Source organism: Lathamus discolor, chromosome Z (assembly GCF_037157495.1).
Source record: "Lathamus discolor isolate bLatDis1 chromosome Z, bLatDis1.hap1, whole genome shotgun sequence".
NCBI lineage: Eukaryota > Metazoa > Chordata > Aves > Psittaciformes > Psittacidae > Lathamus > Lathamus discolor.
The window spans coordinates 71,628,211-71,700,299 of record NC_088909.1 but is presented as its reverse complement, the minus strand read 5'-3'; the positions used below and the strand labels follow the sequence as shown (position 1 = coordinate 71,700,299).

At 39.2% G+C, this 72,089-nt stretch overlaps 1 protein-coding gene across 3 annotated transcripts; it reads right to left on the bottom strand.

The window, feature by feature from the left end:
* Positions 1-14,861: 14,861 nt before the first annotated feature.
* Positions 14,862-68,497, bottom strand: PRUNE2 (prune homolog 2 with BCH domain). Of its 3 annotated transcripts, none has more exons than XM_065661352.1 (11): positions 66,323-68,497; positions 65,041-65,872; positions 41,376-41,455; positions 40,267-40,467; positions 37,048-37,224; positions 31,608-31,710; positions 27,236-27,367; positions 26,994-27,080; positions 23,145-23,243; positions 19,716-19,763; positions 14,862-17,768 (listed from the first exon to the last, which is right to left on the bottom strand). In XM_065661352.1, the coding sequence occupies exons 1-11, from the start codon at positions 68,484-68,486 to the stop codon at positions 17,747-17,749; spliced, it is 3,945 nt and encodes a 1,314-aa protein (XP_065517424.1). In that variant the 5' UTR covers positions 68,487-68,497; the 3' UTR covers positions 14,862-17,746. The 3 variants fall into 3 exon arrangements, with proteins under 3 accessions (XP_065517424.1, XP_065517426.1, XP_065517425.1); XM_065661354.1 differs by lacking the exons at positions 65,041-65,872; positions 66,323-68,497 and adding exons at positions 21,908-21,943; positions 55,752-55,870; XM_065661353.1 differs by lacking the exon at positions 19,716-19,763.
* Between the last annotated feature and the right edge of the window lie 3,592 nt (positions 68,498-72,089).

Genomic DNA, 72,089 nt, shown 5'->3' with positions numbered 1-72,089 from the left:
TCTACCAGTACCAGAAGGGTCACTCACTGTATTTACTTAACTTTCCTGTCTTTAAAAAGGATGTAGTAGCTTTTTACCTTTACCAACCAACATTTATACTTAACCGTCTTAAGAGCAATGGGGAAATGTTAAGGAAATGTGTATACATTCTTAAGCATTTTATTGATCTAATTTCTGATGGAACACTGTCTTTCTCGAATATTTGTCAGTCCAAAATTACTCATATGTATTTTTATTTACAGTGGATTTGCTTTACTGATAAACTCAACCTTCCTGCTGGCTAGTTGTTAACAGGTCATTTCTCACCTTAGTCACTTCAGTCAGTGCTTTTGAATGCAGCTAAACTGCTGATGCAGAATAATAACAGGATATGTGGGTTTGGCCAGGTCTTAAATTTCAAACCATTATCACTTACTTTATTGTTCTGATTACAAGCTGGCTCTTTTTCTGTACACAAATGGGGAAAAAAACAACTCCCACCCTGAATGGTCACCCAACAATAACAACAGTGTAAACTGTCACTTCAGCAGACAGCCACAAATCCATCAAATGAGCCCTGGTTATCTAATCTTCAGTTGCCTGGAAGGTTGCAGGACCGTGGCCCAAACCTGCCTACTTTGAGGCTTATCCTGACACTCCTGGCTGCTGGCACTGCTGTCATTACCATGTCTCTTCCTGGTCTATCTGTGGCAGAAACAGCAACACCAGGAGGAGTAGCAAAAGCAGCATCTCTGGTGACACCAGCCACAGCAGGAAGATCATGAACACCAGCACTGCTAAGGATGAGAACAGCAGTAGGGGTGCCCAGAAAGGAATAAAACTGAACCTAGGTGTGAAATCAAATGACGCAGGTACCATCCAGCAAGCTGCAAATGGGCTTTAAAATTAATTTTGCACACAACAGAACATATTACATTACTGGTTTAAAATATGCTTGTTTATAGCAAAAGGCAATTACTTCTGCCACAATTATAGCAAGCAAGAGGAAGCATTGTGATTTTCAAGGATGGGGATGTACCATGAACCATCCCAGTTCTCTGAGTTACTAGCTGACACCATGGAGTCACTGGACTTTTTTGTATCTAGATTTGAAACTTTCTTGCCTAGATTTCTTAACTGAACCTCTGTCTTTGCAGATGCTTTCTTGGGTATCTTAATTTATTTGTAGGTCTGAGCCCTAGGCTGACCATTATTTTATCAGGTCCAGTCTCAATGAACTGTAACTCCCCAGAGGAAAACTATGGCTTTATTATGGACTATTTTCCCATAAGTGATTAGTGAAAGAAAAGATGGGTAGCAGCTGTATCCTTTTCAATCATTTTGTAAATCCCTCAGAGTCATCCGGCTGTATTTATTTCCAGCACACTGTCATGCTAGGCCATTCTGGGCACAGCATCACCAACACTTGCCACATAGTAAGATTGAGAACCATTCAAGAAAACAGATAAGCCATGTAGGGACTACTGTCTGGATGGAGGAAATACCATTTATTCAACTTTCTTTTTCTTCTTCTGTCTTTGATAGAACACAAGTTGTCCATGCCCCATCACCTCAGGGTGCAAACACACTTTATCTTGGAATCACAGAATCACAGAATCACAGAATCACAGAATCCCAAGGGTTGGAAGGGACCTAAAAAGATCATCTAGTCCAACCCCCCTGCAAAAGCAGGGTAACCTACAGTACATCACACAGGAACTTGTCCAGGCGGGCCTTGAATATCTCCAGTGTAGGAGACTCCACAACCCCCCTGGGCAACCTGTTCCAGTGCTCTGTCACTCTTACAGTAAAGAAGTTCTTCCTGATGTTAACGTGGAACTTCCTATGTTCCAGTTTACACCCATTGCCCCTTGTCCTATCACTGGATATCACTGAAAAAAGCCTAGCTCCATCATCCTGACACCTACCCTTTACATATTTGTAAACATTGATGAGGTCACCCCTCAGTCTCCTCTTCTCCAAGCTAAAGAGACCCAGCTCCCTCAGCCTCTCCTCATAAGGGAGATGTTCCACTCCCTTAATCATCTTTGTGGCTCTGCGCTGGACTCCTTCAAGCAATTCCCTGTCCTTCTTGAACAGAGGGGCCCAGAACTGGACACAATATTCCAGATGCGGCCTCACCAAGGCTGAGTAGAGGGGGAGGAGAACCTCTCTTGACCTACTAACCACTCCCTTTCTAATGCACCCTAAGATGCCATTTGCCTTCTTGGCCACAAGAGCACATTGCTGGCTCATGGTCATCCTCCTATCCACCAGGACCCCCAGGTCCCTTTCCCCTTCGCTACTTTCCAGCAGGTCAACCCCCAACCTGTACTGGTACATGGGGTTGTTCTTCCCCAGATGCAAGACTCTACACTTGCCCTTGTTAAATTTCATCAAGTTTCTCCCCGCCCAACTCTCCAGCCTGTCCAGGTCTCGCTGAATGGCAGCACAGTCCTCTGGTGTGTCAGCCACTCCTCCCAGTTTTGTGTCATCAGCAAACTTGCTGAGGGTGCACTCAGTTCCCTCATCCAGGTCATTGATGAAAATATTAAACAGCACCGGTCCCAGCACCGACCCCACAGCAGCTCAACATAGGGGTATGCTGAGTGCACCCTCAGCAAGTTTGCCAACACCACCAAGCTGTGTGGTATGGTTGACACACTGGAGGGAACGGATGTCGTCCAACGGGACCTTGACAGGCACAAGAGGTTGGCCAAAGCGAATCTCATGAATCATAGAATGGTTGGGGTTGGAAAGGACCTTGAGATCATCTAGTTCCAACCTCCCTACCATGGGCAGGGAGTCCTCACACTAGACCATGTCTCCCAAGGCTCTGTCCAGCCTGGCCTTGAACACTGCCAGGGATGGAGCATCCACAACTTCCCTGGGCAACCCATTCCAGTGCCTCACCACCCTAACAGTAAAGAACTTCTTCCTTATATCCAATCTGAACTTCCCCTGTTTAAGTTTAAATCCATCACCCCTTGTCCTGTCACTACAGTCCCTGATGAAGAGTCCCTCTCCCGTGCCCTTGTGGGCCCACCTCAGCTATTGGAAGGCTGCTATGAGGTCACCACACAGAACAAAGGCAAGTGCAAGGTCCTGCACCTGGGTTGGGGCAACCCCAGGCACTGCTATGGGTTGGGTGGAAAATGGATTAAGAGCAACCCTGCAGAGAAGGACTTTCAGATGTTGATTGATGAGAAGCTCAACGTGACTTAGCAATGTGGCCCCAGAGTCAACTATATGCTGGGCTGCGTCATAAGAAATGTGGCCAGCAGGCTGACGGAGGTGATTCTCCCACTTACTCTGCTCAGTGAGACTCCACCTGCAGTACTGTGTGCAGTTCTGGCCTCCAACTCAAGAGGGTCATGGACCTGTTGAAGCAAGTCCAGAGCAGGGTCATGAAGATGATCAGAGGGCTGGAGCACCCCTCCTATGGAGCTATGCTGAGAGAGTTGGGCTTTTTTAGCCTGGGGAAGAGAAGGCCCCAGGGAGACCTTAGAGCAGTTTCCAGTATCTAAAGGGGACCTACAAGAGATTTGGAGAGGGATTTTTTTAAAAGGGCATGTAGTGACAGGACAAGGGGAGTGGCTTTAAACTGGCAGAGAGGAGAATTAAATAGGATATTAGGAAGAAATTCTTCCCTGTGAGGGTGATGAGGCACTGGCACAGGTAGCCTAGAGAAGTTGTGGATGCCCCATCCCTGGCAGTGTTCAAGCCAGGTTGGATGGGGCTTTGAGCAGCCTGCTCTAGTGGAAGGTGTCCGTACTCATAGGAGGGGGGTGGAACTAGATGATCTGAAAGGTGCCTTCCAGCCCAAATCATTCTGGGATTATGTGATATGTGATTGAGCAGATAACTCTCGGGAAATGCTTATCACATTCGGCAGGGAATTCTCATTACTGTTTGGCTTATACATCTCTCCTTTTAAATGTGTTCAACATTTGTAAATACACTGGCTCTTCCATGCTAGAGACACCAGTCAGCTCAATTCTGTATCCATACAAAGGGAATTTACTAAATGTAAACAGTGTCCCAATTGACTATCATTTGGTCCTAAAGTCACTTCTGTTCACTTCAATCGGGTTATGAGAATTCAAAGCAAAATAGTTATATAGATAGGCCCGACTACAATGACACAGACTTTCCTCCTCTCTAAATTAATGTGAACAGAAGTAAAACAGGAGAATAATAATAGTTCTGTTGAAAAGTCCTGAGCACACACTCATGGAAACTTTTAAGAGCCTAGTAAATAGGACTATTTGAGTCAATGAAGCTTTTCTTCTCAGCTTGAGACTGCAACGGCTGAAACTGATATGCAGCCAAACTAATATTAGACGCTCTCAGCAGAGTTGAACTCTCTTATTAAGCAGTAGTTACTGCTATTCGGAAATAAAAGCTTTAGCTAGTCTGTGATTAATGTTGTGTATTGTTTTGACGTAAGGACAAGAGGATTTCAAAAGTAATTGTATTGGCAGTTTGAAGAAGTGCTTTCCAGATTTGATGAACAGAACAGCAAACAGAAGACTGCATCTCTTGAACACTGGCTCATATATGTATGCTCATGTGCATACCAAGGGTGTCTGGAAGAAAGTAGTGAGATAGCTAAGCCTGCTGAGATTGCCTTGATGATAACAAGCCGCATTCAGTGGGCCCACCCTTCTGCCACAGCCTCCAAGCCAGTGCGTGTGCCTTCAAAAATATTGCTGATTTTTAAAACCAAATTTATGGCACATCATCATGTGAGAATATTAATGCCAACATATGACACCTTCTGTCAGAAAATCTGTGTAGCCCTTTTTACACTGGTTAGTACTTACAATAGAAAAGCAAACCCCAAACTGGATTGTGTAATTCTGTTTTGACATGACTGATGTTACCCATTGTTTACACCAAAGAACAAAAGCACAGACATAACTTTCTGAGACTCATACACTGAAATCCATATGGATACATTTAAATTTTCACTTGTATTCACTGGTATTTAGGAAGCAAAGTTTCATCTTAGCATTCTTACAGACAGCTTCTGCTCACCAATGTAAGTGTTCACATTTTATGAAATGGGAAAGGTTAGCTAGTTTTTTTAGCAGCACACATTTGCATTGACTCATTCTGGAAAGTTTTTGTCAAAATGAGTATCCACATATGCATTTTTATTACTTATCAGGATACTCCCCACCTACTAGTAGAAATAATAGCAAAACACTTTGGGGCACGCTAATGTTGCTAATAACAATAATAATAGATAGCTCATCCCCATCTTTGAAATGGAGGGTCAATGATAAAAATAATGAGTAAACTGTTAGGGGATTGCAGTGGGACTAGAAAGAAAACATAAAAATAATAATATTATTCTCCTTTTAGCTAAAAGAGCCTGAATGCATGGTTCCAGTTGAGCAATTCCTTCTTTAAAAGACACCAAAATAAATATTCAAATTAGGAAGCAACTTGAAATACAGTACGTTTGTTCATCCAGGCTATATTTAATCTCGTGGTACGCAGAGAGTTGTGTTACTTTATTCACTTTTGCTCCTAGTGTAAGCAATGAGTGAATTTGCTCTCAAAGTTAAAACAGTGCAGTGCTGGGGAGCACCAAAGGAAGGTACAGCCAGTACTGCTTCTTGTAAACTTAGTAAAGCACACGAATGAGCATATCACTAAGAAAGCAAAAGTGAAGGTAATGCATAGATAACCTGAAAACAATGTAGCCAGTATTGAGATGTGAGAAGTCTGAAACTCAAAATGTCTCACTGGGGAAGGGCAGAAAAATTTACAACCAGACTTTTCCTGGGGGATTTATATAGCTGTAGAAATTCAGCCAAAATTCAGCAGTGTTGCCAGTAGCTACCACAGATTTGTTACTCACTGTATATTCCCCACCTCATAATGACCTGCTTGTTCCAGACAGAAATACAGTTCAGTAAAACTGCAATCTGTGAGGAGTTTGGTTGGTTTTATTAAAACTATTTCCTGAGCTAAATACAAGAGTTGATGGATACTGGGTAATGTTTCAAATGAAGGTATGTAAGAAAGCATCATAACTAAGTATTGCAATAACACTTTGATCAGGTACCAGACTAATCCTGTACCATCCAGCCCAGCCCAGAAGTAGTTTCCATCTGGTAGCAGTTTTCTCCTTAAGGAGCATCACAGTAATAGTTTGAAACAGTCTTCCCTAGATTTCACTATAGTTACAGCAGACTACTGCATTGCTAATAGAATAGCCAGAGAATGTAGGTGTGTAAGTAAGTGTACTGGCCTTATACTGCTTTTTTACCTATGCCAATAATTACAGCCTATTACATACACTCTCAGAAATGCAAGAACACTGGGGAAGAGAAGGGCAATCCAGAAGGCTAGAGGAGATCTCAGGGAGGGCTGTGTGGTGGGACAGCAGCAGCCAGACTGTACAGCCAGAGGCAGGAGCGGATCTGGCAGCTGCTAAAGAAGGTACTCAGATAAAATGTTTACCCTGAGCAACAGCCTCTCCACAGGTTAGTGTAGAAAGCAGAAATAGCCCAAGCCTGATTTACACCAAGCAGTGGCTAGGGGCAGGCATTGTTTGCTGCGTAAAAATTGTAAGCAAAGTGAAGGGAGACTTCTGGCTCTCTGAGCCACTGTAGCATCTGAGGGCCAATTCTTCTCAAGAATATATATATATAAAAAATATCTTTAATACATGTATCTACTTTTAAACTGTGATTTGGCTTTATGTGAAGAAGCACAAAGATGTGGTCAGTTTTTCATATTTCTTTTTTAATATTTCTCCCGGAAAAACCTTAGCTGTGCAACCTGGATCACCAAATGACTCATTTATATTTTGTATTCCCCATGCACACACAGTTTTTAATATGTGAGCGAGTTTGGAACGGCTGACAGAGAAATCTCCCTGAAATGAACCTGTCTGCTGATGCCCACAGCTACATTACATTCAAACACTTGTGTTTCCCAGGCAGAGGCACTGAACAGGCACCATGTTCATGTAACTTCTCCATGTTCAAAGGAATGTGGAGTCAAATTCTGTTCAAATTCTTGGGCAGAACTTAATGAAAAATAAAAGACTCCAACCAACCAAACACTGGAGACTCACAGAAGTTCAAATTTATTCACACTGAATATTGAATTCAGGAAGGATGTTAAAATAAGCTGGAGTTTTCTAAAAGCATTAAAATGTTTTCTGCTTTCCCCCTCCTTTATCAAGCAATTAGACCTTTTATTCTCTTTCCTTGCTATCAAGTGTTGTCAGGGCTACTTGTGTTTACTTCCTTATTTGCAGTTCTTCAATGGAGACAAAATGTACAGGCACCCAACAGACTCAGCAATTTACAAAAACAAACACCTAGGTAAAATCAGCACAACCTTATTCAAGATTTGTCTCTCACACACCTTCACATTTCTGTTTTTCTTCAGCTGGCAGTTACAACCTACTGGATGAAGAGCAAATCTGTTTGGCCATAAATCTTACCAACCAGAAACCTATCAGATCAGTGGGCCAGCTCCAAAACTGAGACAGAGTTCTTCAAATCATTTAGGACTCAACTATTCTAGACAAAGAGGAATAATCTCAGAACTTGGTTTATTTATTGAGGTCCCAATAGAGAAAAAAACAAACAAACCCTTAAACAAGCTTGTGCGTTTTCTTTTCGCTATCATTAGTATATAATGAAAGTGAAAAAACATATGTAGTAGCAGAACTGTTAGTCATTATACTTTATTATTGCTATTTAAATATTCTTAATCCTTATGATTAAGAGAACATCCCTCACATACACCTTGGGTCCTCTACAATGTTAAATATAATGTATCTGATTTTGGAAAGACAGGTTGAGAATGAGTTTAGCTAAAATACACAGTTTAATAAAATGCTGCAGGGATGTGGATAATAATGACATCACGATATTCCTGCCCAGGGTGACAGGCTGCAGCTCCTACTCTGGATTAGGAGGCCACTCTTTAGAATTCAAGAGGGTGATGGCACATGGAAAGGCAGAAGAGCCTGAGCAAAAATTAGAAGCATTTTCCCTCATTTCCCCTCAGCAATAACTTTGACGGGATGTCACACATCTGCTCAGTCTGTGTGTGCCACTGGGATTAGTGGCACAAAAAGTCAAGTTGGTTGAACCAGTTGCCAATATATGAGGTAGGTTCCTTGTGGCCTTCACGAGAACAGTCGCCTGGAAATCATGGGGGGTAGCTGACCACTTGCAGAAGTTTGGGTGGCCTCCATGCTTCTCCTCCCCAAGACCAACTGGGCATCTCACAGACATCAGATCTGGATGTGTGGAAGTGCAAAGAAACCAAAACAGGCAGCCCCTCTGAAGAGTACCCCTTCATTTACAAAATCTGCCCACAATTCACACAAATTTTGAAGAAGAGAGACAGAAGTAGCAGTGAGATGTTGTGTTTCCAGATGGTGAATTACCACTGAAACAAAGTAGGAACTAAAACCACAGAACTTGCATTTCTGCGGTGTGCTCAAAGAAATAAATGGTTTTGTCCTGCTGGGTATAAGGATGGTCCAAAGTGTGCTCTTCTGGCAGACTTCAACAGAGGCAGCTCAGCTCAAGTGAGCACAGCCACAGGGCAGGTCTGTGTTTGCAGTGTACTTCACTGTCAGGGGTGTTTGGATTTCCTGTAATAAATCCCCAAATTGAAAGCTCTGCCATACACAGAGGCAGATGTTGGATCCTTTGCCAAGGCATTCTGGAAGATGTCTGCCCTTTTGGATAGCAGGGAAAAGACCTGTGGGAAGACAACTTAGACTTCGTATCACAACAATTGTCCTATCTGCAGCTGCACCTTAGAGCCATCCTGTTAGCTGGAAAATTGCGCTGACCTGATATTTAATTATCCCACTCTTGGGCCACTTGTAGAGTGGTATTACCACAAGTAAGGAGAAGGTTGCTCATATGCATAGAAATAGGTCTGCAATAACTTTAAAGTTTTAATGATTGAATAAGTTTTGTAACAAAGGCAAGCCCAAATAACTCACAGTAGGAGTCAGGAGTCAGAATTATATGCAGATCACATCTTCTTTATTTTTCCCAAGAAAATAAACACTGGAACACACTCAGGAAAATCTGAATAATGATGTCAAAATCTTGATGTTACCCAATTCTTCATTACATGATTTGACACTGTAACATCAAAGGACGAGCCTTTCAACTCACTGATGATATCTCCACACTAGAAAACAACTTGTTGTACATGAGAGCAGTTCAGACCAGTTGATCCTGTAACTGTTGTATCCCTGGAGCGCTAACTTAACATCCAGCACAGCATCAGGCAGCAGACAACAGCTGCAGATGTCTCCGTAAAGTCTGAATGCAACATAAAAGCTTGAATGCAATATAATAACTTTTCTACTCTGGCTTTACATACATGTGTGTATATATCTCTGTCTATAGCTACAGCTACAATCTTCCTGGTGCATCACACCACATCTGCCACCTAGGTGAGTTGTCACCACCCTCTGTTTCAGTGAGTCCAGGATCTTCATGTCTGTAAAGGTCCAGAGGAACCTTGTGCTGTCCTTTAAATTCCTGTTGAACCGAATTCCTTGATTGAGAGAAGGCAATTGATAAAGTCGTGCTGTTTGAATTAGAAACATGAAAAGACTAAGCCTTTCATAAGTAGTAATTATTCGTTTGAAGTTGGGGTAACATTAGGAAGCTTATCAATGAAAGAAGTGCTAGTGAATGGTAACACAGAAGTAACAATGCCTAACAGGGAGTAGTCAGAACAAACAAAAGAATTTATCAGGCTAAACAGACCACAGACTATAATCAAGAGTAAGCAATTAGGGATGAGAAGCAGAATGTCTCCTCTGGATTCTGTTCTGCATTTACAAAAAAACCCCAACTCTTGATCTCACCCTGCTCGCTTTCCTGTGCTCACAGTTTCCACTCACGAGAGAGGGGAATGGAGCACCAGCTTTGTAGAAAGCACAGCAGCTGAAATCATAGAGGAAAATTAGAAGGATGTCTAGACAGCCTCAAGAGAGCGATTCTGAGGGCACTTTACCCAGCTTTGTTCTTGTCTGATTTGGCTTTGGGGGGAAAAAATTGAGTGGGTTTTCCTTTTGTTCCCCCCCCCCCCCCCCCCCCCAGGACTCGTTAGAAGAACCCTGGCAAACGATTTCACTGAAGTAGTGATGACATTGCCTGTGTGCACTAATGTCACCAGTCTCATCTATTCCTGCAATTCAGAAAGCACTCTGCAACGGGTATTAAATCTGCCTGACAATCCTTTAATGAACTGGAGATGTCTACCAAACCAATAGCATCCAAATCTGTCTAGCTGATCACTGCTCCATGTAAGACAGAACACTCTAAAGATGCCTGAAGTTAACATCTGGTAAGCCAAAATTATGCTTATTAACAGCAGCCTGGGATTGATCCTCTGGTATACTAGTACGGCTGGCACAAAGTTAACCTACTTCATAATATCTGATATGCAGCTATGTTTTGGATTTGTGGTGGAAACCGTGCTGATAACACAGTGATATTTTAGTTACTGCTGAGCACTGCTTACACAGCCTCAAGACTTCTGCTCCTCACACCACCCCATCAGTGAGCAGCCTGGGGGTGCACAAGGAATTGAGAGGGGACACAGCCAGGACAGCCAACCCCAGCTGACCAGAGGGATATCCCAGACCATGTGGCATCCTGCTCAGCATATAAAGCTGGTGAGAAGGAGGAGAAAGTAGGGGTGTTTATGGTGATAGTGCTTGTCTTCCCAAGTAACCTTTATGTGTGAAGAAGCCCTGCTTTCTTGGGCGTGGATGAACACCTGCCTGCCCATGGGAAGCAGTGAATTAACTCCTTGTCTTGTTTCACTTACACATGCAGCTTTCGCTTTGTGAGCTAAAGTGTCTTTAGCTCATTCCATTAGTTTTCTCACTTGTACCTTCCAAACTACTTCCCCATCCTGTTGTGGGAAGTGAGCAAGCAGCTGAGGGGGTCTTAACTGTCTACAGGGTTAACCAACTGACACCTGTGAAAGAAGTAAGAAAAGCAGAAATTTCTACACCCAAGAGCAGCTGTGAATGGCAGACACTTCTCACAGATACTTCCAGACTGAGACAGATTTTCCAAATTGACAGTGACTGAAAAACAAAGGAAGTATTATTAAGAAAGATTTTTTTCCAAATAAAATGGTTTTCAGAGAAAATAGTGGCAGTCAGGACCTATGAATTTGTCCTCCTAGGAGTACAATGACCACCCGAATAGTGCTACTTTGCTGGTGAACCAGGTCTGGGAACGGTGTGTGTCCAGGAAATATGGTCATATCAGTGATGGAATTTCATAAAAAACACCTAAACCTACCCTTCCTGTTAAAGAATATCAGATCAGCTTTAGTTCATCATCAAGGTCTGACTAATTTTTGGGTTTGCTTCCAAAATCTGCAGTGTTAAATCCACTTGCTGTCCTCACACTGGTTTTCTTTCCTTTTCCATCTGTGGTGGGGTAGGAAATGGATGAATGGATAACTTGAGATATTTGGATAACTTGAGATATCTTACAACTGCATACACCTACACCACAGAGACACCTTCAGGAGGTGGCAGCTTCTCCACTGAACATTGCTATTGACCCTTTAAATAGCACAGGAATTCTCTTCTGAGGCAAGTAACATTTATTTGGGAGTTCTTTTAGATTGCATTTCTGGTCTCTGTTTATCAGCTTTGGCTTAGTTGATTTCCTACTTTGTCATCTGTCTCCTGCAATTATTCCTCTCTGTGAAACACTTTTTTCCATATGCCTCCCTATTGCATCTTGCTCTTTCTACATTTGTTTCCTTATTCACACCTATGTATCTTCCAACTATTAATCTGTGCAAGCCACTGAGAAATAAGCCTGTTTTCCTTTTTTTCTGAATTCATGCAACATTTCCCGTTTTTCCATCTTCCTCTTCTGTGCTGTCTACACAAGGGCTGACAGGACTTTACAGATTAAGGTACTTGTCTCCAAGTACCTTTAAATGAAGAAAAAGAACATTTGGAACAGAGCTGACTTGCACTTCTTTTGAGTCATGGCTCCAGGCCAGGCAAACAGGGCCTGCTGTATTTCAGCAGCTCTTCTGAAGGAGAATCAGAATTCGGAAGGAGGCTGGAGCCCCAGGCAGAAAGACGTCTGTAACATTACTTCCCCCTGGACACTTCCCTCAATTTCCCTGACCTGCCCTTCCCCTATTTTTCTTTTCCCAGGCCGATGATTTCAGCTGTGTTCCCTATTATAAAGCCCAAGTCCCACATTAATATTCTCTGTGTTCTTTACATTGACTGTTTAAGGAAATGTTACTCATACTTCAAAGGGATGAAGACAGACATGAACTTCTGCAGTCTTGATGGCTTAACACACGTTTGTCATGTAAAGCCAGCACTGCATTTCATGAGTCACTCTCTCATAGAAGGAGTCCGCTTTACATATCTGGCTTCAGGGAGCAGTGTGGGAAGGTACTCTGTGGATTATTTTCCTGCTATTGCTGTAGGCTGCTTTGCTTGCTGCCTAGTGCAGTACATAATAGAGAGGCAAGAATATGAGGTTCTGACATTTCTGATTTGAATTTTCTTTTAACTGCTTCTATTTTGTAGTAAGTTATGACTTGGATGAACAGATAATATTTGGTAGTGAGCTTATACTTTTTATTTCTTCACCTGACTTTAATTCTTTTGAACAGTGTGCCTGGACAATCCTAGATTCACCAGACTTTCTGACAGACTAGACACTGTATGAGAGACACACTGCACTGTTTTTAGTGCAGCAGCCCACTGCTGAGGTCACAGCTGGTCATCCCAGACACAAAACAAAGCTCATTGTCTGCAGCTGTCATTTACTTCCAAGACTGTTCACAGACTAGTAGCTAATGTTAGGGCGTTAGACCCAGTAATGGCTAGACTCCTGAACTGTATGAAGAACTCAAAATCATCACCCTCCAAAACTGGTTTGCTGTCTGCAGTAAAAAAGACAAGAACCACAACGAGGACATGGTAGACAGCAGCTCTTGTCCTTTATGCTGCCAGCAACTGCTCATGGTCAGGTCACCCTGGGAACACGTCCTGGTGCTTTTGACCATATGCATGTGACAGCATGAGTGAATGAAGCCTGTGAGAGGAGAGGTGTGAGCAGACGGGATCAACTTACATTGAGATGTTGTAAGTACGGCCTCCTTTCATAGTGTCTTGCATTCAGCTTGTAAAACTAGTTCTTCCACACAGAAAACAATCCAGGTAATTAATTTATGCTTTAGCTCTAAAGACCAGGCTAAGAGGAATATAAATCTTGGAGAAGCAGGAAGGCAGAAAATTAACACTGCTGGGAAATGAGTGATAATATTAACTTACTGCATAGCAATGGGTTTCCGCGTTGTTGATAGACTTTATTTTATGCCACTGAACTGTATTGAAAATTTATTTAATGACAACCCTTCACTCAAAATCTGTGAGAAAAGATCTTTTTTTTTATCCACTCCTGAAGAAACAGCAGATGAGCAGAACATAGAGTTTAAGTGCTTTTATACCTTTTTACACCTTTTTTCTTGAGAAAAATGTTAAGATGTCCCAACAAAATTGACTACTCAGAGACTATCGCAGAAGAGGAAGATGCCAACAGTCAATATACTAGAATTTTCTTTTTTGAAAATAAGGCTTCTATGTTATTCTTTATTTGCATTTTCAGCTTCTCCTTGTGTAAATAGCTGTGTCTACTGCACCAGTGTTCCCAGCTACAAAAGCCATTTATCAACACTCTGAAAAACATTAGTCACATTACTGGAAGACATAAATTGCCACGTGGTGAGGCACACAGAAGGTACGAAAGATATATGATCTCTCATTACAACAACTGCTGGCATTAAGATGACCTACAGCTCTCCCAGCTACAGTACTGTACGGCTAGTTATCAGCATAGCCATTCCAACCCCTGAGATTTAGGGTATAAATGATATTATTGCACACTAGAGATCAAATGATAACCAAACATTTAAACTGTAATCAAATGATACTGGAAGGACCTGGAGAAGATTAATAAAAATCTAAATGCAATTTAAGATTCCTGAAATCTAGCAGCACTTCTTCTGTATAACATGGCCATAATTAAGCCGGCTTCCAAGGCACAATTTAAGCCCTAAATTATCAACCCTTATGACCTGATGAATCTTCAAACCTATCAAAAGTCCAGGAGACTATCTTCAATAAGCATGAAAGGTTAGTCTAAATTCTTTGTACTGAAAAGGTCTAGGAGCATTCAAATTGTTGCTTGCAGGTGGGTGAAATTAAGAAGCCATAGGTTATCCCCTTTCGGTTCATATTTATTGTTTCACCAGCCAATGATCCAGGTTAGCTGTCCAGAAGTCAGTCAGGTTTATTCAAAGTAGTGGTAACATAAATTGCCCCATTTGATACAGATGTAGATTGGGACAGGAGTGGGCACACAGTACCAGATAGGAGACAGGACTGAACATTCACCAGTTCTGATGCCTTCCTTCACTGCAGTCAGAAAGGTGGTTTCAATCTGTTCCCGCCCCATGGCTTCTGTTTTCTACCATATCAGATGTAGCAAGACTTCCTATGCATTAGATTTTTAGATAACAGCAGAGGCACAAATTAGTGAGCAATTAAAAAAGCTACTCCCACATTCTTTTAGGAACAATATTGCTTGCTAGCACCAGCACAGCAGGGATTTGAGTACAAGGAGGTGGACACAAATACGAGACACAGAATTGACTCAGTTTCAATTTTTGGAAGGACAGATAGGGAATGGGAAGAAAAAAAATACTTGTAACTAAGCAAAGAACTGTGATTTGAAATTGTCAAGTGTTTCCATGCACCCAGGGAACAAAGCAAGCAAGTTGGAGCTGAAAGGAAATACTTCCAGTGGTGGATTGCAGTTCTTTATTTCTGATTCATATGGATATGTACGCATACAATGATATTAGATATCCTTGTATTGCTTAATCTATAAGTCAGCATGGGTCTTTTAACTAACAAACAAAAAGCACAACTATTAATTTATATTGTATCTGAGCACTGATACACAGTAGAAAAAATCCGTATATAAAAGCTTATATCTGTGCAGTTATATGTACTATATTCCTCTTCCAACTAACTACTGATTTATTGACACACTATTGTTAGTATAACATAGAATTGCCATAACATTAAAAAACTTTTCAAAATATACTAATAAGCAAAGATAACCACACCTTGACCTTGCAATCATTTTTTGCACCAATACGTTGATGCACCATTTTGTTTTAACGTGACATCTGGTTTAAACAAATTCCTTCTGTCTCAGGCTGCCACTATTAGTCCACCCATATGAATCATATTAATTCATGTATAGCTTTGCTGTTTACTAATTTCATACAAAGCCTTTAGAATTAAACTCACTTCTGAGCTGACAACCAGCACTAAGAACACAAATCTCATATACCTCACCTAGGTCTCGAAGAGTGCATGAAGATTTGTGCTGAACTTCTGCTTGTGGTGAACTTCTCTTTTAGCTAACGCTTTCTCTCACCTACAGCATAACACAAGTCATCTGGCTTGTTCTAGGTGGCTTAAACTACAGGTCTACAGAAGATGTGACTTCATGCTATTAAATGCTTTTAATTGTTTAGATCTAGGTGAAGCTTAATTAGCATCTGGAAGTTAATACAAATATTAACCTGTACATAAAACATTATCCCCAATAATACTAAGTGACAGCACTTTTATAAGGCAGACACAAGCCAAGTTTCAAATATCTGAGAAAAGGTGGGACCTGCCAGATCCTAGTTCAGGGCAAGGTTATAGAGCAGCAGCAACAGTCACAGGATTAGGCCCTTCCTCTGTGAAAAGTATCAGGAACCGATAGAAAGATGCAGTACAGCAGGTAACTACCGTGACAGAGTATACCTGTCAGTATAGAGCAAGGACTGCAGAAGTGCAGGTATTTCAGTTTTGATGTGAGCAGATAAGAAAGCATTTGGCAAGTTCTTGCCTTTCTTACAATTTTGTTAATATCTTCACTACAGCAGCTGAATAACTGTGCACACAATGATAATGACTTCATTGCCTACAGACTAGCAAATACAGTATATAAATCGACAGAGATGGAAATGTGCAAACCACAGAACAAAAATACTAATGCTTTAAATAAAGTACCAAATACAATTTTCACTCTCATTTTAGATCCTACTGAGAAAAATACAAGGCTCATGCTGTCCTGCCTTTTGCTTAAACGTTAATCCCCAAGAAAATTTTTGCTTGTCTTCTCTTTCATTAATAATTCTGGACTGGAAGCAGGACTGGAGTTAAGTGCACACATAAAAAGAAGGTGCAAATTATCTTGAATTTATATGTCTAAGGTCTTATTTACCTTAGATGTATTTACAAAGTACAGAATCCACAGATATAATTCTAGGGTATATGAGAATCTTATGAAGATAGTATTTCAGAGACTGCATAACACTATTAATTCTATTCAGACATCCCAAAAGGCAGATGAGTCACAGGTTTGGGAAGTGCATGTGTGTGTTCATTAAGGGGAAGACAAAGCATTAGCCGTATTCTTGGCTCTTGTTGTTTTAAAGCAGAGAAGAGGAATTTATTCAACACTTAATTTGCTGTCTCTTGCAAAAGAATGGTCTGAGAGACTGCAATTATTTTCCAGTGAATGTGAGGACTTACTGCAGTGTCTTTTGTGCCAGTACACAGGACAGCAGCAAACAAGAAATGCTTAGCATTTTTCTTAATTTCACGTTTTCACCGTTGTGTTCTGTGACACGACAATAAACTGCATTGTAATACGTGGTGGTTTTACGTTAGATACATTCTGAATACTACTTGGGTATCTATTCCTAACAAATGAATGTGACTCCCAATTGTAGATTTATACATTTAATCTTCAGTTGTTAGTAGAAAATACTAAGTAGTTGTTTCATATTCATAGCATTAATAGCCTTTACAATCGGAGTGATGATGCCACTCGAAGACTTGTAACTTATAAAAAGTAATTTAGAAAAACAGATTTAGAAAACAACAACTTCAAATTAATACTCCAGGGCTTTTAGAATATATGGCAATCATTTACAGGATTAGCTGCTTCTATAAAAACTAAAATAAAGATACTAAACTAAATTACTAAAATAGAATTAATTTCAGTTACTCACTTGTCCTCTGGGAAGTCTACGACTAATTATTATTTTATTTAATATATGTCTTTTCTGTGACCAAATAAAAAAGTCATTAGAGTTAAATGAACATGGAAAGACTTTCCAGACAGCAAGAAACAAAACAAAGACAGTCCTGCATCATTTCTAGAATTATTCTTAAACAACAAAGTTGCTGCTGCTCTGTGACATAACCAAGCCAGAATTTGTTGTAATAACTATTCTGTTCGGCTATGCATAAACATTAATATGCTGAAGGCAAAAATGAAACAAAAATCCATATCCTCTATTGATATGTTGATGAGGCACACTTGTTAAAATGGTATCCCTTTAAACAGAAACTGCACATACACATTGAAATCAGTGCTAGACAATACAGCTTTCCTAATGAAAACTCCATTTCTGATAACAACACAGGCCCCAAATTCTGCTGTTTCCATGGCAACAGGATTGCTCCTTTTGGTGGTCTTGAATTGCTGAATGACATGGAAAAATGATAAAACAAACAAAATCAACCGAAACTGCCTGCTGTACACCATGGTCACAGGTGTCTGGGTGAGAAAATCCAAGCAAACCCTCTTCTTCAGATGTGTGGCAATGATGCTTTTCATTTCAGGGTCATGTCAATGCTATATATTAAAGACAAAAACAAAACAAAAAAACCACAAACACAGAAGAACAACAACAAAAAAAAGAAATCAGTGCTGTGAAATACGCAGCTAGTAATTTCTCCAATCCTGAGCATTATCTCTCACTTAAATGTATTGTTGTCAAATAATTTACACACATCCCATCTACTGTATACACAAAATATACACCTTAATAAGATCTGTAACATTTTAATTGAAATTGAGTAACTACATTCCCAGTAATTTCCATCTGAAATAGACACCAGATGTGGGAAGATCCACTGGCAGAATGGCACCACAGGGTGGGAAGATATGGGTGCCCCTAAAAATGTTTGTAAAAGTATGGTTTTGCCATTTAGTGCAAAACACATGTCATCAAATACATTAGAAGCATTCTTTAAAATAAGAAGTTGTCATCACAGAATACTAGCTATTTAAAGCAAGTATCTATGAACTGTTACAGAACACACAGGGCTCTTTTACTATGAATCACTTCATAATGATTTTTCTTCTTTTTTCCAAGTCATGAGGAAGTGCAAGAACTTGAACAATGACAGTAGCATGACAATAGATAAAAGCCTTTGGAATAGGTATGAAAAAAAACAACAGAAGCAAACTAAGAGCTGGGCAGACTCCAAAGAGGTTTCTGTAGAAAGCATACAGGAGAAAAGTCTACGTATAACCGCTATTATCTTTATGGGAGAATTTACATGGGGAATCCTACTTCCTGAAGAAATGACACAATAAATGAGCTACATGACCACAGGAAAATTACTGCCACTTCTGAAGACAGATTCATATTTATGCATATTTAAGGCAAATATAAATTCTCTTCTCATATTACTTCTTGCTGCCCAGCTTCTCTTTCAAGAAAAAAAGAAAATTGTTCAAGCCAAAATCTAGCTTATGGTCCTAACCTATGTCTTGGGTATGATACTGTGATAGCTTACTAGAGTAGAATTTTATTTTAAAAACGTGAAAAGAAAAGCTACATTTTGTTTATGCATCTGTTTGCCACATGTATTGTTCATTATTTGCCTGCTTATTAGTACTCATGTTACCGATGTAATCTTTTACTGAGGAGTCTGTTTTGCTATATTTTATTTCCTGAACAATATTCCAGTGTAAGACACCAGTGTATTTCTACATACCAGTCAGATGGCTAGGGACAGCAAAGTTCCCAGTCACTCCTGCATGGTGTACACTGGCCAGGAATACACACACTGCTGCAATGACTAGTCCTCCTGACATGCTGTTCTAGCAACGGTGACACACTACAGCTACATCCTCTCTGATGCATAGTAAGAACAGTGCAGAGTTTTCCATTCGTGTGCTTCACTTATGGTATCAGACGGAAGAACAGCATGCTAGAGGACTGCTACATTCCCATTTCCATGGGAACCAGTCCAACTTTGAAAGTAAGAGACATAAAGATACTGAAGATTTAATCAGGGAAATAACTATGAAAAAGGCTGAGAACCACAAAAGCAAAGAGAGGAAAAAGTGAAGAGCACAACCCAGGAATTAAGGTAAAATGAAAGACTCTTTACTCTCTGAATAAGAATGACAAGTTTACCAGTTTACTTTTAACTGAGGATAATGCATGGATGCATGTTGCACTTTTTTCTATCTGTTTTGCACATAACCTGAGTATCCTCAGGCTAAGAATTCTATCTGTCTCTGCTTGGAAAGGGTTGAGAACACTTTGATCACATCTGCAATGAAAATGTAATAAATCTTACTTCAGTGCTTTTTCTGTGTGCATATGTTGAATCAAGTTCCTGAAAATAACTACAAAAGCATTTAGGTCTCCTAAAAAGCTTTATGGAGTCTACCCAGCCTCTATTCCTAGCAGCATGGTGGCAAAATAACGTTAAAATATAAAGACAATTATATTGACAATTATATTGTTAAAATATAACGACAATATTAGGCATATATTCTTACTCTTGCTCCACTGAAGTGATTTCTGGATCATTTGAAAGGCAGCTAGTTCTGGGTACAAGGAAAAAGAAGCAGTAGTAAACATTTCTTCTCTGCTTATTTTTTTTCTCTTTTTAGATACGACATCAAGTTTGTGGGATGTAATAACTAACTCTAGTGAGTAGCTTTGACAGCACAAACACACAAATGCTATTGATAGGAATGTAGTGATCTTACTGCCTGCAATACAAATTAGTTTGAGTAATAAATTTTTTAAGCTATTTCTTTAAGTTGGCTAAGGGAAATGCACTACAGCGACTTCATACATCCAATGATAACAATAATCAGTGATGCCTGATATGAGTATTTAGTTCCCCTTTCACTTGCTATGCTGCAACCTGCACTCTTTTAAATGAATGGAGTAACAAGAAAGCTTTCTTCCACAGAGTTTTCACTGTCATGCACTATAATATATTTGAAAATTTTGAATAGAAGCGATGGAAGCTGCATTTCAAGCTTGGGTGGGCCTCTTTTGTTTAACAAAATATTCAAATGGTATCAGATAAGTAGTTATCATAGAATCATAGAATAGTTAGGGTTGGAAAAGACCTTGGGATCGTCCAGTTCCAACCCCTCAACATAGGGGCAGGGACTTAACGTGAGTTTATTGCTTCTGAGGCAGTCTAACTGCTACAATCAAAAAGCAGCAGTCAGTGGTTTTGGGTATTTCTCTGTAATCTCAGGAGAACTGGAGGAAAATGTGTGCTGCAAAAGGAGAAATTTTAGAAAAAACACAACAAAGGAGAAGTGGTAAAATGAAAATTCTGAAGTGCACAACAAGCTAAAGGAAGGAAACTGAAGAGAAGCTTCCAAAAACTCAGAATCTTTGGTTACAGTAACCACAGGGAAAATGTCCCACTAGAACCAGCAGACATGCCTTCTCCAGAATCTTGTGTACAAAACACATGTGAAAAAAGTGCACTGCATACTTTCTAAGCTTTATTCAGTAAGTCCAGGACAGCATTCTTCCAGTTAAGGGTTTCTATGGTACTTCATACCCTACTGCCTTAGTATCTTGAAGTCAAAGCACAGAGTTGTGAGTTTATAGTATTTGATCATCAGCTGATACTGATTTATTAAGTGACCATAAAAAATACAGTATTATCAAGTATTAATCCACTGGCCTATCCAACCAACACTGGAGAGACAGGAAAAGTTACCTGCCTTAACTGAGAGTTAAGTTTACTAAGCTATCCCTAGCTTAGTAAATTGTGAAAAATAATTTTTAAAAAGTACTACCTCCTAAAAACTTTATGAATCGTCTGACATAATGGGTAGAGGGTAGAAAATGTTTAATGAACCATTTTAATGGAATAAAAATATTATTTCAGTTCTCCACATGACTACAGAAACAATGACAGAAATTAGCAAAACTGGTTTTTATAACGTAAGGGTATGATTTTTCCTTACTGAGACCCAACAATACAAATGCAGGCTGCTTGCAGTGAGAGGGGAAGACAATACACAAAAGTGGCAACTTACACAGTAACTGAAACTACAAGGTGACTGCTGTACCAAACACGTAATGTACGACTGTATTCAAACTATTCCTGTGAAACAAGTAAATATAATGCCAGCATCCAGCTGAAAGCTATCTTACTTAGCTGTTTCTGAAGTTTCCCTCAGCTCTTCATCCAGTCTGCATGAATTAAAAGTTATTGATATAAAGAAACAAAGAAGCAAGCAGAGCGTGAGAGAAGCAGAGCAATAGCAGAGCAAAGAACAAATACAGTACATGCTTCTAAAATAGGCACCCAATATTATGCATCGACCCTAAATCTCTTCAGTATGAAACCATTTATCCCTATGCTCAATTCCACCTTTAATTTGTAACTCCTTATTTAGCTTATTTGGAGGCAGAAACATAAAGACAGCAGGGATAGGAAAGCATGCCCGGTGGACAGAGCTGAAAGCATTCAGTTGCTCTAACGGATAGTATTAAACTAGTTGCAGCCTGGGCCAAGTCAAGGACATTTACAGTTCAGTAAGTTTTATTTGCAAGGGAGGCTGATCTCAACAGCTTGAAGGGGAAAGTAAGACTCCACATCATTGCAAGTCCTCTCTCATTCAGCTGTTGAGGTTGCCTGCAGGTGAAAGGCTGTCACACAGATTCACTCCACTATGAGCAGCAGCATGGGCTAGAAAGCAAGTTTTACCTCATTCTTCTCTTAATACACCTCTCTTCATCATACCTTACAAGATAAGAGTGGGTGAAGGAAGAGAAAAGATGTACAAGTTTATATGATACAACATGCACATTGTATTCCACTTTGGTGAAAACTATCAAATCCTGACGCAACCCTATGTACTTTCTACAGGTGGGACGCCTCATGACCATAGGCAGTATTTTTGTTCTTGCCAAAGCAGCAATTATGAAGCTGAAAGCTGAATATTGTTTTATTTTGTTACAGGGACCTTTCTCAGTTTGCAGCAGAAGTTATCAGCTGAACACTGCTATTCTCCCTGTGGCATGGGAATAACCGCCCGCAGTGCCCTGAATGCAAACACCCACTAAATTTTCATATCACAACATCTTGAAAATGTTTGCCACCAATGACACACTTGTCACCTTTCAATTTTTTTATTCAGCAAAATCATGACCTCTCATCTGGCCGCTGAAGACATGAAATAGGCAGTTCCCTAAAATTTCTTAAGCTCTAAGTCCTAAAGTTTCTTTGGTACTGGTGCTGTGATCACTTCACCTTTGGTGTGAAAGGTAACTGGACTTCCCAAAGTTTTCAGTTTGCAGAGAAGAAAAGAAGTGTGTAACACAGATGTGTGTACTGCTACAGAGAGTGTAACAGTAAAAACCAAGTAAGTAGAGGGAGAAACAACACTGACGTACATTACATACTTTAAGGTCTGTATCGAAGGGAGCTGTAAGAAATTAAAATGTTGACAGGAATCAAAAGAGGAAAGGAGGCAAGAATGAAGGGAGGGATGGAGAATGGAAAAATCTTAGGGATGTTAAAATATTCTAGAAATCTCTTTATCAGGTGATTCCTATGGAAGAGTTAAAACTTTTTTGCTACCTTCTTTCTGGATTAGCGAGGAACAGTTTGTTCCAATTTGGATTATATAGATACAGAGTTGATGAGGGACTCTGAGCCTGAAAGTTTTCTTCATTTTGCCGGCAGTATCATTTGTTCCAGTATAAAATCTTCCTCTTCCAGTAAGTGCTGGTTCCCCTTGAACACATTGTGTTTTATGTTTCCACTACAGTGTTTTCCTGCTTCTGAGTTTGACAGTGGAATATTTGTGGAACAATACATAAATATTTATAGCAATATCAAGAAGGGGTTTTCTGTTTTTCTACAGACTCTGAAACACTATTATTACTTTCTGGAAATAGCTTCTATTAGAACAAGTACATGCTTACTGTACATCACTTACTTGACAATACTGTCTGGTATGTGCACGTATTCCATTGGAATCATCTCACGAAGCTCTGCCAATGTGTTGACATACTGTATCTTACTGCTGAACTTAGAGCTGAAACACAGAAAAAACATGTTAAGTGACTTTTCAAGTATCTTTCATGATGTATTAAAAAATCCATATACTTAATGTATTAAATATTTAGGCATTTTGTTATTCATATTTCAATTATAAATTTCAGCTGATCATGAGCATACCTGAGTTCTAGTGAGGCTAAAATAAACTGTAAAACTTTTGCTGTTCCTTGCTTAGGCTAAAAATCACAGTATTTAGGACAAAATTATGAATTGCAATGCCTACATACTAGGCAATGTGATTAATTCTAGAGTTCGAAGGAGATGTATTAAAATTTTGAGAAGAACCAAATCCCTTACAGCATTCTTACATGTAAAAAGAGATGGGAAGCATTCATGTAATGTGGTCATAATGAAATAACATCAACTGATTATGATGAATTAGCATTTATGTTTGACACTGATTCTCAGTAAATACAATGAAACTGAACTTCCTCATCCGTCTGCAGATCTGATTATGGATGTGCATCTTTATTCTTATTGCGGGGCCTTCTTATGAGGAAATACTTCCCTTGTTCATTTCAGCTGTGTTATATGATCATTTATTGTATTTGAGAAATAATCACTCAGAAAAAAAGATAAACTGTTCAGAAAACACACTTAAAAAAAACAAGGCTATTTGCTTGTCTAACCTGAATTACTTCGGTTGATGAGAAAATGAACATGAGCCGGCTTCAGTGTGCGCTCACAGCCCAGAAAGCCAACCATATCCTGGGCTGCATCAAAAGGAGCGTGACCAGCAGGTCAAAGGAGGTGATCTTGCCCCTCTACTCTGCTCTTGTGAGACCTCACTTGGAGTATTGTGTGCAGTTCTGGTGTCCTCAACATAAGAAGGACATGGAGCTGTTGCAGCAAGTCCAGAGGAGGACCACGAGGATGATCAGGTGACTGGAGCACCTCTCGTATGAAGACAGGCTGAGAAAGCTGGGGCTGTTCAGCCTGGAGAAGAGAAGGCTGCGTGGAGACCTCATAGCAGCCTTCCAGTATCTGAAGGGGGCCTATAAGGATGCTGGGGAGGGACTCTTCATTAGGGACTGTAGTGACAGGGCAAGTGGTAACGGGTTAAAACTTAGGGCAAGTTTAGATTGGATATAAGCAAGAAGTTCTTTACTGTTAGGGTGGTGAGGCACTGGAATGGGTTGCCCAGGGAGGTTGTGAATGCTCCATCCCTGGCAGTGTTCAAGGCCAGGCTGGACAAAGCCTTAGGTGAGATGGTTTAATGTGAGGTGTCCCTGCCCATGGCAGGGGGGTTGGAGCTAGATGATCTTAAGGTCCTTTCCAACCCTAACTCTTCCATGATTCTATGATATGTATAGTCTTACGAGAAATCCATCTTTTTCATTTGGATCATAAAGCAATTTTCGAAATTCAGCTCTGGTTGTATTTAGGCTTTTAATATCAGTAACAGCGACATGACTGCACATTGACCAGAAAAGTTCTTAAGTATAGGCCATGAAAAAAAGAATGTGTTCTTCCTATATACTGCTGATTTGGGGTATGACCAGACCACATGAGGCCTCTGCAATAGCTCTGATCACAAGGTTACTGCCCCTTGCCTTAATGTATGAATTTCCCATACAAGGTAAAGTGAGACAGCTGAAACAGGAACACAGGAAAGTACTGTGTATGGTTACTTAAGCTTATCCATTTTGATCTGTCTCTGTACCAGATTACCTTCGCTAAGCACACACACTGGGGCAAGCTTAATGGTAACCTTTTAAGATGCATGAACCACAATTGTCCCATCAAAGCCATGACAGCATACAGATAATTCTTAGCACTTTATAAAAAATGCTGATCATAGTTTGCACCATCCAAACTGCCAGCTTGGCAAGCTGCAAACCAATCAGAAACTTCTAAATCAGAAAAAAAAATTAAAATATTTCAAGGGTTAATTCTTCCACTTGAGGATTCTCCTGGGTCCATTAACTCCAGCAACAGTGTGGTTTCTGAGTAATTGCTTCAGGTGTGCTGCCAATGGTGGTAGGTTTTTGAGGCAGAATTGACTAGCACACCCTCAGTGACATGACTGACCCTTGCCAATCTGCTGTCGTTCGGTTTCTTGGTCCCTACTGTTTTGTCCCACATCTCAGATGAAATGGAATTAGAATTATGTTGCTCATGTTTAGCTACCTCATTGAAATCTCTGCTTGCCTTGGGACCAGTTCATTTCTTACTTTAAAATTCCCACTGTGCACATTAGTGGTTTGGTGAACTGCCTGGGGCTAGCAAACTAAGCTACAGCCATCAGCCTTCAATCTAATCGCATTTCCATCTTACATTGCTTGTTACTGAACTATCTCTTTTCATGCCTAGTGGAGGTTTTTACTCAGCTTTCTTAGTGCTCCTCTGTCCTTGGTGAGGGTTCAAATATCTTATGTCATCTTCCACAAGAGTCACACTGGCTATGTGTCCTCCTCACCTTTTTTCAACTCCCATTTGCACTTTGCTTTCTTCTTGTACAGACTTACTCGGCTGAAACACAGTGCTTTAACTGGTCTCTAATGCTTTTAGTTTTGTACTGCTGATTTGCGGTGCCAAACTATTTAGAGTGAACTTTTCTCCTGCTTGGCAATGCAAAATCTCTAGTCACTGCTGCTCAGTATGGTCATTATGAATAAATGACTAATGAACTGAGACAGACATGACATATTTGAGTTTTTTAAATTTTGGCATCTACCTTTCCTCTGGGAGCAAACAGGATGCCAACAGAAACACCTGACACCAAATGCAACTCAGTGAATCCCCATCATTACTGTTGTCAATTCCAGGTACCATTCCCATGTTACTCTAGTATTTTTAAATGTCACTTTCTATTTGGTATTAAAGCCACCATGTCTAAAAGTAGAAGCTCCTTTATGACACTATGCCTGTCACACTTTGGCAGCAATGGGAGAACTCATGTGCTTCCAGATCCCAGTCTTACCCTCTCAGGACAGAGCACCCTGCAATAGACACCTCCAGTCTCCTCATCTGCAGCCTAGGGGCAGACTTCTCTGAGGTATCTTATTCACCCTATGGCTCCTATAGTTGATGCTGCTTCTCTTGCCTGAAGCAACTCTTTCTTACACCTGCGAGTCTGCTCCTGCCTATTTCAGGATTTCAACTGCATACTTGCCCATCATCTTCAACAACTTCTGAGATCTTCTGGGTCTGTAACATTTCTTTGCTTTTTTACTAATCAAAGCATTGTTTTTGGTGGCATTAAACCTTCTTTTTCAAGCCAGAACTCCTTTGCATTCAAACAGCTCAGGGTCCTGGCAGTCCTCTTGTATAAGCAGTAACTACCTTTTCAAACCCAGAACTGTAGCTTAGTCTAGTCCAGTAGCAAGGATTTTTTTTTAATGAGGTGACGACCATCATTACACGCTGATCCCTTTTCTGCATGTCTCCTAGCTGGGCTTGGAACAAAGACAACTTTAAGGGACTGAATGCTAAGTTCTGCATAAATATACAGGTTTAATATATTTTAATATTTTATATAGTTTGTTTTTGATAGTTTTCAATAGATTTAATAGTTGCAGACTATAATGCCTGCAACTAGATACTCTTATAACTTTTGGTTTTGTTGTTTTTATTTTCATTTAAGAAAGTCAACTTCAACTGCCAAAATGCCAACATGAACTGGAAAATGAGTACTCTTCAGTAAAAGATTAACAGGCATGTCTGATGATTTAGGGTGCTTCTATATTTTCAGGGACATAGAAAATCACTGGTATATACTACATACCTTATAAAAGGTCGTGTCACAGCCAGAATTGTCCTGATAAACCATGATGGATGAACAATTATAAATGATTTCAAATTCTTCCGTAACCTAAGTAAAAAAAAATTTGTTTTTTTGAAAAAAAAAAAAAATCCATACAAAATCTGGGAAGATCATATACAGTGAACACTGTCCTAGAAATGTGTAACAGAAATTGACAGTGTTTAAAATAATGGCTGTGGATCAGAAAGGAAAATACTACTCACCGTCGATCAATCATCTGGTAACATCTTTTCATCCAGCCCAGTCCAGGCATCCTGCTTCTTGGTGTTGCTCCATTCAAGTAGACAATCATATAGTCTTCAGCTACCATGAGCTCTAAGGTACTGATTACGTAGCTGATGGAAGTACAGGAGTAAGTGAGCACATATTGTACATTACCCACTTAAGCCCCAACTAAATCAGTCTGCTATGAATAAGTTAAAGCAGACTAAGCAGTTTACGACAAGATAGCATTTACTTTTCCTTTAAACCAAAGCAAATATTTAGCACTGGTCACCATGTTACCTGTAGATGTGTAACTAGAAAACCACAACCTTATCTGCATCTTCAGAAATCTAGAGTTTCCTTACACAGGTGGAGTTTCATAGTAAGCTTTCAAATATCACAGGTGACTTTGCTTTTTCTTAATAGGGCATTAAATCATGAGAGACTTAAGGAAAGGGAGTGTGTGGCAGGACTATGCAAAGTTCCGTGAACTTCTGAAATTAATTGTTGAGAAACTTCACTATTAACCATAGAACCCTGAAATGCTTTGGGTTGGAAGGGACCTTAAAGATCACCTAGTTGCAATCCCCTGCCACAGGCAGGGACTCCTTCCACTAGACCAGCTTGCTCCAAGCCTCGTCCAACCTGGCCTTGAACACTTCCAGGGATGGGGCAGCCACAACTTCTCTGGGCAACCTGTTCCAACGCCTCACCACCCCCACAGTAAAGAACATAACAACAATAACAAAAATATGTTTGTTCAGTGAAAAAATAAGGGTAAGGAGGAGATACTTGTTTATGATTCCTGTGATCCACACACTAGTGCTACTGAGACTCTGAGTGTCAACTACAAATACTTTGAATCTCAAGGCTAATAAAACTTGTCCACATCAATCTGCCTTCTGATGTGACAGAGCACTCACTCCATGACCACTTCGTTTTGTGAGCAAAACACTTCAAACACCCATTAAAGTCCCCAGCCCAGCAACAGTAATTCATACAGAACAGTGCTCTGACTCTCCTAGAAGAGCACAGTACTTAGTCAAATGAAATGGTAGTTCTAAATTCTTGTCCGGGACTACATATGCAGATGCTCCACTCAGTAGTCCCTACCTCATCTGGGAGTTGTTATCACAGGTATGTTCAAATTGTTCTCTGTCCCATCCAACCCCAAGGCATGTCTATGCAAAAACTACAGTGAAAAAATCAGGGGCCACACCTTAAAAACCTGAATGCTGGAGTGTGCTCAATAAAAAAAGACAGTTCTATTCCCTAAGCATAATGGCCCCTTTCACAGGTGTATGGGAATGACTCAGTCTAATCTGACACTTAAATTCCTGAAGATGCAGTTTCTTTAAAAGAAGGCTCAGGGGACACCTTATAACACTCTTCCAGTACCTAAAAGGGGACTACAGGTAATCTGGAGAGGGGCTTTTTATAAGGGTATGTAGGAGCAAGACAAGGTGTAATAGTTTTAAACTGAAAGAGGGGAGATTTAGGTAAGATATTAGGACAGAGTTTTCCCTGTGAGGGTGGTGAGGCATTGGAACAGATTGGCCAGAGAAGCTGAGGCTGTTCCATCCCTGGAAGTGTTCAAGGCCGGGCTGGACGAGGCTTGGAGAAACCTGGTCTAGTGAAAGATGTCCCTGCCCATGGCAGGGGGGCTGGAGATGACCTTAAGGTCCCTTCCAATCCAAACCATTCTATGATTCTGTGATTCTGTGAATAGTAGGAAATCTGTTTCTCATCAACAGAAGTGATACTTTACCTGCACATAAAGCAGGCAGCCATTAACTGGCTAGTTCCATGCATTTGATAAATCCCATCTAAATAACTACTCAATTCTTCTCACTGCTCTCTTTCTCACCATGCAGTTGTACATTCGCTGCCTTTGCATGCACTTGTAAAATCTCCTGTCTAATGGTGAAATATCAAAAGTGGGGGACATATGGCCGTCCTGATGGAAAAAGCCTGATTCAACTGAACATACTGATTATTTGACGGATTATTAAATTAGCCCTTCCACACAATATCTAGTGCTTTAAAGACATTTAGACATTGAAACATAGAGAAAAGTGTGTATAAGTATTTCTCAAAACACTACAACACTTTCAGTTACAGAAACAGAGACAGTCTGAAAATATTTATGTTTGGCCTAGGTGCAAAGGGAGTTCCAAATAGTATGAATTATAGTAAGAACAATCATGCCTACTGTTCATCAGGAATAAGAGGTGTATTAAAAAAAAATAAAAAAAATCTCTGCTATTTTTTTAGTGAGATTTCACTTATTTTACACGCTTTCACTCAGCAGCTCTTATTCATTGTGGGTTGAATAAGACCATCTTCCATTTTAGGCATGCTGAGCTCTCTTGCAAACCTTACCTAACTGGTAATTTTCTATTATTTGGTAATGAAGGTGACTTCTTCATTATTTGAAAAGATGGACAGACTTTTTGTTATTTACTAGAACAATTCACTCACTCTGAAAGCAAAAAGTGCTGGGTTTGATTTTCAAAGTACAGTCTTTCAAGTTGCAATTCATTTAAAAAAATTTAAATCTCTAGACGGTATCAGGCAGCCACAAATGAAACATCAGAATGTTCTGAGTAGTTCTGCATCATCTGCAAGTGCTGTAGAAGATGCTGTCTTAAGAGTTGTGTCCCAAACCTGACTTTTCAAGGACAGTTTTATAGGATTAGGGAAGGTGAAAAATAGGAACAAGGTAACTGGAAATGAAGGGAAACCAGAAGGGAAAGTAAATGCAAAACTGAGGAACAACTGAAAACAGTTGTTAATCAGAAACTAGAGGTGTCATATATACTGCAAGTGCATGATTATCTATTGGAAATATGCTGTATAAAAATTGGGAAGAGATTTAGTGATTTGCAGGTTCCTCCAGATCCCTATATAATTCAACAGTAAAAAATTCTCAAATATTTAAATATCTAAGTTGTTACGTATGTTGTGAACTGTCACACTCCCTCTATTTCAACGCAATTCACTGACCTACAACTGAAAGAAAGGGGTGATCTGGCTTTCCCTTATCCTCATCTTACAGAGAACTAAAACTTCATAAACCTTAAAATAAGCTGAAGGTTCACAGCCAGCCTGAACTCTCTCTTATACTACTACACCAGAAAAAGACAGTAAGTTACGAAGTTGTCTTTGGCAATGTCCTCAAGTGATGTGGAAAAGTCTCTTAAGACTTGAAAAGGCTCTCTCTGCAAAGTCCATTTACCATTTGCTTTATCTATGGACAAGGGTCTTGGGTGAAGTCAAAGAAAACCATTAAATGTCAGTCACAGTTACTCTCAGCTTTGTTCCTAGCTATAAAGTTATAGCCACTGTAGCAACTCCTTGCCTCTGAATCACTGAGTACTGTGTAGATCAACTACTGTGGATGACATTGGGCTCTTAAAGGCTCTACCAGACAAACGCTGGCAGTTGGTCTGACTTGGAACTAAAGCACTCTTGTTTTTCATACATAGACACAATGTTGAAGGCATTGGCTGTAACCATGCACCTTCAAGAAGTGGAATTTTAAGAAGACTGGGCATGTGCTCTTGGTGAGCTACGAATGGTGAAAGCTAGTCCTCTGCTGGCTTTAGAAATGACTGACTGGTTTTTAGCACAGAAAATGCTGCAATGATTGATTTTTTAACAGCTGTGAGTGCAAATAGCTGGAGGCACTTCAGGGGAGTACTGCCTACACAATTTCTGGCTGTCAAAACAAGTTGCCATTAGCAGTAATTTTGCTGTCATAAACTTGGGTTCATGTGGCCAAATCTGTGTACCACTCAACTGGCCTCTGACACTTTTAACTGAATCAGAAGCAGCTGGAGTCAGGAAAAATACTAAGAGCTGTTTGTGTCAGCAACTATAATTTATTCTGTATTTTTGAAATGAGTGTCACAAAATGGTCCTGTGACTCCTAAAGACAGATACAACATATATTAAAAATATTATATACAGTGATAATGTATATATATGATAATATATAATAAACAGTGAAAACCAGTCTGGTGGCCTAAGAACCTGATGACTGTTATAAAGGGCTGGAAATCACTACTGAAACAGTGCAATGATTGTAGGCCTAAGAAGCTGAAGATACTGCATTCCTTGACATTTAGGGAGATACTACAGTCAGATTTGGTCCTAACACATATGCCTTTATTTGGGATGGTGAGTAAGTAAAGAATACCAAAATAATACTCTATTGAACAGTTTATCTAAAACTACTATTTTTGTCATTCAGACGACTCCCCTTCCAATGATCAGAATTACCTCTTAATTAAAGACAGGTTATCTCTCACTACATAATTATGAGTACTAACTGAAAAGACTCTGTGACACTGCTCACATATCACTCACAGGAAAAGATTTTCCATGACATAGTTGTAATCAGTTCGACTGCTGTCTGGCAAGAAGCATGCTGCAAACACAATGATAGCATTCAGACCATCACCATAGTATCCTGTGGACAAAAAAGGAAAAGGCATTTTTGTCTTTGTTAAAGGCTCTTAACAAGAGAAATGTAAAAAGAAATCTCAAAGTTCTGGAATAGAGCTACTATGTCTGCTACTGAAGGAGACAAAAAATGTATGAAATATCATCAAGTGATAAGCAAGCAGAATAGTCAGTTATGCTGAATTCCTGAAAAACACACTTAGAACAAGTATCAGTAAACTTTTTACAGAGACCAGCAAAAAAGCCTTGTAAGTAATACAATCTTATCTGAACTCCTGGTTCATTGCATATCTGGGGCAATCATGAGCCGAATGCTCACCTCAGACTGAGGAACAAGGGGCTAAGGAAAATATTGTACATTTGTTATCCTGCATCTTTTGAATGACGTTTCATAAAGTCTCACAATCCAATCTCAGTTGGCTTGCACAGCTGCAACGATCTCAGGATATTACAGTTATGACTGCAGTCCACTATATCTTAAAAGCTCCTGGGGATCAGTTAAATAACTTGCTGCACGTTCAGTATAAAATACTTTTTCACCTTGAACACTCCAGTTGTCCAATACTGGCATTTACTGGGCTGCACCACTGCCTAATGATGGCTGTAAACCCTCAAAGCTGCAGCATTTCTGTTTTGGGGTCCAGGGCAGTTGCTTGTTACCCAAAAGAAATTTTTCTTTTTTTTTTTAATGGTGGATCTTCTCCACAATCCTTCGCAGCTGTTACAGATTTCTGTATTATTAATAATAAATACAACTGGATAACAATAAATAGAATCATAGAATAGTTATGGTTGGAAAGGACCTTAAGATTATCTAGCTCCAACCCCCCTGACATGGGCAGGGACACCTCATGCTAAACCATGTCACCCAAGGCTCTGTCTAACCCGGCCCTGAACACCACCAAGGTTGGAGCATCCACAATTTCCTTGGGCAACATATTCCAGTGCCTCACCACCCTTAAAATAAATAAAACTGCATTTCAGTTTTGTTCAAAATATACATAAAATCAGGAGACAATTTATAAAGAGGCTGTACAAATGGTTGTAGGTAGATAACACTAATGACATACAGAAGAAGACATACATATAGCAGCTGGATGTACTTAGAGAATATACTGAAAACCTTTCAAAAGAGGCTATAAGAAACTATGAGTGACAAATTACAATGTTTGTGAAGTAAACCCTGAGTCTCCCTCAAAGATGGGAACACATTCCTGACAAAAACAAAGGATAACACTGGCACTTATGCAACACTTCCATGAAGAGATTTTAAGACTTACAGCGCTTTCTGCATACTAGACAGCAGCATCCAACCCTCAAATGTTCTTGCATTGTGGCCAGACAAGCAAAGCAAAATTTCGCGTGGAAAAAAGCAGGTAACACACAATCTACATGTGCCAATCAGGGGAGAGTGAGAGAGGTCTTTTTTCTCAGCTAGCTGAAACAAGGAGATGATGTTTATGTTAAGGAAGTAATTTCTTACATGGCTTTGTAGAGATCTTCAAAGAATCTAGTATCTCTGACAAAACGAGTGCTTCAAGGCACTTGCCCATGAGGTCATCCACACCAAGCAGAACCACAGCTGATTAATCTGAACCCTATCCCCAGTCATAAGGACATGCATACAAGTGCATTCCCTTTAGGGCTCTCAGCTGTTCCTTAAAGACAGAAAAACACTACTGCTTCCTGAGTTACAAAGGGAAGCAAAAGAAAGGCAAGATTCTCAAAGAAAAATGTGCATGTCAGAAGCAAGTCTCCTGCCTTGAGCCATATTGTTTCAAATGAAGGCTTGGCAAAGCAACCTGCTGAAGTCATTATGTTGGATTTATTTCCTTCTGAGTTCGATTTGGTAGGTATATTGCATTGGATAAGATAATAATGCATACTGTTGTTGCTAACACCAACATCGAGTCAAGAATGCTAGCTAGCCTACACCTCATCCACTGAAGAATCATCTGGACACTGCAGGAAGCTTTCTGTTCTAAGTCCACTCTTCTATGAACTTGGCATCTCCTGTCTTCCTGGTATTGTGAAGTAGCTTTTTTTAATGTCTCCCAGAGGCCAAAGGCCAGCTAGTTTATAACTGGGCTTCCAGAGCTAGAGAAGACACTAGCCACTATAACAGCAGCCCAGCTTATGCCCGCTGTCTTCTCCAGTCCCACAACGCAGTGTTTCTCTCCATCCTGTTGGAGGACATAGGTGGGCAGGAGAGCTAAGGATGAGGGTTTGAGTTCAAGCCAAAGGGCAGGGTGGATATCCCACTTTAACCCATGTGACATAGTGTGTATGTCATAGCTCCAGCTCATGTTAGGATCCATGAACATTGTATCTACAGATATAGATGCAGTTGATAGACTTTGTCGTCCCAGTGAAGATGTCAAGATCAAATTCAAAGAGTAGCATTACATTGTCTAGCAAGGATGTACACAGGTAGGCAGAAGAAACTCCAGTCCTGCTTTCAGCACCCTCAACTTTTTAAGACATGAAAGAGTATAACAGTCTTTTCAAAAGAAAAGAACTCCACTTCCCCCACACTCATGCTTAATACTACTAGCTGTTATGTTTCCATTTTCTCAACAGACCTACGTACTTTCAAAGAGACAGTACGCATTTCACCTATCTCATCCTAGATCAGCTCAACTAAATTATGCAACAAAGCAGTATTTTTTTCCCCCTCAGTTTTGCAAACCAGGAGGAGATCTCCTCCCTTGCATTAGTTTAAAAATCCTTGAAAGAATTTCAGGACAATATATATCATGCCACATAAAAAAATCTGTCCAGCTGGCTCAAGATTTTGGCAGCGAGAGCACACCGTGGCAGGTGTGTTCACTAAATTACACAGCACAGTTTGCAGTTCATGTAAAGCAAAATAATTATGTGCAGATGCCACCTAACAGCACACAGAAGAAAAACCCACAGATAAATCTAAGCCACTTTTTCTTATGCATGCTCATAGACAAGGAATGTTCACCCAAGGGAGAAGTGCTTTTTAATTCATCACTAGATGCCAGAAAAAGCCATTTGCCCAAATTTGCAGTCAGCGTATGCAACGAGACAGTTCCCTAAGAAATTTATCTGTTAACATATGTGGAAGGCAATCTCACACTTAGACTGCCAATTCTACTCTCCTTTTTCCTATTTTGTGGCTACAATCTAGATTCTGCATTTGGTGTTCCCTACCATTTGGCAGGAAGGAATGTTCAGTAGATCACTGAATTATCAAGACATGCTTGGCCTAATTTCCAATTGACTAATTTTAACCAGAATCTGTTCTTAATCTTGAGATTCAAGGAAATTTTCCTGGCTTTCTAAAGCACTTCAAAGACACTAAAGTATTGCCATCACATGGAACTTCATATAGGAACATCATATGGAATAAGCCTAGCCACCATCATGTAGAAATTGTTCAAGCTGTCCAAAGATTTCCCATGATTCATGCATCAAGATTATTTTGTTTCCTCATCTTCAGTCTCCCACTTCATAAACACACTATTTAATCCAGTCCTTAACCTGCCTTCATATGGCTAGGTTTCAAGCAAAATTTCCAATTTAGTCAGCGGTGTAAATTATTATATCTCACACCATTTCTTTTACAATGGCTAAGTTACTGCCAGTAACTAAGTTGTTACTGACGCATTTAAAAGGTAAGGAAATGTAACGTTCTTTATCTTAGAGTGATCAAACAGTGTCAGCCATGTAAAATTTGAATCTTGATTATTTCACACTGATAGCTGAGCTCAATGACCTTAACTCCCATCCCTAGACTGTGCATTATTATGTACTTCATAGTTGCCATCAGAGTTGTCTGCCACTGGAAGGAGTCCCTACTCAACAGTACAAGCAGTGCTCAATTAAGAGCTACTTCTCCACTCACTACAATGGATTGGTATTTATTTTTCATAAAAGCTAGTAGAATTGTATACATCAGCATCTAGTAGAACTGTACATGACAGTTTTCACCACAAATGTACCTACTAGATTACAGCATACAAAAACATATAAATAAACGCCATTAGCAAGGCCTCAAAATATTTTATGTTTGTTTCCTAAATTATGCCATCTGTGTCTGTTTGCTAAACTGTATCTGAGGTGTCATCACATTCATAAATCTTAGTTGGTGTTGTTACAATGGGAAAATGCTTGGAGGTTTAAATGTCTTTATTAATTCAGACTATACCTTCTGTACACTGGCCACTGTGAACATATGTAGGCTAGCATTTAGCTACTTTTAATGTAAATGTGTGATTTTGAGGACCACTCCTCAGGTAATATAATTAACCACAATTTATTTATGCCACTTTTATTAGATAGAGATTCCACACTGAAAATGTACTGAAAACAATGATTTACCTTTAAATGATGTTATGGATCAGCAACACTGTAACAGAAGCATCTTCATATAAACTCATAAATCTTATCTCTTGAGATGCTAAGTTACCTGCCTCAGTTTTTGCAGGAATAGAACAATTCATGCTTACTTAATACCTTACTTAAGAGGTGGCAAGCAGTGTCCCCCAAATGTATAGAATCCAAATATAATCTAAACCTGAGACAGCAAGGAAATGCCACTTAGCAGCAGTTAAAAAGATTTATTTCATATTCTTCCTTCAAGAACTATAATAATATTTAACCATTTGAATTCATTCATACAGAAGTGTGCCAGTAACACCAGAACTACAAATTCTCTGAGATGGTTAGGGAGTGGATGAGCAAAGAAGGCTACATAGCAAGCACATGAGGTAATTCTCTTTAAATGTTTGATATGCTAGTTGATAACCATTAACAAATTACATAAAAAACCCACCTCAATAACCCCAAACCAACAGTTGCTGGTGAAATGCTATCTGCTGACAACTATAAATGGCAGAAAAATAACATTAAGGAGCTTAGCCAGACAACGGAAGCCCCAGGGAAAACTGCTTTTTTTCTCTTTTGCCACTCTACTTGTTTAGATCTGCGCACCCACATACATCGTTCAGCAAATCACAGGCAACTTCTTCATGCAAAAGTGTTTGCCAAAATCCACAGATTGAAGTTTTAAATTTTTTTCTGTGCAAAAGTTTTTTCCCTTGTTCTAAGACAGTTTTAGCCTACAATGACCAGACTGTTAGTAATACATGTATGTCAGATTATTTGTTGCTCCTAAATTGCTTTATATTTAAAATACTCATTAGTCTTTGATAAACTGAATTGAAAGCTAGGTTGATTTCAGCCATAGCTGAAAAAAACACCCTTCTCTCTCCCTTTACCAGTATGATAACTGAACTAAAATAGAAATAAATCATACACAATAAAGCATTATTTTTTAACATCAATCTAAATAATGCATTCAGGATTTTCCTACCTCCATGTGAAATGACCTTTTTGTAAGGTTCAATCACTTTCATATCAATTCTTTGTTCTTGTTCTCCAATAACCACTGTTCTCCATAACCTGTTATCCTCTCGCTCTTCTTCAGCAGTGTACTCTGGAATTGATTCAGACTCCTCCTGGGAAGCATCCTTAGTAGCAGTCTGCTCTTCTGAAAAATAAAAATTTATGTATTACATTTTACTGTAAAAGCTCTAAATATTTTCTTTGTTATATACATTTGAAATAAATGACTGAAATAAACTGGACTTTTACAGCAATGATGCAAATAAACAGAATTTGGTTATATTACAGTCAGCAAATGAAAATTTCCAATTTTTAAAAATTCTTCATTATTATGAACATAAAAAGAACAGCAGCAATTATCATCATGCAGAATACCTCCACAAGATGTTTGCATCCAGTTAGTAAAAATTATCAGCTGCTCACTAGAGGTACTGCACTGTAGGTCTTTAAAAATCTTTGTGTGGCAGGCATGAGAACTATGCTAGAAAGCAAAATAGGGAAGTAAAAGTGAACATAGCAATGCTTCTTGTCTACAGAATAAATCACCACAGAGCTACAGATTCTCAACTTTTTCCCAGTTTGCCTCCAATCTCTTCACATCTGGCACCAGCAAACATGAAGAATGCATGTCTTTCTCTCCTTCAGTCATAAGATAATGTTAACTCATCACAAAATAAGCACAGTATTTGCCTTCCCCAGGACCTTTCAGTTGAGCTTAAACCTGATTTCCCTCCCAGATGTGAAGTACAGAGCAGCCACGCAATATGGCCCACTTATACCAAAACACATGAGAGAATAGGTATATGTAGTCCACAGATACAATGACTACGATAAAAAAGCTGCATGGCTGACAAGAGACTCTGAAGTCTCTTAGCACAGCCTCTCTGCTGGATATTCTTTTTTTCAGAAAAGCTGTGAAGTAATTAACGAAACCTACATTTTCATTGCACATTGATAAGATGGCTCTTAACAAATTGAATTGCATTCCAGTTTTTCAGACTTAATGGCTGGTTACAGAAAAAGTAACATGAAAAGTGGAGTTACTTAATTTCCTTCTTATTGTTACAACATACTTTTTTTAATGTGGGGGAAAAAAATTTGCTTTTTGCACTATTCTTGCTGAAGCAACTCTGCCTTGTGGCTGTGTACATATTATTAATTTATCTTCATAGTAAAGATTTCGTACATTTTATGCATTACACATATTTGAAGTAAATATATAAAATCAACAGTTCTTTTAAAAGTATAATTCTGGCTCTGTAGTCGTAAGTAAGAGCAGAATTTAATCATGTAAGTCAATAGTGAGGTAACAGTACATACAAATATAGTGAGATATATAATGAAATCCATGTGCATACATAAATAGCTGATCAGACATCTTATTTGAAAATAACAGAGATCTGTGAGAGTCAGAAGTAACTAAGAGAAGTTATTTTATTTGACAAGAAGAACACAATGTTTCATGGAAGCCCTCAAATTTTTCTATGCACTGATTTATTTTCAGATGCGTCTTTGATTAATGCTGTTTCTTAAACTACTCACACAAATTGAAGAATATGATTCTTAACACACACGAGTTTATCAGAAGAAACGAAATAATTTATGAAAACAGGAATAAGACAGTACACTGTGTATATACATCTACACACACAGAACCTATGGGCACATACATATACGTGTAGTGACAGTTTCTATTGCTGGCTTATTTTGATAAAACATGCTTTTCCTTTTCTGCTCTCTGCACCTGGCTCATCTAAGTGGAGGACTTGGAGGTCCTCCTTAATTTCACCTATTAACTATGTCTAAAATCAAACTGCACAACTGTTAAAATGTCACCAAACCACAAGAACCTTGTGTTCTTAGGACTTACTTGTTGGAGGAAAATGGTTCAATCTTAGTAATTGAACGAACCATCACATTTAGAAAGCAGCAAAAAAGCTAACAAATAACGCTTGCCATACAACTGCCATCAAAATCACTGGTGTTGAATTTATTTACATGAGGGCTTAAAAGCACAACCTGTTCCACTGCAGACAGAGATTTTTGCTCTCACACAGTGGTCACAACAGTCTGAAAACTGCAAGCACACTGCTCCTCTGTGTGTCTATGTGTTAGTTTTAACCTTTGCCACAAAATATTCTAACCATCAAGCAACTCATCCCTATGCTCTGCATTTCCCATAAGGAAATCAGCTTTCTAATGAGAAGTGACATTAGAGATACTCATGCATGACTGAATACACAGTAATGCCTCTTTGGCAATATCACTTAAACTGATGCAACTGTTCTTGTATGCTCCAAAGAGCACAGAATTTTTAAATTATAGTGACCTCAGTACCAATAGAGAATTTAAATGCAAGGGAAAATTTGGTTTAAATGGATCCATTTTTAAAGTTTCTTTCTGCTGTAGACTGCAAAGTGATCAAACTCATTTTCCCCTGAAATAGTTTATGATCTTTACATTATGCTATTAGTGAGTACAGTTCGTACAGTTCTTAAGGTACTAGCAGGGAATGAGTGTGAACACTCTATTTCATACATCATGAGTCTAAGTGAGTAAGACAGTGTAAAACTCTTCTACACCCCATGAGGGAAAATCATTAGTATTGAAGGACGACTGAACTATCCATTGCACACTTCAGGGTGCATCTACACTGTACAACCAGCCCTGCTGAGAAAGCATATTTAAATTGGTGGAATGAAGAATTCTGTTGTTCCACCACCAGATCTAGTTTTATCATGCTACGCACACACCTTCCATGTTGCAGCTTTCCGGTCATACATAGGAATAGACAAAGACGTTTCTCACTAACAAAAACCCTCTCTCACCACACTGTGATTGTTCTCTAGAACAGAGAGCAACTGGTTTCTCCTTCCTGACCAACTGTTTTCAGATAAGTCCTATGGTACTAGACAAAGACAAAACTTTGGTCTCTCTAGGTAGCTTTACTTATTTTATTTGATCAGCTGTTCTATGTTTTTCTACACTCTGCATAAGTAGAAATGTATTACTTTACACAGGGGAAGAGAGGTTAAAAAACACCAGAGACTAAACATATCTGGACACCTAGCATTAACTTTCAGATGTTTTAACCATATTCATAGCCTGACAGACATGAGACTGATCTCATGTCTGGAAAGAAAGGAAAGAAACAGATGAAGTCTGCATTTACAATCTAGAACATTACCTTGTCCAGTGTATTCAAAAGAGTCTGCTTCATCAGGAGTGTCAAGGTCATCTACATTGATGTCAATTTCATCCGGTGTATCCAAATTATCATCAGAAAGTATAGACCCTTCGCTCTGGTCCAAAGACAGATTGATATTTGGAGCAGTGAGCTTTATCCTTCTGGGATGAGAACCGTTTAGATCAAGAGAATTGGGAGGTTCTGAAGAAAGAGGAGATAAAAAAGAACTTTATCTCTCCTCCATGTACAATTCATTTCTCACATACTTAAGAATCACCTTCAAACATTCTGCGACAGATCAATTTTAGTAACACCAAGCCATTTAAAATTACCTAACATAACCCAGAAATATCAACATTAATGTTTAGAGAAATAAAAAAAACAGCTACAGGAATGGCAGATGTAGCTGGCAGTTCTTAAATTACGCGAAATCCAGATTCTCTTTTTTGCAATCACCAGTTGAAAATCAAACCTTGGACATGCTGTGACTCACAATGTTTAAGAACTTAAAAGAGCAATACACAAATCATTAGAGTTACGAAGCAAGACACTGTTGACTTCTGGAAAAAAATGTGTGTGAAAATCCTCTATAAATATTTGTTTTCCTATACACTTCTTTCTATTTGAACACTGCTGATTTTCAAGTAGCCGTGTCTTCGGTCTAAACTATAAAATATCTAATTCAATACAGTAACAGAATTAAAAATACCTCTGAGTGTCTTAATCAGTCTTAAAAACAGTCTTCCAACAAGACAAAAGCTAGGTATGGCTTTGCCAATTGCCCCTGCATCACACGGCACATTACAAGCTATTCTGTCTGAAGTATTCTAACGCTGACTTAGTTTACTTAGACTGCAACAAATCTAGAATAAATAACAGGCCACCTAAACATCACAATGGCTAAACAAATCATGACAACAATGCATAAGAGAAAATAGCACACTACAATTATAATTTCTCAAGTGAAGGAAAAACCTGACAAAATAAAGTGAACCTAATACTTTTTCTTGTTAACACCAAAATGATTCTTTATCAGCACAGAAACATCTTTCTCACTGTATAGTTAAAAGCTAAGGGAGTAAGGGAACATGAGTAAGAACTTCTCTCACCAGGTCTCATCTCTGTAGAACTTGGGCTTAGTACACCCTCAGCAAAAGGGATGTCCATTCCCACATCTTCTTGTACCAACCTGAGAGGTAAAATACAAAGCAAAATCTTAGACAGATGAACAGGCTGACCTTGTTATCCAGTACAGCCCATGTGTATAGCTCATACAGAACCAAGATTTTCCTCAACAATGCCAGTTCAGAAGTCTGTCCACAAATTGAGATGGAAACAAACACAGCTGTTGTGATTTCTGCTGTACTATTCTCTACCCCTTATTTATGCAAATATCTGTAGAGCCTCTGAAGAATATTGAAACATGAGCCAGCAGTGTGCAGTCGCAGCCCAGAAAGTCAACCATGTCCTGGGCTGCATCAAAAGCAGCGTGACCAGCAGGTCAGTGGCAGTGATCCTGCCCCTCTACTCTGCTCTCGTGAGACCTCACACTATACTGTGTGCAGTTCTGGTGTCCTCAACATAAAAAGGACATGGAACTGTTGGAACAAGTCCAGAGGAGGGCCACAAGGATGATCAGGGGACTGGAGCACCTCCCGTATGAAGACAGGCTGAGAAAGCTGGGGCTGTTCAGCCTGGAGAAGAGAAGGCTGCGTGGAGACCTCATAGCAGCCTTCCAGTACCTGAAGGGGGCCTATAGGGATGCTGGGGAGGGACTCCTCATTAGGGACTGTAGTGATAGGACAAGGGGTAACGGGTTAAAACTTGAACAGGGGAAGTTTAGACTGGATATAAGGAGGAAGTTCTTTACTGTGAGGGTGATGAGACACTGGAATGGGTTGCCCGGGGAAGCTGTGAATGTTCCATCCCTGGCAGCATTCAAGGCCAGGCTGGACTAAGCCTTGGGTGGCATGATTTAGTGTGAGGTATCCCTGCCCATGGCAGGGGGGTTGGAACTAGATGATCTTAGGGTCCTTTCCAACCATAACTGTTCTATGATTCTACAATTACAGGTCACACATAGCTACTTTCATACAATCAAGACATAGCACCAAATAATAACAGGCTGGCAAACAGCAATGTTTCTTATTCTATACAAATGAAGCTGGTCTTTTGTCATCAGGCAAACCAGACACATCATTGCTAGGAGCTTCAGCAACTCTTTGCAAACTGCATGCCAAAGTTAAGAGTTCCACAGCAGTATCTTCATTGCTGTACATTCGGTTACTGTATAGCAAAATGAGATCTGGAGTGTATTTTTTCAATCTTTTTATATCGTTTGTACTTTAGCGTGATTCTGACCCAAATCAGTCATTTTCTAATACTGATACAGCTGATGTCCTGCATTGAAAGAGTACAGAGACAACAAAAGTGAGAACCAAAAATTACATCATAAATTTTCAAGACTAAAATGTTGCAAAATATCCTATCTGGACTCCATTTTAAGGAAGATGTTAAGGGATTACATTTAACCTACCTACACAAGACAAGTAAAAGGCATTAAGTATGGAAATAGTATCAAGGGTGGTTTAAAACAAATTGACCTGAACTATTTTAATTTCTATTTTCTATTCAAGTATTTTAAAAAATGCTTGCTGGGAGGACTGCTCAAGTGAAGATAGGAAACATCCTACAATTTTCAGGACACTCCTGACAGCTTCCAAACTATTTGCACTAAGCATGTATGAATCAAAAAACTCATTTATTTTATCAAAATAATTATAGCAATTTTTCTATATTCCTGTTCCAAAGTATTTTTAATATTCCCCCCCTCTTTTTTTTTTCCCTGTAAAAGCTTAAGAACAGATAATTTTTACATTTTGATAAACAGATCTGTGATGAGATCAAATAAGGTACTTTTCCCTGCCACAGCATCAGCTATCTCTGTTCTGAATGATTCAGCTGAATGGATCTGGATAGGCTTTGGTTGTTGCTCCTGCAGTTTCTTCCTACCCTTGCTTTCCCCATGAGAACTACCCTCATTATTTTACTGTGTTTAGACAAGACTCTTCCGGCCAATCATCATATTAGAGTAAAATTTCTGTGAATGCTTGTTCATTTCATGTAGATTACATATAAATATGTACATGTAGACCTGTCCGTAAGTGAGCCAAAGGCTTCACTATGCTTAATGTTACAAAAGATCTTTATCTCAAGCCCCACACCATCAAATTCCCAATACAGACAGGCAAACTAGTGAAGTCCCACTTTCCCTGTAAGCATAGAGAATACAGACAACACAAAGCTAGGGTTAAACATGTCTGTGCTACTCAACTGAAGGCCAGGCCTTGTCTCTCAATAAAGCAGACACATATTAATCTTGCTAATTTTACTAGCCTTATCCCCACATACTGTAGAGTACATCTTTCACAAATAAAAGATTAGCTTTTATTTCACAAATAAAACATTAACTGCCTAATTATTTCTACAAAACATGCTGTCCTGGGTTCAGCAGTGGCAGTTATTTTTCTCCTTCTTGGTAGCTAGCACAGCGCCATGTTTTGACTTTTTGGCCTGGCAACAGCGCTGATAACAGTGATGTTTTTAGTTGCTGCTCAAATTTTGGTCTGACCAAGGACTTTCTGAGCCTCATGCTCTGCCACGGAAGAGGGGAAGCTGGGAGGAAGCAGAGACAGGACACCTGATCCAAGCTAGCCAAAGAGGTATTCCATACCACAGCACGTCATGCCCAGGATGTAACAGAGAGTCATCCGGAAGGGCTGGGACTGCAGGGTTGGAGGAGGTATCAGTCGGTGCTCGGCTGGGGCGAGTTATTGGTCGGCTGATGTTGAGGTGTTGTATTCTTTCCTCTTGTTATTTCCTTTATCATTATCATTATTGGTGGTAGCAGCAGTGATTTGTGTTATACCTTAGTTACTAAACTGTTCTTATCTCAACCCGTGGGAGTTGCATTCTTTTTGATTCTCCTCTCTGTCCCTCCGGGTTAGGGGGAGGGCAAGAAGGGGCAGAGTGAGTGGACTGGCAGTGTGGTTTATGGCTGACTTTGTTTAAACCACGACACACGCCAACTCTGGAATATGTTTAATAACTGTCAAGTAAGGCTTGAAATATTGTTTCTTTTTGGATACACAATGGAACAGTAAGAAATTTGATCAAAGTATCCTGCTCCTGAATAAAATGAATAGCACAAATTGTCTGGAATGTACTGTTTCCTTTTCTTCTGCTCTGTACCATGATCTGTGTTCAGAAGCTGTACAGAAAACTGATACAGAGAATACCATCAGAATTTGCTTAGAAAATGTAAATAAGTCATTAGAGTCTGGCTTTTGTTGGTGTCTGTTAAATTCATAGTAAAATATGCATAGTAAAATATGTAACGGAGTCTAATTTATTAATCTGAATTTAACAGGAAAGATCTGAATTCCAATGAAGCACTGTAAGTAACAGTCAGATTGAGGTAAGAAACCATAGTGGTGGAAACAATGTGGAGAAAAGATGAATACTTCTAACCCTATTTAAATTCAGATTAAGATTATATTTGGGGCTGTATGAACCTTTCCAAATATAAAACAATGGAAAATTCTAGGATTAAAGCAGCTCAGTACTAGTCAGATGATGACTTATGAGTACCCAGGGGTATATAGTTTGGCTGGACATAACGGGATTTTGATACCAACATATAAATATATGCACACTTACAAAATATTTTACAGCTTTATCACACAAAATTCCTTACTGAACAGGCTGCAGAAATAATCCAGGAAATTATTTGAAAGGAAATACTCTTTTTTCAAGTTGTGTGAAGAGTAAGCTACTGGAAGATGGGGAATTTTCAGATCTTCTATATTAAAAAGACAATCTTCTCTGCGGTAAGCCTTGTAAAAAATGTTTGAGCAGAATGACAATCATCCTCTCTGCATGATAAGAGCATGACTGGATTTTCTATGCTCTATCCTTATGGAAACAGTGACAATTATAATCTGAAAAGAGCAATTTCCAAAAAGTAACTAATTCAGATTTTTGAGTGTTGCTAAAATTTTTGCAGTGCTAGGACCAAGTTATCCTTAGTCATGACATTTCTAGGATTGCCTCCAGCCTGCTTTTCTCCCTTTGGCTTCTTTGTATTTCTTTCTTTTTCCCCCTCTTTTTAATGCATATTAAGGCATTGCTGCTTTCTCTATAATCTGCCGCATTTTCATGACATAAATTTCAAATGGTTTTTTTTGCTTTCAGTGGGACCATTGCAGTTGAGTTAAACCAGAGTTCTATATTACAGTTACGTTTACAAGAATGGTACATTTCTATGGGATTGAAAGAGAAATGTGTCTCATAACCTTTTGTTTGAATTTCTGATGAAATACAGCTACTGCTACAGACAGTAGCTTGCTTAAGGATTACAAGTAAACAGCATCTGAATTTGTTTGAGAAACTTTGATGGCACAGGATTCTGAATGTCAATAATCCATATTGTTCATATTGGGATATTTTATTTGGGAAACAGGAGTCTGCTGTCCTGAAAGATCTAGAACAGGACAGTCCAAACCCAGTTACCAAAACCGTCAATGACACAAGAATATCTATTGTACTTTCAATCACATAAAAGATGGTGTCTCCTTTCAGAATTTTCTTAGCTGAGATTAGGTTTTAACTTTTTTAAATTATTATTTTTATTGTGTCAGGTTCTTATTTCCTGTCAAACAGCAGTCAACAGGCTTTTCTGAGAGGAGAGAGTCTGACTCTGGACTTAGTCATATTTTTCTACATTGCCTGTGCTTCACCCAAACAGATCAAAGATTCCTTGCCAGACATATATACTCCATGATCAGTGGAAGTTTGTATTTTTTAAAAGCCATACTTAGTATTTTTTCAGTCATAAATTTATGGGTAATACAGGCACCTTTCAAACCTGGTGGGTTTAGGAAGCTGGTCACAGAGCATGGCTCCTGGGATGCTGTACTTCAACATATGGCTCCAGACTCCCCATCACCGTGAGAATGAGGAAGATACAGATGAAGTTTGCTTTCTACAGACACAGCTCCCCATTTTCTGATGGATTTTGAGAGCATGCTATGTTGAACAGCTCAACACCTTGCAGACTGATTTCAGCCTGTGCACAAGCTCTCAGAACTTAGCAGGAGCTCTAATAATGGACTCCAGAAACTTAAATTGTGCAACTAACATCTCTTCCTTTTCCACAGACTACTTCACATACTACCAAAATTCTGGCTTGCACCATTCCTTGCCTTCCACAGAGGTGCAGCTGATGCCATGTGGCCAAAAGCATTAGAAAACACTTTCAGTTTTTTTGCCTCCAGTGAATGCTCCTTATTGAAGAAGTAAATTAAGTTACTCTAGAAAGCTCTGTTCTAATCAGGTATGATTTACTGGATTGATAAAGAAAAAAGGATCTTTCACTTGGAACAGAGGTCAAGGTCAAATAAGCTTTTTGTGTCATAAATGACTTCTTTTATGTGGTACACAGACCAGTCATTTACGTATCAGCTGCATGAGGAATCAAGTTAGTGTATATTTGCTTTGATAAGTTAGATCTACGTACTTGCTCAGAAGTAGCTAAAAACCCTGTTTCCCAAAGGTGGATCAGAGCTACCACATTCTAATGAAATGAGGAGAGGCTGTCGGCTGAAATCCTTTCCTTGCTCTTTCATGGTTCAGACTTTATTACGGCAGAAAAAATAAATATTTAAATAATTCTTAGTGCCCTTTCAAATCAATATTTCTCAGAATGAAAGTTATCCTTCCTGACTTTTCTAGGTACAGCAGCATTCTGCTATTTTGGAAAGAGCAGCTCTGAATATTCATTACAGTATGTCAGAATCCCTATAGGCTATGCTGCCTCACCCTTGTGTCATATGTGATATATCACTGGTTTCCCAAGCTGCTATGCAACTATTACATATCAAGAAGTTAATTTATTTAGTCTAAAATGATTTATTTATTTAGTCTAAACCAAGTAATCTCTCCAATGGGTTGCTCTGAATAAACACGTACAACTTGTAAATGACAGCAATATTACATCCAACTGTGACCATCACCTCTCTAAAACAAATCCCTCCACTCCAACCCACCACAACTTGCTCAGCAGTTGGACTTCAAATTATATGTATTTTCCAGGCTTCTGTACTCACAAATGCTAAAGTTAAATTTGAAGTGGAGCCCACAGTTGCCAAACACTTTTCCTAGAGAAGTGAATTTTCACAAGATGTTGAAAGCTTTTATAAAGATTCAAATTGTGATTAGTAAAAGGAATTACATGAATTAAATCACCTCAGCTCATATTAATACATGCTTGTTTTGGAAACTAAATGGGAGGAGGGGAGATGAAGTAGAATGAAAATGTGATTTCATAGACTAGACATCTGGCTGTTTTCATATTCTCAAATGCCACACATTACACAGGTACACCCTAGATGTGGATGAAATAGAAATCCTGCTTATAGCTCACTGTCTAACTGGTTTGCAGTGAAAAACGGAGTTGTTTTTAAGGAACAATGCATGAACTGTGAAAATGTAGGCACAAAAACAAGGTAAGGGAACTCAAGTTTCTTTCTGAGTTGCTTTTGTAGAACATGGGCAGCACAAAGTACTTTTGCTTTGAACCCCCTCCCATTCCCACCCTGTAACACCACCCTTATGTAAGCAGAGACCAGGAAAGGAGAAACGAGAACTTCAGGGATTGAACATGACCGTACAGTATCTTTCTTGGAAGGTATGAAAAAGCCTTTGGCATTTATCCAGCAATACCCGTCCACTGACCTGAGTGCATCCCCATCTGGAGGTGCCCTTAAAATTAAGCACAGCTAAGTGTTTTGCCAGTCCAAGGCTAGAGTACACAGTACCTTGTGTAAGCCCATCTCTGGCCTTTCCACTGACAGTGACAACTTACTGATGGCTCTCACAGCATTTTCATTGCTCCACCTGGAAGATGTCTAACCTCTTTTGGACAAAATGAGAATGCTGTTTGTCCACACTCAGAAGTAACACCACCATAGAAGTGGAGCCTAAAGCAAATCTTCAGGCACTCCACAAATGGGAATTTACCCAAAGCTATATTCCTCTTCAATTTACAATTCTGTGCTACAGAAAGTTACATAAATTTAAAGCCAAAATACCTCACCAGATAGCTGACATACAAGGTGTGTTTTGCTACCATCCATCTCTCTAGCTACTCCAACATTCACCTCACCTCATACGAAAGAATAGTGAAACTCATTCTGTGGTCACGACTAAACACCTGACACATTATTCCATTTTTAGAACAGAAACTGTTTTGCTGGTTTGCATTTACACCCAAATAAAACATCCTTCCCTTTCTTTTGTATGCAACATATGTGTGCTCTAAGGTTGTTGCTTGTAATTGCTATTCCATTTCTGTTCAGAGAAAAATCTAGAGATTAGAAGTTCACAGGCCCTTGCTACAATAGCTTGTTTTAAAGTAACAGCAAGCATCCACTTTCTGAAATCATTACTCTTTCTTGGAATGCTCAGAAAAGACAGAATACAATTATTCTGTGTTTTGTTTTAAATAGAGGATGGTTCTTCTGGCTACTGACTCCATGAGCTATGCCTTAACTGAGATGTGTTACCCCAGAGACCTTTAATTTTAATGGACTAATTACAAATCCTAACCTAATGTGAATGTGTTTGTTCGAATTTTGATGCTTATCATTCACGTAAGATGGGTAGAAATATTCTATAAGCAAAGTCAGAGAACTGTTCAACATACTTCAGTATCAATAGTGTCTATACTCAAAAGCAGATGCTGCATGAAATACAATGTTGGAATATAAAGCAGAAAATTAAAACCTGACAAAATATGGGCTTTAATCTGAAGAAGGTTTGATGAAAATATACAGAAATGAACAAAAAAATAAGCCAGAAACACTTGACCCAGAAAACCCAACTGATTGTGCACTAAAAGAAGAAACAAATCAGCAAATGCACCCACTAAAAGCAAGCACCAAAATTACTTCTAAAACTAGTCCTTTGCCTCAAAACTTCTAGACAATAAACAAAAAAAAATCTATAGTTGTTTATTTAGAGATACATGAAACTACAGTGTGAATTTTTTTAGGTTCAGCACAATTAATGATCACTAAACTGCCGTGGAGTACGCAACAAATCAAAGTGACATGCACTGTGCAGGATTCAGTCACTATCAGTTAAAGACTATGCTTCAACTGCATCCACATACCAAAAAAATCAGCATTTTGGAAAGGATCCACTCCAGGATATCTTGAGACTAGAAAAAAGTCATTACTTTTTACTCACAGCTGTATGAAATAATCATACAGTATACAGGTGACTTGTAAAAATGAATTAATTTTATAACTTCCCAAGAGCTGCATTTAGCAACCATATGTTAGTATTCTAAATTACCTGTGTTTCTATTGCTATTTATTTGGTAGCTCCTTCATTACAAATTAGTTCACGAAAAATCTATAGACTGAGCACTGGAATCTATGCATAGCATGAGATTTTTATTCCCATTCTTGGATGCAAACCAAAAAGCCAGAAAAAAATTATCTGTGGTGCTGTGTTTGAGCCAAAAGATTTATTAATCAAACATCTGTGCAAGCGTTAACTAATCATTCTCGTACTGCTGCACAGTAGATAAACACACACTAATATTCCCATTTTACAGGAAAACATGTCACTTTCTTGACAGCCACAGAGTAAACCATTGCTAAAAATTAGTAAAAGTCGTAACTTCCTTGGTTTTCACACCAGATTTAAAGCTTCTTTTACTGATTATACTGTTACTTGGTGTTTTCTATGTGCTGAGTTTTCACTTAATTTTCAGCACCAAAGTTGGATGAAAAAGTCAGGCATTTTTGTAAGTGGTAATACTCCTTCTGCAGGAAAACCCATATTCTGGCCAGAAGAATAATTTTTTGCATTTGTTTGCGTTTCAGTATGTTAACTGAAAACAGGTTAAAATTCTCACTTTGGGCCACTGAATGACTTTTTTAACCGCTGCTGATGGAAATGTTTTCTAGTCTCCAATCAAATTCAGTGTTTAGTACCTGTTTATCTACTCATCTTTTTCCTTGTTCCTCTTCTAAAATCCATACTCAATTATCCCCAGGTAGCCACTCACAGTAGTAGACTCTCCTGTCTGCTCTTACCAGTTTAAGACTATTAAAAAACAACAGCTGCTATTCTTAAGCACACGTTGCTGCTTTCACTGCTGCTAGGCAGCCACAGGCTCTGTCCTGACTCCTTGCCAGCTCCCTCCCTGTGTCACACAGCACAAGAGAAGCAGACAAAACCAGAGACGGATGCAGAGAGCCATGAAGGGACAAATCTAAGTAAATAGATGAGCGATACTGGGATTCACTAGGCTATTTCAGCAACCTTATGCATATGCCCACAGATGAGAAAGGCTTATGTAAGGAACTAAGGGCTCCATGCTTCTATTATCTGTTACTTTCAGACACATGAAGTAAAAAGACATCTCAATACAGAATGAGGGAAATTGGATTTAAGTCTCAAACCTAGATGTCTTGTTGAAATGGGGTCTCAAGCATGCAAGCCAGGCTGATGCTGCCTGCAGCAGATCCCAGAATGCCCAGACATTTCTTCCTAGGGGGTTATCACCAGCAGGTCATAGGATGCTACAGGAAAGATGGTGCAATCCAATGAACAACTATTTAATACCATATCTTGTCCTTTCTGCACCCCCAAGCATTAATAACCGTGCAGTATTCAAACACTGCTCTTGATATATAACAGTTAGTCCTTTCTGGTACTTTTCAGAGATGCTTATCACTTCAGCATTTCTAAACACTATCTAACATACCTTGGACAACAGCTTTATAAGTTAAAGATAAGGAATTATTCACTGTTATAAAAGAGAAATAGAGAAATTAAAGTTTTAGAGTATTCATGAGTTCTGAATTCCTGATATGCGATGCTTAATAACCTTAGGATCTTTTTCTGAAAATGTAACGATCTAGAACATCTATATGTCACTCCTGATAATCATGACTAGCTGCCACTGAAAAGGACTAGCATAGTCAGACCCCATAATGCTTCACTTTGGCATCCAGAAACAGAAGAAATCAGACATGGGTCAGAAGAGAAAGACATGTATGACTCGAACAGCTGCTGTCTCCTGCTGACCTGCCCCACACCTCATAACAGCTTCATGGCACGGACACAGTCAGTAGACAATTCTTTAGGGCAGTGTTACCCTACTGTACCCATGAAATAGCACTATCTCCAATTATGCCTCTTACAGTTAAGTGTAGAACCTGCTAGACATTTCCTAGTATCAGCATTTTAATAATGTTCTCTTAACTCAATATTCTGTGTGCAAAAGCAAGCAGAGAGTTAACAAATTCTAAGACAGACGTAGCATGCAACTTGACATGTATTGCTCTTTCGGTATTGCATTCACATATCACCATGTGGTCTTGATCTCAGAGCAGCGGCTTTCCTCTGTTATGTGCCCAGCTCAACCCTCTTTAATCTTTACTGCGCCAATGGAAAAGTACCAGAACTAACAATGTAAAGTTGGGAAGTCTGTGTGACAGGCGCTCCTCCATAAATGTTGGTCTGGCAGAGAACTATGTAGATTCAGAGCAGTATTAGCATTTACAAGGCCTGTTTAAACTTACCTGATCTCTCTGCTCTTAATAAATGTTAATATTCTACAAATAACATCTAGATTATCTGTTAATCTGTTCAACCACTGCTGAACAAATACTACAAATACACTGTAATAAGGTAATGCCAGCAGAGAAAGTTTGAGTTAATCTCATGTAAAAGATCCTTAAGTATAACCTGAAAATACATTTTGTTTGAAAACAGTATTTTTAAATATTTATTAAAAAGCCTGGCTTAATCACAGACCTGGAACCTGATTCCCACCTTCTACTTTCATTGAACAATTAATTATTCCTTCAGAAAACTCAGCTTTGGTTTTCCTCGCTTTAAAATCAGGCTTTCTTCCAGCATGTGCAGCTCACAGTAACCATTTTCCTGCCATACTGTGCTGTCAAGACCATTCTTCAGAATACCTGGGGCTCCAAATGATGCAATTGGCACATGATCAGCACTTGAAAAAGCAGCATGCACCTGATACCCAATGCAGCCATCTGCACTTTCAGGAAGTACGCTAAGGCTTTGAGAATAGTTAACGGGTGGAAGTTGCAGGATTGGAAACAGAAAAGGAAGTTTTACATTTTACACCCTACTGAGATTCTCCAGTAGAGTTGTTAGAACTCCTCTCCAACTATTATCACAATCTACACCTTATCAAGCACATTTGCTTCTAAATGAAGACATGCTAAAATGCCTCGGACTGCTCTTAACCATTCGTAATAACCACTAACTATACTAACTTCTGAGCCTCAGTGGCCATTTCCTGTTTTCTACTTGGCTTTTCTGTAATACTGTCATTTTTTTTGCATTGATAAGGGATTTGTTTCTCTGCATGTACGAATTCCAGTATGTACAATGATGATCACCACAGTATTCTAGCCAGAATCAAGTATTTTAACAAAACATCTTACATCAGGTGCATTCTGTCTTGCTTGGATGATAAAATGTATTTAGGGATGATTTTCAGAACGCAAATCATAACAACTCTTTTAACATCTAGCTCTACTCTGATTTCAAGTTCAGCCTTTGCACAATTTATAATACGCTCACAGACAAGAAAAGATAAATGGTAACTTTTTTTTTTATACTATATGACATATCTTTTCCTCCCCTTTTTCTCTGGTCTTATTTATGACTGCATTCCTTACCCTTCTCAAACAACTTTCATTTCTTCAGCACTTTAAATCTTGAGAATTCATTCACTTTCTCTTTTCTTCTCATTTCTGTGACAGCGTACTGCCAAATTTCCAGCTTTCCATGTTTTCCATACTAATATAACAATGATTTCACAATTTATGTCTGATGTTCAATGTTATTATAATTTAGACTGCAGCAAACCTTCAAATAACTAACAACTACATTTTTCCTATCCTGGCTATAACACCTTATGGGTGTAAGTTACTAAGTGAAAAATTCCCATCCATACTGGGTGATTTACAACTTGGGAAAAACCCAGGAAAAGCCCAGCTATGAGCCAGAGGAAACACTTAATCAAGGCACATAAGCTTTACCAAAGCACTAAAACTGCTACCAAAGAAGACAGTCCTGCAACCTGCTTGCACTGGCAAGAGGTGTCCAGAGCAGTAAAGGCTGTCACACTCTGCAGTAAGCAGGTCTGAAAAGTAAGTGCTAAGGAGACACAGAAAGTCATCGGTTAGCTTCAGAGACAGAACACTGTAACCGAGTTGGAAGTGCCACAGAAGCAGCAGGAAAATAAAACCCAACCAAAGCGTGGGAGAGAAGATAATGCCAGACACAGCAAAAATAGTTTCTGTGAAAGAGCCAGAGCAACAAGAAATGAGAAATGCCAGACTCAAGAAATAATGTTCAGGAACTATATGAGAAAATGGGGCTCCTTATCCCCTATGGCACTCTTCACACATTACGGCTTGGGAAATATAACAGTCTATCGCTTTAGATAAGCAGGCAAAGGTGTATCCTGATGCTGCTCATCACTCTTCAGAGTTTGATGACAGTGTTTTCTGATAAGGAGAGCGGTGTTCTTGTAGAACACAGCTTTCATCCAGTAACCTGAAATAAAAGTTTGATCTGCTGCTATTTTCATAGTTACAGTGGCTCTAGAGAAGACTGCAATGTATATGACATGTTCAGAACCAACTGGTAATATCTGAATAAATTAATTAATAAAATCCCACAACAGCTAAGCCATTTCTTTTAATGTCCAAAGCAAAAACAAGTACATAAACTATCTGTCGAGCAGCTGGATTGTCGCTCGCATCCTCCCCTCTGCATTGGTCTCATCTGTTGTTGCAGTAGCACTGTATTTTTCTGGTATTTGCAGAGGGTCTAATAGGAAGTATTTCCAGTGCTGAAGACACTATACAGTGGTAAAAACAGCTTTATCAGTATTCACAGTTGCTGACAAAATCATATTCTCACCTATATATACCTTCTTTGTAAGTTTTGAGAGCTGCTTTCACCTGAACAAAGTCTGTGGCTTAAAGATTGATTTTTATTTCTTTTTCCCCTACAGATATATTACAAGCTGTTAAATAACGTCTGCTCTCTTGTTAATGCTGAATACTACGGAGATGCCACAAAGCCACAATAGACTGCTCTTAGCAGGCCCTAATTTTTTAAATAGTGAACTTATGCAAAAGCTATACTTGCCTCTAGCTACCAGAATTTTTTATAATAATGTCCAGATTTATGTAGGGCCAAATAACAGCCAGACTCATCAAAGACAGGAATAAAAAGGCTATTTCATACCTTAGTCCTCCCTTGCCCAAGACTGAAGCACTGGAAGACATAGGTGACAGCAGTGGGACACAGCACACCTGGAAAAACTATTCTGTCAGGGTAAGGATTAGTATGTGTCTTACCCTCCTCCTCTCCCAATTGTCTTAATGCCTCATGAGCTGTGTGCATCCTCCCTTTCTCAACACAGCTCTGCTTCCCAAGACTGTTAATAAAGAGAAGTCCAGAAATTACATCTCTGCCTGCCCCCCACTTAGAACGATTCTGGCTAAATACACCTACCAAGCCTGCATATATTCTCTTTCGGTGTTGCTCTATGTAGCTAGTTTTTATACATCCTATGCATTTTCAGTACCTCCTGTACATCACTATCATCTATTTGCTTACCGCACTTAAAATTGCAGAATATTTTCACACCTTCTTCAGAGACAAATAAGAATAATGGAGCTGAATCAAGTTCCTATAATTAAATTGAAACAAGAATACTGCCTGCAGAAATCAACTTTTGAAGTAATTTTTCAGTCCTCTTAGCACTGAGATTATTGCTGCATCCTTGATCAATTAATCCTCAAAGATTATATGTTCTCTTTACTGCAACATTTTAAAAGCACATAGCAAAAAAAAAAAAAAAAAAAAAAACAAAACATATGCTTCAGTTGATAGCAAAACCCCTGAAAACAGCACCACTATCAGGTAGTCCACTATGAGATCTATTACAACAACAATCTCTATGCCAGTAATTAATCAGTCTTACAAACAAGTTATCCACTGACAATGCCCAACGTTTACTCTTTTTTTTCCCCCGCCATATCCTCAGAGCTAGGCAAAAAAAGCTGAAAATAACATAACGTGCTAGGTGACTGTGCAGTGAAGTTTTGTTTTGTAATTACAAATGCCATGCCTTCGCTCAGACAAAAGACATTCCACTGAACTGATGTAAGCTCTCGTAAAGAGCTGCAACAGAATTAAAACAGAGATGCCCTGTTTTCAGTAGTGATGTCCTGGGTGCTTTGCATCATGCTGACTAACATTTCCCCCTTTTTTACCTAAAGTAACTGTGACAATAGAATCGTTAACCTGAAAACCTGCATAACAGCCTCTGAGAGTAAAGAAATGCTTACCTTCTAAAGATCTGAAGATGCCTTTCTACCGGGAAAATACTGAAGATGCTTTACTGCTGCACTTCAGCATTCCTGTTTCTGTAGCAGCTCACTAGGAACACAGATCCTCCACCATTTTCTTGTCACGTGGCTAGTGATACTGCTAAATCAGGGTGATCACCTACCTCCAAATAGCCAGCTGTGTGAACCAGCAGCTAGCCGGCTCTGCTTAAAGGGGAGTTTAAATGGATGCAGAGCTGTGCTCTGGCCATGAAAATTGTGCTGTTTTACATTCCCTGTCACAGCATCGCCAAAACTTTGATACAGCAAGTCAGCTGCCGGTACTGAAATGCTCCCTGCTGTTTCATTTCAGAGCCTGAGGAAAGCTTTGATGAGACTGCACGACAAAAGTTCTTATGGATTCAACCCGTCTCAGCCCTTTTCATTTGTCAGTACAGCTCCATGCACACCTACAGCACAGCATAAATAAAAATTCAGCGGTTCCCACCCTATTCTTCATGTTATTAATAATCTTACGGGGAAAGTTATCATCATCTATTGCAGACTTCCTGAGAAATCAGTCCCCAGGTGCTATTTTATAAAAAACAGAGCAACACCAAGTGTTCAAAAAAACCTGAAAATCATCACCAACATGAAAATACATTTCTAAAACTGACACTACTGCAGACATGATGCTTGATGCTTCTGTCACTCTCTGACATAAAATTTCTGACAGCTATCTCAGTAAAATTTCCCATGATAGGGATATTTTAAGCACTATTTTAACTGGACAATCCTTAATACATTTGAAATAAAAAGTTCAGACACCCAGAAGCTGTATCGAGGAAAAAGAGCTATAAACGATTTATGCACAATAAAAGTCGTTAGTACCATGATAATGATCAAGCTGTGAAATTAGTACCATGGCAGACATCAGGGATCATGGCTTTGATCCTCCATGCTCAAAATGACACAAAACATCTTTGAGATTTAGGAAACTGCTGGGACCCACTAAACTCACTGGGGCTCAGTGTTGTCAGAGTCAGGTCCTGTGTCAATGGGGGTAGGTTTCAAAACGCTGAAATCTCATGGCATTGATCATATTGATTGGAATAAATTATATAATGAATTAGCTCATAAAACTATTTTGAAGAGTTTTTCATGTACTAAACTGTACTAACACAGTCCAGGTCTTCTAGCTTTAAAAAGTAGATCAATGGGCCTAGTCTCACAATTTAAGTAAAATTTCAATAATAAGTAGGTTGGGTTTGTGGTTTTTTTTTCCTTTAAAATTGCTTTTCAGTCACTTAAGTGTTGCTCTTTTCCTGTTAAAAGGCTTTTATAAAGTACTTGGTATTTGGCATGTAAATATTAACGCTATTTTTACAAAAATGGGATCATCACCATATTGGCTGCTGCTACTGTTTAACAGCTGGCTCTGCAATGGAAAACTGGTTATTTAGTTTTAATTAATTTTCAACCTCCAGATGGTGATGGAAAATACTGTACCACCCCAAAACTGATTAAAAAGATGGTTGCCATGACTTCACAGCCAAATCAAGTAGAAGGCAAAAAATGGTGCTCCCAAAGTTCATGCATGAAATGCGTATGTTGTTACTTCCATGAATAAAAATGGTTAGGAGTGAGATTCACTGGCAGTAAAATAGATTATTACGAAATATAAAAAAAATAAAAAAGTTTTAATGAATTTACAGGTATACTGTTGAAAAACTCCCTGCTCTGAATCTGTCTGAGGGATTCTTCTCTTTTCACAGAAGCAATATTTTTGTAAAGGCTCATATATAACGTAGAGCTTTTTAATACATTATGTGTATTACTAGAATGATATGATCTGTAATAATGTAAAATACATTAATCATATAGTTTCCCATTCTATACTCAGATGAACACTGAAATCTCAAGTTCTGAGCCAGCAAGAGTTCTTGCTCATACCAAGCTAAACTTTTTGTTTCAATTTACTTTCTAGCTTTTATTTCAAGGCCTTAACTTTCATTTACATGGACTTTCCTACAAGCAATCTCCTCTGTTGTTGCTCTTTTCCTCACATGCTTGTTTTTAACTTTTAAGGCATGCTCTTTGTTCATCACTTGTCATGCTTTGTGCTGCCAAGAGGAAGACCTGAGTTCAATTTTCATTTCAAGTCCAGTAATCTTCTAGCTAAAAGCACCACTGAAGCAGCATGCCTTCATGGAGCATGGTCTCCAGAGTGCCTGGAATTGCTTTCCAGCAAGTCTGGCCAATTAGTGTACAATCTTGACAGGGGTGAAAGAGGACAACTCCACACATTTGCAAGGAAAAGGGGAAACAGAGGCATCCAAAGGGAAGTAAAGGTTACTTTGCAGAATGTGGCCTCTTAAACTTGTAACAGATTTTCAGTCCTTTAGGCTTCCTCTATATATATAGCACTCTGCTTTGCCTGTTAAAGCAAAAAGAAAACCTGGGCTCCTGAATCCATTGCCTTATTCTAGCTTTATGGTGATAGAACAGACATTTTGAGAAAATGCTGGGTGAAACACTTGGTCCACTGGAGTCAAGAAGAACTTTTTCCCTGGTTCCATTCTGTCAGTCTTTCAATTCAGTATTGGACACTGATACTTGACTTGAATCATTAATGGCTTTGTAATATATTATATGTATTTGGCTAAATCCCAGGGATAGCAGAGTAGACTCTTAATTCTTATTGATCTTGAAATAGTCACATATTTTTAGTTATCTTTATTCACTGTCCACCAGGCAATGTGATGAAAACAGGCTTCTCTATTAAAAATTTACTGGAATTCTAAGAGTGCTGGGCAACTTTCATAGCCAGTGGTACAACAATAATCACAGAGAGAGACTCTGGACAGAAGCAGTAGAAGAACTATCTTTTCCAAAAAGTCACTATACAAGTGAGCAATAAAGACTGCTATCTCCTTCTTTGAGAACATGCTATCAGAAAGGGAAGTGAAGCGTTCTTTGTAGAAGCCTTATTCTAGCAGGTTGAATAAATAAAGGCAGCTGTTCAAAGGAAATTGTCTTCCATTCAGTTTTGCCACTAGTATTCCAAGCTCTCCTCCAGACCTTCCAAACATCAGTGTCCTTATCTATACTGCTTTCACTATTTCTTATTCGTCTGGTCAACATGTAACTTCATAGCATTTCCCTCATGTCCTGGTTTCAGCTGTAAGACTTATGTTTTCTTCCTAGTAGCTGGTGCAGTGCTGTGTTTCATCTTTAGTCTGAGAACAATGCTGATAACACACTCATGTTTTAGTTGTTGCCAAGTAGCACTTACCCTGATCAGGGACTTCTTCTCTTATTGTTTCCTATTATTATCATTGTTATTGTTGATGTTTTCTCTATTATCAGTATATTGTACTTTATTTTAGTTATTAAACTGTTCTTATCTCAACCCACAGGTTTTACATTCTCTCAATTCTCTTCCGCATCCCAGGATCAGGGAGTGAGGGATGACCAAGTGGCTGCACGGTACTGAGTTATCAGCTGGGTTTAAACCACACCTCAGCTTTTTCTAACTCTTCCTACAAAGGAAATGATAATCCGTTCCTACAGCAAAGGTTACAGCAAGAATAATCTGGTATACACAACTATTAACACACCCTGAGGAGTGTGCTGGTAGGTAAAAGCTAGCATAGTCATCTGAAGTGTTCTCCCTCTGCCTCCTGACGACTGCATCACCACTGAGCTCCATACAGCTCTGTAAGACAGGACAGCTTCTATCAGGAAGAAAACGACCTCTAGTCTTCATAAATTTTACTGCTGGACATCTCCAGTCACAGCAGCAGCAGCAGCAAAGTATGTTATCCTGCCTACCCAACATTCATAAAGTGCTCCATGAATTTTTCCTTTTCACCCTCCGCTCTTCACATACGAAAGCTGTATAAAAACCTGTTTTCTTTCTGGAAAGACTGACATTAATAATGTGCTATCAAATCTCTTTTTCCTTCTTTACGAGGCCAAAGAAACCTCTAGGGTTTATTACTTCTGTTGTTTGCTTATTACTTATACAGGTTTGTATCTTTTCTCCAGTGTTTTAATGGTAGCAAGCACGCTCATACTTTTCTTCTTTTCCTGCTGCTGCTGTTTGTTGCAGAAGGAATACAAAACAGTGGAGAACTTTACCAGTAAGACTTTCTTAAAACCGATGTGAACAGCCTTGGAGAGCTGTTATGTTTGACATTGGGATGAAGAGGACAGTGATCAGCAGATATTATGATTTTAATCCACTTCTTCATTCTAATTCTTGTTTATACTTTGTATTTTGTAACTTTAATTCCCTCTTCTACTATCCAGTCCATTTCTTAGATAAGTGACAGCCACTTACTGGATAAGGGCAGAAAATGCAAACTGCATCCTTTACTGACCATTATTAAGCTACCAAAGGAGCCTACTTCCATACAGCATGCTAGCATGAACTTAATTTTTTTTTTTTTTTTTCAAAACAAGGGACATGTGAATAAATTGTAGATTCAGAAGGCGGTTAGAAGGCAGTTACTGAGTAAATGACTCAATAAACTTTGGACTACCAATTCAACTCTCCATTGATAGGGATGTCCCCACCATCTGTTTGAATACAATTATGAATTTCTTTATTCTTCAGTGATGACAGAATAACAGAATCATAGAATGGTTTGAGTTGTAAGGAACCTTAGTGATCATCTAGTTCCAGTCCTCTGCTGTCTAGGTCTAGGACACCTAGGGACACCTTCTACTAGACCAGGTTGCTCAAAGCTTTGTCCAGACTGTCCTTGAGGACCTCCAGAGATGGGGCAGCCACAGCTTCTCTAGGCAACTTGTGCCAGTTTCTCATTGCCCTCCCTGCAAAGAACTGATTCCTAATATCTAATCTAAATCTACCCTCTCAGTTTAAAGCCATTCCCTCTTGTTCTATCCCTACATACTCTTGTGAAAAGTCCCTCTTCAGATTTCCTGTAGGCCCCTTTAGGTAACAGAAGGCTGCTAGAAGGTCTCCCTGTAGCCTTCTCTTCTCCAGGCTGAGCAAGCCCAACTCTCTCAGCCTGTCTTCACAAGAGAGGTGCTCCAGACCTCTGATCACCTTCACGGCCTTCCTCTGGACTTGTCGAGCAGGTCCACATCCTTCTTACACTAGGGGGTCCAGAACTGGACACAGTACTGCATGTGGGGTTTCATCAGAGTGGAGTAGAGGGGATGGATTACTTCCCTCAACCTGCTGGTCATGCTCCTTTTGGTGCAGCCCAGGATACAGTTGGCTTTCCTGAGTCAAAATTATGGCCCTTCAGAAATACAGGAATTCTGGCAGAAGGACACTTCTGAGAGCTGAGTATCAGTTACTTAGACCATGGTTCAGTTCTCCCAAAGCCTACTTCAAAGATATATTTCTCTGGTGGACTCAGAGCCTGCTGACTAGCACCATCAAGCCATCCAGAAACTCTATGGCAACTAGAGAAAAGCCTTAATTTCTTCTCCTATATGATGACACCAATGTTTATATGCTCACCTCCCACAGGTTGACAGTTCTGCTGTATCATGTTGTTTAAAACTTTGTTGGCCAAGAAAGGAAATTAATTTCAGATTTAAAAGCTGCACACTGAAGTATATCTTAAGAAGGAATTTGTGTTTTTAAAACTGTCAATGAAGTGCATTAGGAAGCATTTCTAATTACATACTTCTACATAACAGTTGCTGTTTCTTCAGCTGTTTATGTAAGAGGTTTAATGAAATTGACATATAATCTAGAAATAATTATTCCTGTGTTTTATTCTTTCTACCATAATATATTTTTTTTTTGTGCATTTGCTTTGGCTTCAAAAGAGATCAAGGCTTTTGTGATCATGCTGTGGGCATACAGAGGGACATCTGAATGTGTCTCTGGTATCCCCTAAAAAGTCTGAAGACACTAACTGACCAAGGACATAAGCTTTAAAATAGTTCAATAAACCAAGAAGTTTATTGAACATCAGATACCAAGCACAGGTGAAACTGAGGGGAAAACAGCACCTTAAGTGCAATCTCTGTTAGACAGGAAATCCTCATACAAGAGCAGTATTTTTAGTAATATTAATGCTTGAAAAAACTTGCTTATATTTCACACCTTATCAAGAAAAAATCTAACAACAAAACATGAACCCATTGCAAAGTAGATTTTACTGGTTCCATGCTTCCATAAATAACTGTTAATGCAGACGCTGAATAAATTCCTTGGTTTTCTTTACTTCTCTGGGCTTCAGCATTACTAGGGTTAAGGACAGAAATAGCCACTGCTATCCACTGAAAAGGCAAATTAGACAACTTCTGAGTCAGGTAAGAATATAGCCTATAGTGGAAGCTACTGTCATCGCTTATATATATCTTATACCAAGAGCTACTGTATCGTTTCCTTGCAGGATGAACCACATTCCATCATGCATTTACGTTTTCTCTGAAAACGCTCTTACATTAACATGGTCCAGTTTTGGACCTTAATGTGGGAATCAGTCTGAGAGAACATACTAATCTCCAAGAATAACAAATGTACTACATTTGAAACACCAACGTGATCTACTACTGTGTACAAGATTCAAGTTTTTGCTTTGGACAGTGTCCTGGGTAACACAGAAATTCCTGAAGAACAGCAGAGTTCTCATAGCTGATCTAACAATTTGTAGTAATAAGATGCTAAACCCCCCCATAAATCCATGACCAAAGGAACAGTTTTTCTAGTGCCTGTGTAAGTTCAAAAATAAGCTTATTTTCTTGAGGTATCTAACAAGGAATCTTGCTGCTTCAAAGGTATCCCAATTCCATTGTGCTGATTATAACATGAAATAAATAATTTTAAATCAGATAATTAGACTAATTTTCATTGGTAAGAAGAATATCATAGGAACATAAACATGGCAAATCAAATCCTAGGATGCTGCCTGCATGTAATTAATCAGTGTGACTTAAGCAGGGTCAGCATCTGGCTGCTTTTAATTTAAAGGCTTTATGGGAGACAGAGGAGTTGAAAGCTGATTTGTTTACGTCAGATTTGCAAGCCTGCAACTAGCCAGCACCTCTAAACAGCCCTTCCACTTTCCCATTCTGTTCACCTTTTATTATGACAAGCGCTGATAGTGTTTTTTGATTAAAATTTTTTCACTAGAAATGAGTGGTTTGTGAAAAAGAGAAAATCTTTGAAATTAGTTGGGTTTGAACTCCCAGTGATATCCTGCAGAAAGAACGGTGGAAGATGACTTCCAGGTTGTCAACTAGTGCTAGCAAGCAAACCACCTCAAAGTCAAAAGATGCCTAGTGTTCCTAGATCTGCAGATCCCAAGCCACACCCACACAATGATGTGGACACAAAACAACTGCTTGGGTATTTTACTCATTTTGCTTTTCCCAGATCTCTCTTTTGTGGAAAATTTCAAAATTTCTAGTTTTCTTCTGGAATGGAAATCAGAAGCTTAGAGGACTGCTGCAACAGAAATATGCCAACCAGCTCTATTTTTTGGTGATTTGAAAGTCAAGCACTCATCATTTTGTTTACTTCAGACTGCAAAGAACTGGAGAATGCTTGTTGCTTGCTAAGCCTTCTGAAGATTTGCCTCTTTCTTGAAGGCAGTAAATGCTAACCTGCATCAATAGAAGTTGTCACTGCCCTACTGAAACAGAGCCCCTCTCTGTTTTTCTCAGTGCTGTCTGTCTAGTTTGACTGAAGCAATTTCAGTAAAGAGAAGTGTGTGAGGGCAAAGTATGCTCTGTTTACTACTTAAAATCTTGTCTGTCAAGAAAACCCGAAGTCCTATACAGGTTCTTAAGTTTAAGCCTGCAGGTAACATCATATTTCAGAGTTTCTGAGACTGGGGTTTCTTTTTAGGCTTAAGACAGTGCTTCCTGTATATTAAAAATAGCTCAGCTATAACAGTGTCTGACCTCGTCGTAACAACATACTTCCTTGTGAAACGCGTGAAAATGTTTAGAGAGGAGGCATTTTAATATACTAGCTGTCATCACAGCTATTGAACTATTCACTCCTTAAATCTTAATAAAATGTGAACTGTTCGGGGTGGGAAGAGGGTAGCAAAAAGCTCTTTTTTTTTCTATCACAGACTAATTGTACATGCTGTGATCAGGGTTATACTATCATACGCAAGCATGCCACCTTTAAGGGAAAAAAAGCCTAATGCTAAAATTGCAGAATTTTCAAATTCAAATTAAAAAAGTGAAGTCTAAAATAAATTGCAAGCCTATTAAAAGAAGTTGTGAATGTATTCTACACTGAACTGACAAGTGTTTAAGAGAAACTTGAAAAATCAAAATCAGTCTTGTGTTTCACAAAAACAGTGTGTTTCCTCACGTTTCATACCATACATGTTCTTTCGGGTAAGTGCAGTTCAAAAGGAGTAGCAAGTACAAAGCAGTTACACCTGCTAGTTTTATTTGTGCTGGGAAGTTTCTTTTAATGTTCATGAGAATTTCACTGTATAAACACAATTCCAGGTTCCTCTCTGTAAAGCTGTGTCGGTTGCAGATGCCCAGGATACAAGAGGTCAGACTTCCACACTTGCATCTCTAAGGTGACCCCAGAAGTTCACTGTTGCAATTGTAAAAGGAAAGGAACCAACAACCAACTCTAAAATGCTACAGTAAATGGAGTCAAGAGGGTCATCTCTATCCGTCTTGTGACAGCAGAGAGACAGCAGGCAGTAGAAAGGCTATAAGCACAGAGACTGCACTTCCACCCAAAGGCAGGTGCAAATATATTCAAACTATGACCACTGCCAGTCCAGTCCAAAAAGCCAGAAATGCTGCTCTGACCTGCCTACCGCTTGGAAATAACCACAAAGACCATTATTTTCCATCAATCTCTTCTTCTCTCTACAAGCAGCACCTTTTTCTGACGCTGAGCCTTAACTCCCTCCTATCTTTCTTCCCAGCAGTTTTGCATTAGGCAGAGACAGCACTTCAATTTGATCCCTCCAAAATCTCATCACTGGCATTGCATTTGGTCTGGCGATAACACCAAGTACCTGGCTTTGGCCTGCATTCCCTGGACACATCTGTTTCAGACTTAAAGGTAGGTTATAAAGTCTGTGGGACTTCAAAGAAGGAAGACAGACTTACTCCTGCAAGGAAGTGGCCTTACAAGCTTACTGCATTGCAAAACAATCCTGATTTGGCTCATATTGAGCAACCAAGAACAAACACTGTTTTTGCAAGGGAGGAATATAGTCATACTTAAATCATGTGAATATAATTAGTACTTCAGACTTGAAAATCCTGGTATCTATTCATAATGTCATACAGAAGACTCTTGAAAGGAAACGGGTTGTTTTTTCCTTACCCTGATTTTTGACTCAGCTCTCTTTCACTGTCAAGAAGCACCATTTCCTCCTTCATTTCTTGTTCTGTTGCTATGTTATTTCCAAGTCTCTGTTCAGAATTTGATTCCCATTCACCATCACCACCAAACACCTGCAACGCATGTGTTCCTCCAATGCCCGAACTCTCATCCTTGGTAGTCAGGCTATTTGTAGGAGAACAGCTCTCATGTTCAGAAGACTTCTGAAGGGGAGTTTCTACCTGAAATTCTGCACGAGTGTCAAGTATCAATTCCTGTGCTACAACAGCTGCCAGCTCTTCACCAGAGTATTCAGACCCTGATTTTGGCATCTCTGATTTTGGCTCAGAAGAAATTTCTTCAGGCACTATGTCACTGAGTTCATTTTGTCCCAGTATAATCCAGCCCTCATCTTGCCCACAGCTTTCCTGTGATCGCCTTTCATCATCCAGTTTTTGAGGCACAACATAAGACCTTTTCTCTTCTGAGAGAACAGAGTCCCATTCAGTCCCACAAACAAAGTGATCTTCCCTTTCATTTGTAATGGAGATTGGCTGAAATGTATCCAAGTAACCTGGTGAAAAACCATCATGAGTTTCTGTTTGTTCAGCTACATTAGCTTCTTGAAACGCAAAATTACTTTTCTTTCTTTCAAGGATATCCTCTGTTGAAGGTGTACTTTCTTCCTCAGTAATAAGGATGTAATCCATCTCCAGTGAAGTTGGATCCTGGTGTACCTTCACGTCTTCCTTATCCTCTGTACTTTTCAGGTCAGGGCTCCCAAAGGAATTCCGCAGCATGTGCTCCCTACAAAGCAGGGAGTCAGTGCCAGCTTCTAAAAGAACAGGCAAACAGAAACTCCTTTTAGTTTTTGAATTACTATTTTAGTCAGCATGATTTCTTTAAATCAGTACAGTGAGATAAAGCTCTTCGCAGTTTTATTTGCTCTGTTAATGTGTACTTGAATTTTATAACACCATCATCATCATTATTGTTAAAGATTATACATTAACACTGCAATAATTTCTAAGGGACAAACGATTCTGTGTCCCATATGCTAGGCTCTGTACAAACAACAGAAATAATGTTCCTACTTCAGTGCTTAAAAGCTTTAGATGTGTCCAGAAAGGTGATGCTAGAGGTCTTCCCAAAGTGCAGTTTTGTACACCAGGGAGACACACGAACTTAGAACTTCACTTAAAGCCTAATCATTCAGCAGTAATACTCCAGACATTTCGTTTTTCCTTTGTCCTATGAACTTGCTCTGGAAAGCATGTTTTCTTACCATCAGGTAATCTCTTATCTCCACCTGGCGGTGAGTCGAGATCTGTTGTTTCTGCTCCAGATTTTTCTACTGAAATCTCAGAAGCTCCTGGAGTTACTTCAGACTCGGAGAGTGAAGATGTGTGATCTTCCTGAAGGCACTCAGTGGGTGTTTCAGACACCTGATCTTTAATGTTGCTGTCTTTGGTCATTAGGATGCCTTCTGCACCTTCTGAAGGAGTTGGCAGTGGTAAAGGTTTTCCAAAAGAAGCACTGTCACACAATGGATGCTGTACCAAGACTTCATCCTTTGCACACTCTCTGCTGTCAGAGGGTTCAGCATCGTAAGATACATAGGATGGTGGGACACACACCACTGGTGACTGGCCACTGGGCATTTCCTTAAACACAGGAACATCATTTCCAATTACATCTTCAGATTCTTTTGCTATATCATCAAACAGCTGTTTATCTGGATTGGATTCATGGCCTTCATTACCACCAGGCAGAAGGGATTTGGGAAAGAATACCTGTTTATCCTTTGGTTCCCCTTCTGCTGCTTCACTGCCTGCTGCTGCCAGTGTGTTCATTCCAGAACACGTGCTTGCCATGACAACAGTCGCTGATGTGTTCTTGATGTTACAGTCCACACTTATCTCAGATTCATCCACACATTCTTCTGACATGTCCAGCTCATCACCAGTTATTGCTGTATGGTCAATATTAGCATGTTTTCCAACTTCAGTCAAGGCACTAACTTCTTTTATGCTTTGTTCTGCCCTTTCAGGTAGAATCATGGGAACCAAATGCATTTGAGAGGTTGCTGTTTGAGCTGTATCAGTTGGTGTTCCTCGACGGCTTGCAGGAGTAAAACTTTCATGGAACACATCTTGCAGATCTAAGGACCTCATTTCTAAAACTTCATTGGTAATTTCAGCCGACTCAGTTGGGTCAGTAACAAGTTTACTTTCTAGACCATGTTCTTCCAAAGTTGCAAGTTCAGAAGGCTCCTGAGTATTAGAAGAGATTGGCTGATAGGATTCATCTATCTTTCCCTGTTCATTGTCCTGGGGGCTATGACTTTCAGCCTGTGTCTGTATTTTCTGTGTTACTAACTGACACTTTGAATCATAATCTGCCTCTTTACTAATATCTGACCATGTGTGAATTGGCAGGCTATCTTTGTCTTCTGTCTCCAGCCCAATCTGAGAAGATGGGACAGAGGCATGCTTAGCTTCATACTCCTGGCACACATCAGGACTGCTTGATGCCTCTGAACTATTGTCTTGGTCACAATGACTTAATATATCTGGATTTTCACCATCTGATTTCAAAGTGACAATCTGCTCAGCATTAGTCCACAGGTCAGGTTCCACTGAAAACAGCTGATTACTTTCTTGTGTGCTATCCTGTAAAATATCTGGGATAAGTGCTGTTTGGGAACCTAATATATTCCACCCTGGACTGGACTTCTCTGTCATTTCATATGATAAGTCTTCTACAGTGAAAGGACCTGACAGGGAGCTGTGCACTTCTAATCTTTCATAGTTGTCCTCTTGTTGTTCTTGAGGAATGAAACTTGCATCTCCTTCACTGTCTTTTGGTAGATCCAGTACAGTGATTTCTTGCACTGACGTATCTGGCATACCTCTTTCCTCATCTGAAAAAGGATTTGGTGGAGTCAGCTGATTTTCCTCATCTGTAATGAACAACAGCTCTTTCAAGCCCTTTTCCTCTTTATCCAGTATGAAAGGATCAAATTGTTTGAACTGTACAGTATCTTGATTTATCTGACCATCAGGAATATTCATAGGTTGTACCAGACTTTCATTTTCTTTTTCATCACAGTGTAGAGGGGGAGGCTGATTTCCATCATTACTTGCAATAGTGAAATATTCTTCTGCTACTTCTTCATCTTGTAAAGGTGATCCCCAGGGGTCCTTACTATATACTAACTGGTTTGTTGCAGAGTGACTTGAAACAGAATACTGATCTTCCAATGGCTTTTCTTCAGCAGGCTGTGAATTCCACCATTCCAAACTGTCATCTTGAAAATGAAATGTTCCTACTGTGGATTTTGGATCAGTTCTTAAATCAGTTTCCAATGACATATTCTGCATATCTACAGCTTTTGAATACTTTTCTTTATCACAAACAGCAAAAGTCGGTGTAGTATCTTCATTCATTTGATACGAGTCTTCTCCACTACCTGTTTTTTCATTGAAAATACTCACTTGATTTTTTTCCTGAAGTGTTTCACAGTGCCCTAAATATTCAGAAGTCAAGTCTTCCTGCAATACTTTCCTAGCTTCAGTTGTTTCAGGATTTTCATTGAAGATGCCTACCTGAACTTCCTCTCCCACCTTAGTTTTTCCATCTGTATTATGTTCATTTGCCTCAGGACTTGTTCCATTGGGTGGAGCATAGTCGTCTCTAATTTCAGATGCTTTGTGCTGTTTGTTTTCATATATGGAATCTTCATGACTCACTTCTGGACATGCCTCTGAAGTCTCTGAATCCTCATTTATGTCAGGACTTGATAAAGAAGACACAGTATCATCATCTACATGGGCATTCCAAAAATCTAAGCTTTTAGGAATTTTGTTCTGCTCAGTGCTTGTTTCAAATCCTTCTTCGCATTCATTGACAAATTCATTCCTTTTAGAAGCATCTTCAAGATTTTTGTTATTTTTGATATCCCACATACCCCTACTCCCTTTGTGAAGACTGGGAACTGGAAGGTCTCCCCACACATTCACAGATGCATCACTTAAGTCAGGACTTGTTCCACTTGAGTGTGCATAATCATTTACTGAATCACTCCACACAGTATCTTCTTCCAAGTAACTTTTGATCTGTATATCCTTTGAAAGGCTACTTGTGGTGTTTGCCACTTCAAGGGCTTCACTTGCCTCAGCACTTGTTGCAGGAGATTGCAAATCTTCACAAGACTGTGAATTCCAAGCAGTTTGGAGAGAATTGTCATTAAGCATTACACATGGCTCTCCACTAAGATTATTAGCAAGTTCTAAATCTTCAGAGTTTTCATTTCTCCCAGAATCTATTTCAAGTGAAAATGAACTTTCCACTGAAGATGTATCTGTAATGTCAGGAACACGGACATATTCAGATGAAGGACACTTCTTAGAATCATCTATGAAAGACTTTTCATGAGTCCTATTCAGTTCCGAGCTATTTTTGAAAGATACTAACTCAGTATAGTTAGGAACCACTTCATATAAGCCCTCTTTCACTTCTCCTGGTGCTTCCTGTGGTTCGTTCATTAAAGGCAGTGAAGTGACCTGGCAACTGTCACTCTCTCCAGAGTCATTCCAGATGCCTGAGCTTCCAGGCATTTTAGAAGAATTATTTTCAAGATTATCACTACCCTTATCAGAACTTTCAGAGATACTTTCCATCTCTGGACTTTTTATATCTTCTTTCATTGTAGTCTCCTTTTCAGCTTTCTCAGCAAGCAGCTGTAATGTTTCACTATAATCATAATTTTCTGCTCTGGGATCATCAAAAGTTTTACACTCTCTGCCTTCCTCAGAAACACTTGAGGAAGATTCTACATTATTCTGCAACAAGTCTTTCCTTTCTTCCTGACTATCTGGATTGCTTTGATTGGAAAATAACACATTCTCTGTGACCAACGCTTCCAAACTAATACTATTCCTCACTTTTTCTGGGGAGCTGGGAACTTCAGTTGTTGACCTGTTTTCTTCGAAGTCTGCACTACAAGAAGATTCACTGTCCTCCTGCACTGGTTTATGACAAATGTCAGTAATCATTTGGTGTCCATTTGTCTCATGTGTACTCCTACATTCCTCCTTTCCTTTCTGAGAGATGAAAATGGCATTGTCCCAGTCTTCCTCACAACCCTGCTCTCTCTGTAAACTCCATGAGTCCAGCTGCTGCACCGAATCCTGTCTATCCAGCCTTTCATCAACATCAGCAGAATTTTGTTCTGCCTTCTTACTAAGTATCTCACTTCCTATGTCACATATTTTCAGATCCAACCCATTCCCAGTATCTGAAGTGGGTGTAGATGTGTCTGTGTCTTCTACAGGAACACTGCTCACTGTTTCCACATTTTCAGCTGCATTCTGTCCAGTATTTAATTTGTTCTGTGGTGGTGATAAGTCATTCACTGTCTGATTGTACACAGGTGTTACTCTTCTGTTTTCTGATGCAGAAAAACTATTTTTATCGGTATGTATGTCAGCTGAAAAACACTGATTAGCTGTTTGTTCTGAATTAAGAAAAGATTTAGCAGAGGCAGAAAGAGCAGCAATTTCAGAATTTCGTTCTTGTAACTGTGTGGCATTATTTAGGGGAGTGTCCAAGATGTCTGTGTTTTCAGCATTTGAAAAAGACATACTTCTGGGAGATAATGGTTCCTTATTTCCTTTCTCAAGTACTTCTGGCTCAGCCAAATTTGGGCTTACCAATTTATCAATAACTGTTTCTTCGTTAAAATCTTTGTCCTCATTTTGTCTTTCATCTTCCACATATGTAGGTGATACATATGAATCAGATGTTGAGTAATTGGTGTCTGGCGGCGAAACAACTAAATCTTCACCTATGTTTGCTGAACTAAGATCTGAGTGTTTATACAAGAAGTTATCCTGCCATGGCACTACCACTTCTGTTACTTCCTTCCTGATGTTTTTATCATACATATTCCAGGTGTCTATATTTTCAAATTGTTTTGGTCTATTTTTAGGGTTACCAAATACAGCTTTTTCCTCTGTTTGCAGCTTGGAACTATTTTGCAGATTGTTGAAAACAGAATTTGTATTTTCAAGTTTTCCATATTCTTCTACTGAATAACATATTTCTTTATCCCAGGCTTCTGGAGGTATCTGGATAGGTGGATTTTCAGTCTCATTGTCCACTGTGATTTCTGAAGAATCTGATAAACTAGTTTTTGATAGGGCCCATTCCTCAGGAATATTCACTGATTTTTTTTCTCTATCCATTTTGGGCATGTTCCATACGTTTTCTGAGGCTCTAGCAATACCTCCTGCGTCAAACTTAGTCCAGACTTTGTAAGAGTCTCCAGCTAGCTGACTACTTTCCCCTTCACCACTACACCATGCATCTGACATCACAGGTGTTGGCTGACTGACATTCCATGGGTAGGTAAAGCTCTCTGGTTCTTGCTTTGTCTCTTCTAAGGATGCAGTTTGCAAACGTGAATGCTCACCATTTTTCTGTTGCACCTCATCGTTCCAACTATCTTGCTTAAAATTATTATCCCACAGTCCTGCTCTCATTTGCTTTGGCTGTTTTTGGAGGAATACGGAATCTGAGGCTCTTCTATCAATATGTTCTCGTAGTGAGGGACTCTCTTTGCAATCTTTCCATAAGACAGGGCTCTGAAATACAGATTCGTGCTCACTTGAACTCCATGTATCAGCATTTCTGGACTCCAGGTCAAAGCCATCCCACCAGCTCCCATACCTAACACGAGATGGAGAATAATTTGGGCCATCTATTTCATTAATTTTTTTAATGACATCTTGTGGGAAAAATAAAGGCTGCCCATTATCTAATGGTGAGGTTTCTACAAGACTGTTCATAGGCGTTGGTGGAATTCTTGAATCAGCAGATTTCAAAATTTCTGGTGAACTGGAATCACCTTCAGCTAAATCAATCAAACCTGAAGTTTTCTCACATATTTCTCCTGGATTCTCATCAAATTCAGCTAAATTGTCTTCCTCATTTGTTGTCATAAGTAAGTCAGTTGAATAATTTCCTGTAACACTTTCCAGGTTTGCCTC

Coding starts and splice junctions, on each gene's coding strand:
- PRUNE2 (XM_065661352.1), bottom strand. CDS start 68,486: ATGAATGAAGATACTACACCGACTTTTGCTGTTTGTGATAAAGAAAAG. Junction 40,468..41,375: donor TTCTACAGAGATGAGACCTG/GTGAGAGAAGTT, acceptor CTCTTTCTTCAG/AACCTCCCAATTCTCTTGAT. Junction 19,764..23,144: donor ATACCAGACAGTATTGTCAA/GTAAGTGATGTA, acceptor CCTTGTACCCAG/AACTAGCTGCCTTTCAAATG.